Source organism: Primulina tabacum, chromosome 11 (genome assembly GCF_025594145.1).
Source record: "Primulina tabacum isolate GXHZ01 chromosome 11, ASM2559414v2, whole genome shotgun sequence".
NCBI lineage: Eukaryota > Viridiplantae > Streptophyta > Magnoliopsida > Lamiales > Gesneriaceae > Primulina > Primulina tabacum.
In genome coordinates, this window is record NC_134560.1 from 16,712,136 (window position 1) to 16,784,224 (window position 72,089).

The 72,089-nt window shown below is 37.6% G+C and overlaps 4 protein-coding genes and 3 long non-coding RNA genes across 13 annotated transcripts; 1 reads left to right on the plus strand and 6 right to left on the minus strand.

The window, feature by feature from the left end:
- The first annotated feature begins 10,649 nt into the window (after positions 1 to 10,649).
- LOC142519671 (uncharacterized) lies at positions 10,650 to 11,882 on the plus strand. The gene is made up of 2 exons (XM_075622703.1): positions 10,650 to 10,757; positions 10,860 to 11,882. The coding sequence occupies exons 1-2, from the start codon at positions 10,650 to 10,652 to the stop codon at positions 11,880 to 11,882; spliced, it is 1,131 nt and encodes a 376-aa protein (XP_075478818.1).
- A 19,869-nt stretch (positions 11,883 to 31,751) lies between these two features.
- On the minus strand, positions 31,752 to 34,008 carry LOC142518677 (transcription initiation factor TFIID subunit 9-like). Of its 4 annotated transcripts, XM_075621477.1 has the most exons (4): positions 33,942 to 33,967; positions 32,985 to 33,044; positions 32,581 to 32,862; positions 31,752 to 32,276 (listed from the first exon to the last, which is right to left on the minus strand). In XM_075621477.1, exons 3-4 carry the CDS (start codon positions 32,839 to 32,841, stop codon positions 31,983 to 31,985), a joined length of 555 nt encoding a protein of 184 aa, XP_075477592.1. In that variant the 5' UTR covers positions 32,842 to 32,862; positions 32,985 to 33,044; positions 33,942 to 33,967; the 3' UTR covers positions 31,752 to 31,982. The 4 variants fall into 4 exon arrangements, with proteins under 4 accessions (XP_075477592.1, XP_075477589.1, XP_075477590.1 ...); XM_075621474.1 differs by lacking the exon at positions 32,985 to 33,044 and having other exon boundaries at positions 33,942 to 34,008; XM_075621475.1 differs by lacking the exon at positions 33,942 to 33,967 and having other exon boundaries at positions 33,010 to 33,880.
- A 24,467-nt stretch (positions 34,009 to 58,475) lies between these two features.
- LOC142519909 (uncharacterized) lies at positions 58,476 to 59,497 on the minus strand. The gene is made up of 2 exons (XR_012813812.1): positions 59,293 to 59,497; positions 58,476 to 58,785 (listed from the first exon to the last, which is right to left on the minus strand). It is a non-coding gene; the product is annotated as an uncharacterized LOC142519909 (long non-coding RNA).
- A 7-nt stretch (positions 59,498 to 59,504) lies between these two features.
- On the minus strand, positions 59,505 to 61,083 carry LOC142519908 (uncharacterized). 4 transcript variants are annotated; one of them, XR_012813811.1, is made up of 5 exons: positions 60,808 to 61,083; positions 60,385 to 60,560; positions 60,069 to 60,127; positions 59,865 to 59,965; positions 59,505 to 59,747 (listed from the first exon to the last, which is right to left on the minus strand). It is a non-coding gene; the product is annotated as an uncharacterized LOC142519908 (long non-coding RNA). The 4 variants fall into 4 exon arrangements; XR_012813810.1 differs by having other exon boundaries at positions 60,069 to 60,132; XR_012813809.1 differs by having other exon boundaries at positions 59,865 to 60,127.
- Positions 61,084 to 64,092: 3,009 nt separating this feature from the next.
- Positions 64,093 to 65,112, minus strand: LOC142519672 (uncharacterized). The gene has a single exon (XM_075622704.1). The coding sequence runs from the start codon at positions 65,110 to 65,112 to the stop codon at positions 64,093 to 64,095; it is 1,020 nt and encodes a 339-aa protein (XP_075478819.1).
- Positions 65,113 to 65,690: 578 nt separating this feature from the next.
- On the minus strand, positions 65,691 to 66,815 carry LOC142519673 (uncharacterized). Its single transcript, XM_075622705.1, has 2 exons — positions 66,246 to 66,815; positions 65,691 to 66,158 (listed from the first exon to the last, which is right to left on the minus strand). Exons 1-2 carry the CDS (start codon positions 66,813 to 66,815, stop codon positions 65,691 to 65,693), a joined length of 1,038 nt encoding a protein of 345 aa, XP_075478820.1.
- Positions 66,816 to 69,260: 2,445 nt separating this feature from the next.
- LOC142519014 (uncharacterized) lies at positions 69,261 to 70,131 on the minus strand. The gene is made up of 3 exons (XR_012813692.1): positions 69,686 to 70,131; positions 69,539 to 69,584; positions 69,261 to 69,504 (listed from the first exon to the last, which is right to left on the minus strand). It is a non-coding gene; the product is annotated as an uncharacterized LOC142519014 (long non-coding RNA).
- Positions 70,132 to 72,089: the final 1,958 nt, after the last annotated feature.

The following is a 72,089-nucleotide window of genomic DNA, read 5'->3' on the forward strand; positions in this document are numbered from 1 at the left end:
TGGTGGCAGCTTTGACTATCTTGAGGACAGAAGCTTCCAGTTTGATGAATTTGTTCAGTTGAGATTTCTTTCTTAGTTGCTTGGCAAAAATCTGTGTACGATAGGCTGTCCAAGCATCATAGAGTTGAAGTTTTGATGCTGCAAAATCATTAACCTCGTCCCAAACAAGGTCAATGTGGGTTTGAATGGGATTGGATGGTCCTTGGTTCTTCAGTCAATTTTCCCTTGCCTTTGTCAGAACTAAGGATGTGTGAAATTTCCAGACCAGTTCGTGTAGTATCATCCCGTTCTATAATACTAATGCCCTTGGGTCGGGCAAGTGCCAGAGGGGTGGGACGAGTAATATTAATCAGAGGGGCTTTGATCCTAACTGTTTCTTTCTTTGCACCAATTGATTTTTCTGGTGGGATGATCTTCAGAGGGACTGCTTCAATTGGCTGCTGAGCATCTGAAGATATTGGCTTGTCAGTAGGAATAGATTCCTCTGTAGTTATTGGTTTAATCCTCTGGGTTCTCGGTTTCTTGGTGATCTTTGGGGAAGGAGTTTTCTCTGAATCGGATTCTTCCACAATTAATTTTCTTTTTGCTGACTTCAGTTGAGCCAATGTCTTGACCTTTTTTTACTGATTTACACTACAAGAAAAATACCATACGACAACGACTTTTAACTGTTGTCGTAGCCATTTTAAAACTGTTAAAGCTAGTGTTGTTAAATGGTCCGCTCAAAGACAACGGTTTTTCACCGTTGTCGTAGCTACAATTTGAGACGGTTTTTAAAACCGTCGCAAATGAAAAAGTGTTGTCGAAACTACAATTTGCGAAGGTTTTGACGACCGTCGCAAAAGATATTTGCGACGGTCAGCATATAACAACTGTCGCTAATTAGCGACTGATTAAAATTCCGTCGCTAATTTAGAGACAGTATTCTATTAGCGACGGTTTATACATTCCGTCACTAATATTTTAGGTAAAATAAAAAAAATTTAAGAATTTAATAAATCTTTTTTTTGAATTGGTACAATCGTCGGAAGAGATAAAAAAATTTAAAAATCGTGAAGTGATAAAATCGTGTAAGAGATAAAATTTTAATTGTTTTGAAGTGGTAAAAAAATCATGTAAGAGATAAGAATTTTAATTGTTGTGAAGTGGTAAAAAAATCGTGTAAGAGATAAAAATTTTAATTGTTGTGAAGTGGTAAAAAAATCGTGTAAGAGATAAAAATTTTAAGTGTTGTAAAGTGGTAAAATCGTGTAAGAGATAAAAATTTTAAGTGTTGCGAAGTTGTAAAATCGTGTAAGTGAGAAAAATTTTAATTGTTGTGAAGTGAAGTGAAGTGGAAGAAATTGAAGCAAATTTGCATGTATTTATAGAGAGTGGTGAAAGAAATAAGGGGGAAGTTGAGGCGGGAACGAATTTTTCGAACATGGCGACGGTTTTATTGAAACTGTCGCAAAATTATAAATCGACGACGGTTTAATCTAAACAGTCGCTAAATTTAGCGACGATTTATATGTATTTGTCGCCAAACATAGCGACGGTTTTGGAAAAACTGTCGCCAGTTTTAAACATGCGACAGTTTTTCTTTAACCGTCGCTAAATTTAGCGACGGTTAGATTAAACCGTCGCCGATTTATAATGTAGCGACTGTTGTCTTAAACCGTCGCTAATGTTAGCGACGGTATACCAACAAAATTCACTTCCCACAATGGTATTAGAGAAAACCGTTGTCGCATGTCCCAAAAAAAACGCTAATAGACAACGGTTTATAAAACCGTTGTCTTTGACCCTAAAAAACGCTCAAAGACAACGTTTTATAAAACCGTTGTCGTTGACTATAAAAACCGTTGTCTTTTGCACTCAAAAGACAACTGTTTTTATAAAAAACGTTGTCTTTTTCTTAAAAAACACATTTTTAACAACGGTTTTCGCTAAAACCGTTGTTAAAAGCTTTTTAACAATGGTTCTAACAAAAACCGTTGTTAAAAGTGTGTTGTCATTTACCATTTTTCTTGTAGTGTTAGGAGGCGCCTGTTCAATCCCAATCTCCTGTTTTATCTTTAAAAACTGATCAGGAGAGATGTCCAATTTTGTCTTGGGTGGCATAGTATTCTTCGCATTAAAGACTTTGAATTTTGATGATTTTTCTGTATTATCTGCCACTAACCCCTTCACTTTCACAGATAGCTCAGTTGCACTGCAAAACCTTTGGACTGTTTGGATGATAGAAACATATTCTTTAAAATATTGAATATAAGATGCTTCCAGTTGAATTTATGTTCAGCCATAATGATAGAAATAGCTTGAAATTTTTCCAAAGTAAGTGCAGCAAAAGATCCAGCTTTCGCCAAAATCCCTTTGGCGACTATGTCAGCAAGTAACTGAACTTCGTGCTTCAGTTCCTTCTTTGGGTCGGAAACATAGATTTTCCGTCCTTCAGCAGAAAGTGAGGTTTGCATCTTTTCAATGTCAGATGCCTTAACATCAGATAAGTGTGCTAGTCCATCAGATGGTAAAGAAAAGATTTCTCCAAAGGAATCTTCGGAAATGGCCAGCAGCTGACCATTGATAGTAAAAGCGATGTTTCCATCAGAATTGATCGTACCGTTAGAGTATATTTCCTGAAGTTCTTTGGGGTAGATCTCTTGTGATGATTGTCCCAAGAATGTCCTTAACCCAGCAGTTTCGAGTTTTTGAAAAACGTTCTTGACATTAGTGTCGCCAAAAGATAGAATTGATCCAAAGTTGATAGCCATTGCATTCAGCATGTAAGCGGGAATTTGATTTGCCATTTTGATAGATAAAATGATCTGCAATTTGTAAACGAGAGCTCTGGAATTAGTATTCTCTTAGAAACTGATTGTACGCGTAAGAAGAAAAACTGAATTGAAGCGGGCTTAGTACAGTTGTCCGTGACTGTTTAAATTCGGGACACGTGTCAGTCCATTAAAAATTTGAGTAAAAATGTGTGTACGTGTGCTATAAACGTGTGTACAATTTAAATGGTTCAAATGCTTCCACGTTTTCAAAATAGGATTCATCATTAGATAGTAGACAGTCACGTCACTTGATTTGGAATATAATTCGTTTTAATCAGTTAACTTATATGAGAAGATTAGTGAAATTCCCAAAGATCAGTTGAAAGACTGTGTCCTTTCAGTTTGAGAATTTACTAACATTTGTCTTCTCAGTTAACCTCTTAAAACAATTATTCCCCCTTAATTAGTGCATAAGATAATTAAAGCGAATAAATTCAAAGATTAGAAAGATTATCGGTCTGCTGAAATGTTGACGACTCTTCAGCTTCCTTGATATTCTGCTATAAATAGACATAACACGGTTAGTTCAGTTATATTGGTGAAAAATATTCAAAACTAAAGAATGGCAGATGCGAGTAGCTCGAGTGCTTCGCCATTTTCTCTGGAAGCTAGGAAGACTGCTACTGGGAAAGGTTACAGGAGCTAGAGTTCCTATATAATTCTGGAGAGGCTACTACTCCCAAGTTGATGGCAGAGTTGAGAGAAGTGCTAGCTGTGTGGGTGGACGTCTTCAAGGAAGGTCATATCTATCAGCTGATGCTTCAAAAGGAACTGGAGCTCCTTAATCGCATAGCTTCTTCTCATAGCTTTTGCAAAACATCTTCCTCAGCTCTATCTGTTTGGTTGAGAATGTGGATAGATGATATAGAGGAAAAATATGAAAATGTAATTCAGGCAAATATTTATTGTTGAATGATGTATTTATTTTGGCTTATCTTTGTTTTTCTTTTTCCTGCAAATAATAAATTATGATCATAAACAAATGAACTGATGAAAGACTAACTGATATAAGTTGATTAAGAATTGAAATCAGTTAATTGTTCGGTTGTAAATGGTAGACTGATATCAGTTGACAATGAACAACTGATAGTTAAGAGGCCTCGGTAAATGAGAAAAATGCTTCGGTTGACTAGAGTCTCTTCAGTTTCTTTATCATTCAAATTTTATCTGTCTATAAATAAGATGATAGAATGTGAGACAACAACAGTTCAAAATGTCGGATTCAAGTGACTCTGATGCATGCAGCAGTACACACGTTCATGTTACTGAACAATTGAATCCACGTTTAGAAGAGATGAAGAGAAGGATGGAGGAATATGTTTTCAAAAAGGTGATGTCAACATGGTTTAAGATTCATGAGTTGCAGAGAGTGAGTAGAAGTGGTGCGATTCCTACTTTTGCTCAGGAAGCAACAGCAAGAAAATATCTTGAACGTTTTGAAGTTAGGCATGTTACAGATTTGATTGAGGACAAATGTTTGTTGGAGGCAATGTTATGGAAGGAGTGGCATGTGGTTGATAAGATTTCTAAAACTAGGGCATTTTCTAGAATTCGAATTTATGAGATGAATGATTGGGTTAGGGATTGGCTAGATACAGTTGGTTCTATGATTTCTGCTGTAAACTGGGAACGGTGGTATTCTTAATGAATTATTATTTTCAATTTGTTGTGTTCTTATTTTCTGCAGATAATTCTATTAGTGAAAAGCAACATTAGTAATAATTTTAAGACAAATCAATTAAACCAAGAATATTGCGAAAGTAAGAAAACTTAGTCTCAGGTAATGGTTTGGTAAAGATGTCGGCTGCTTGTTGTTCAGTTGATATATACTCCACTCTAATGTCCTTCTTCAAAGCATGATCTCTGATGAAGTGGTGTCTGACATCTATATGCTTTGTCCTTGAGTGGAGAACTGGATTATAAGTGATGGCAATTGTACTCGTGTTGTCACAAAATATGGGCGAATTATTTGTAATTACTCCATAATCTTTCAGTTGTTGCTGGATCCAGATCAGTTGTGCACAGCAACTACCAGTAGCAAGGTATTCTGCTTCAGTTGTTGAGGTAGCTATAGATGTCTGCTTCTTGCTGAACCAAGAGATCAGTCTGTCTCCTAGAAACTGACAAGATCCACTTGTACTTTTTCGATCAAGCTTACATCCTGCATAATCTGCATCTGAATATCCAACTAAATTGAAAGTAGAGTCTTTAGAATACCATAACCCAACATTTTGTGTGCCCTTAAGATATCTCAAAATTCTTTTAGCAGCTGAGAAATGTGATTGCTTAGGATTTGCTTGAAATCTAGCACACATACACACAGCAAATACAATATCAGGGCAACTGGCAGTTAGGTATAATAATGACCCAATTAAACCTCGGTATAGTGTCGCCTCAACTGATATTCCCCCTTGATCAGTGTCCAATTTAACTGATGAACTCATGGGAGTATTTGCAGCTGAACATGATTCCATGCCAAATTTCTTCAGCAGCTCCTTTGTATTTTTAGTCTGACTGATGAATATGCCAGTCTCCAGTTGCTTCACTTGCAGTTCAAGGAAGAATGTCAGTTCACCCATCATGCTCATTTCGAACTTTTCCTGCATCAACTTAGCAAATTTCTCGCATAATTTGGGGTTAGTTGACCCAAATATGATATCATCAACATAAATTTGAACTAATAAAATGTGATTATTCTTAGTAAATTTGAACAAGGTCTTATCATTTGATCAACAGAAAAATCATGATCAGTTAGAAATTTTGAAAGAGTTTCGTACCAAGCTCTGGGAGCTTGTTTAAGACCATATAATGCTTTTTTCAAATGATATACATGATCAGGAAAGATGTGATTTACAAAACCTGGGGGTTGTTCAACATATACTTCCTCTTGCAATTGGCCATTTAGGAATGCACTTTTTACGTCCATCTGAAAGACCTTGAAATTCTTGTATGATGCATAGGCAAGAAACATTCTGATTGCTTCCAGTCTTGCAACTGGAGCATATGTCTCATCATAGTCAATTCCTTCTTCTTGTCTGTATCCTTGTGCTACTAATCTTGCTTTGTTGCGTCCAACCGAACCATCTTAGTTCAGTTTGTTCCTGAAAACCCATTTTGTACCTATGACAGTTTTTGAAATTGGTCTTGGAACTAATCCAGACATTGTTATGAGTAAACTGATTTTGCTCTTCTTGCATTGCATTTACCCAGTTAGGATTAGCAAGAGCTTCATCAGTTTTCTTTGGTTCTATTGTGAAACAAAAGCTGAATAAATAAATAGATTTAGCATTTGATTGTGAGTTCTTACTGGATCAGATGGATTTCCTATTACCAATTCAGGTGGGTGTGATTTTCTCCATCTGTACTCAGTATTTGTTGTATCAGCAATTTCTTCAGCTGGTAACTGAATATCATCAAATTGCTCTATCAACTGATCATTAGGAATGGCTTCTGGTTCAGTTGATTGATCTGACACTTCTGGTTCGGGTGTTTGAAGAGTGTTTTGATTAATATGATTGTCTTCTTCATTATCATCCTCCAAACTGATATCTGTCAGTCGATCAACTAGCTCAACTTGATCAGTTGGCTTATTAGTTAGTTCAGTTTCATCGAAGTCAACATGAGCAGATTCTTCAACATTTAGGGTTTTCTTGTTAAAGACTCTGTAAGCTATACTAACTGATGAGTATCCAAGAAATATTTCCCTCTGCAGATTTAGCATCAAATGCTTTTAAATAATTTTTACCATTATCAAGGATAAAACATCTGCACCCGAATATTTTGAAATAAGTGATTATACTTTTTCTTCCATGCCAGATCTCATATGGTGTTTTCATATGATTCTTATTAATCATTGATTTGTTCTGAGTATAACACGCAGTGTTTACTGCCTCTGCCCAAAAACCTTTGAGAAATACCAGAATCAGCAAGCATTGTTCTAGCAGCTTCTTTAAGGGTCCGATTTCTTCTCTCAGCTACACCATTTTGCTGAGGAGTTCTAGCTGCTGAGAGCTCGTGCTTGATTCCAGCATTTTCTAGAAAATTTGAAAGAGTTTGATTGATAAATTCAGTTCCTCGATCTGATCTGATTCGATCAATTCCAACTGATTTTTCATTTAAAAGTCTTTTGAAAAGCTTGATCAGTTGTGCAGCAGTTTGGTCTTTTGATTTGAGAAAGATAACTCAAGTAAATCTTGAAAAATCATCAACAATCACCAAGGTGTATTTCATTCCCCCTAAACTCATGACTGGTATAGGACCAAAGAGATCCATGTGCAATAGTTCTAAGCATCGGGATGAAGATTTACAGCCCTTGTTTTTAAAAGACGATTTTACTTGTTTTCCAAACTGACATGCTGAGCAAAGTTTTTCTTTTGAAAATTCTATTTTGGGCAAACGAGTTACAAGTTCATGTTTACTCAGATAGGCAATGGATTTAAAATTTAGATGACTTAGTCTCTTGTACCACAACCAGTTTTTAGATGATTTGGAAGCAATAAAACAAACTGGTGCATTAGTTTGATCATTCCAACTGACTTTATATGTGTTTCCACAACGTTTGCCAGTTAGTATGATTTCATCAGTTGAAGTTTTAACCGAGCATGAGTTTTTGTCAAAATGTACTGAAAATCCACTGTCGCATAATTGACTGATGCTGATCAAGTTATACTTCAGGTTTTCTACTAGTAGAACATCTTTAAAAGTAAAATTACCATGGATAAGCTTACCCTTACTCACAGTTCTACCTTTGGAATTGTCCCCGAAACTGATATTTGGACCACTGTATTTGATCAGTTGAGATAGCACACTTGCATCTCCTGTCATATGTCGCGAGCATCCACTGTCCAAATACCATATTGAGTTCTTGTTTGTACCTGTTACCTGCAGTCACACACATAATATAATTTGGTACTCATATCTATTTGGGTCCTGAACTGATTAGTCACTTAGGAACCCACACCTGAATTAGTCTAACAGACTTTCCAGTAGCTGTATTCCAAATGGTTTTTCTCGGCTTTTGTGTGCTTGTGTAGTGTATGGATGATACAATATGAGTTTTAGCTTTATTCAACTGATTGTTCAGTCTATATCTCTTCTGAACTGGCTTGCAGTTATAGTAATTGGAATAGCCATTCGAATAGTTTTTGTAAAAGCTTTTTGGTGACTGACTACATGAATCAGTTACCACTTTTGGGCTATAACCAATACCATATCTTTTGCCCTTGTTCATACTTTCAGTTGGCTTTTCAACCAGTTTACTTCGCTCTGATTGTTCTGGTACCATAACTGATTTGACAAAGTGAATGTATTTTCCTTTGCCCATATTCAGTTTTGGTTGAGTATCATTGGTTGACATTTCATCTTGGTTACAGAACCCCAAACCAGTTTTATCAGTTACTGATTTTTGGGAGTTCTATATATCAGTCAATGCGATAGATGATTTGTTCCACGACTGAACAAGCTCAGTCTGTTTTGTGTTCTCAAGCATCAACTTCTGTATTAATGACTGATTTTTATTTTTTTCTGCTTTTAGCTCAGCAATTTCCCTTTTTAGACTCAACCCTTCAACTGATTCATCAGTTTTGGTTTTATTGTCTGTGGGATCAGTTTGCTTTGCTTTGAGTTTTTCAAATGATGATGCAAGTTTCTGATACTCATCTACCATGTCGTGTAATGTGAAAATGAGTTCTTCTCGTGTAAAATCAGTTGAACTAAAATCAAATACCTGTTGGCTAGATGACTCTTCTGCTGCATCATTAGCCATCAAGCACTTTACTTCCTCATCATCACTAGAACTGCATGAGCTTTCTGGTTCCGACTCTTCACTGTCAGTTTCTGCCCATTTTGATTTGTTTTCTTCAGCTAAGAGTACTTAATGTTTCTTTCTGAAGAACTTTTTATCTTCTTTGGGTCTTCTTTTGTGTTCATATGAATTCTTTCTTCTATCAGTTGAGCCTTGAACATCCTTCTTAGGTTTAGGACAATCAGCAATAAAGTGGCCTGATTTGCCACAGTTGTAGCATACATTTGATTCATCATTGGCGTTGTTTCTTTGATATGGTTTCTGGAAGTTCCCTTGATTCTTTCTCATGAACCTTCCAAATTTTTTGATAAAAAATGATATAGCATCGTTACTCAACTGATCAGCATATTTTTCAACTGAACTGATTTGTTCAGTTCTGACAGCGGCTAGAGCAGTTGTGGCTGCAGAAGTAGATGGTTCTCCTTCTCTGGTCTGCAGCTCAAATTCATAGGCTTTTAAATCAGCAAATAGATCATGGAGTTCGATTTGGTTCAGATCTTTGGACTCCCTCATTGCCATGATCTTGACATCCCATTCTTTGGGAAGACCTCTCATTACCTTTAGTGCAATTTCTTTGTTGGTATACACTTTTCCAAGTGCATTTAGCTCATTGATGATACTACTTACTCTTTCATCATACTCGTGCATCGATTCTCCTGCTTTCATTTTGATGTTATCAAACTTTTGCACAGCAACAGAAAGTTTATTTTCTTTGGTTTGATCATTTCCTTCACACAGCTGGATCAGCTTTTCCCAAATTTCTTTGGCTGTTTTACACATCTTTATTTTGCTGAAAGTTACTTTGTCCAGCGTTTTGTACAGAATGTCTTTAGCCACATTGTCAAGATTTGCTTTTCTTTTGTCTTCAGTTGTCCATTCATCTCTGGGCTTTTCTATTCTTTGTGGTGCCCCTTCTATGATGGCAATTGCTGTATTTGCTTTTAGAATCTTCATGGGTCCATCAGTTATGACATACCACATGTCATCATCTTGTGCTGCTAAATGAGATTGCATTCTAATTTTCCAATCATCGAATTCTTCTCTGGAGAACATAGGAATTTTGTTGAATGAAGTCATGCTAGCAAGTTTATATATCAAAAGTATTCAAGAACAAGATTCACCCTCTCTGATACCACTTGTTAGGATCGGTTAACGTATCAAAAGTGTTTAGAAGGGGGGGTTGAATAAACACTCACAATTAAAATTGATCTTTTCAAATTTTGAGTTCAGTTTGGTGACAAACTGATTCTCGGAATCTTGTTGATCAATATCAATCAGTTAAATTGAATCAGTTGCGGAAGGTAACTGACTGAAAGATAGAGATGAGCTGAGATTTTGACAGAGTGACAGCAAGCTTTTTGAATAGTATTCACTTCGTTTTTGTTTTCAGCTGCTCTTCTGTCATATTTATATGCTTCTTTTCCAACGGTAACTTGAGATAAATTTGAATCTATGTATCCGTTGATTTCCACTTCATTATTCTTTGGACTTTGTTTGCGGCGTCTTAATTGCTTTAGCCGGAATGCGTTGTTCTAGGTAGTCTTGGTTGTGGTGCGGCGTTTCATATTCAGTTGTAATCTGTTATGTCTCTTTGTCGGTTGAAAGTTCTTTCCCGAGATATCTTCAGCTGAGAGATACTTAACTTTAAGGCATTCGGCTGGATGTATTAACTGATCAGTTTCCAACTGATCAGACAGTCGATTTCAGTTATTAAGTCCAGTTGCTGAGTTCAGTTGGTTTGTATTTTCAGTTGGTTGATCAGTTTGTCAAACTCCAGAATTTAGTTTCTAACAATTTCAAACTGAGATGCAATATAGGAAATGTCATCTAAGAGGAAACCTGTAGAGGGAGAAGATAGTTCCTCATCACGAGGAGTTGATGAGTTTAGTAAGTTGCTCAAGGAGCAAGCCAAAATTCATGGAGAACAGATACAACAGTTATTGAGATTGCAGAACCCAGTACAAGGGAGAGGTAGAGGTCTTCTGAGATAGGAGCCCAGTTCAGAGGGAGCGTATGACAGATTTAAAAGAATGAATCCACCTGAGTTCGTGGGAGGTGCGGATCCTCTTGTAGCTGTGGAATGGGTTAAAGCTATTGAAGCAATCTTTGATTACCTGCACTTTGAAGATAATGATCGAGTTAGTTGTGGAGTGTTTCTTCTGACCAATACTGCACGCATTTGGTAGGAGGCCACGAAGGTAATTGTCAACGTTTAAACCCTCCAACGGAATGAGTTCAAGGAGCTATTTTATGACAAATATTTCTCCACGGATGTCAAGACACAGAAAGTGAAGGAGTTCTTGGAACTAAAGCAGGGCAACTTGAATGTGAATGATTATATATTGAAGTTCGATGAAGGATGTCTATTCATTCCTTTTATTAATTCGAATTACAAAGATCGAGGGGAACACTTCATGAGAGGCTTGAGAGCCGAGATCAGGAGGGATCTCAGAATGTCTAAGGACGCAACGTACAAAGAGATTGTGGAGAAAGCTCTTTTAGTAGAACATGACGAGAAAGAGATTGAGAAGAAAAGGCAATTGAGAAGACAGAGCTGTAATCAAAAGAGCCAAGCTTCGAATCAAAGTTGGAAAGGGGGATGCAAAGGAAAAAGAAAAGAAGAACATCGGGGTAAAGCTCTTGTGGTTCAGTTTGAGACGAATAGGCCTTTATGTCCCAAATTCAGCAAGCCACACAAGGGTGAATGCTTTGTAGGAACCAACAAATGTTATAGATGTGGAGGTGCAGGTCATGTTACCATCAATTGCACCCAATCTTCAGGCCGAGGACGAGTCCAAGGACGCATTTTCTCTTTGACCAAGGAGGATGTTAATCCAGATACGTCTACTATATCAGGTAATATTCTAATTTCAAGCAAAGTAGCTCTTACTTTAATTGACACTGGAGCTACGCATTCCTTTATGTCTGAAATTTTCATGAGATCGCTGGGTATTGCACATATATTTGAACTTATCCAGTATAATATTGTGCTTCCTTCAGGTGATGTGATTTGTCCAACGAGTGTGATTAAGGCTTGTCCTGTCCAAGTGAACGAGGAAACATTCTTTGCTGATTTGATTGCGATTCCTATGATAGAGTTTGATGTGATTTTGGGTATGGATTGGCTATCATCGTATCGTGCAGTAATAGATTGTGTTGAAAAGACGGTGCGATTTTCGACAAAACAAGGTGACAGCAGGGGTCTTCAAGCGTTCAGGTACTTTGCTGGACACTTCTTTTATTTCTTGCTTGAAGGTGAATAAGATGTTGGTAAGGGCTATCAGGGATTTCTGGCATCAGTAATGGATGTGAGTAAGGAATATAATGTGGATGTGAAAGATATTGAAATTGTTCGAGAATATTCGGATGTCTATGCCAATGATGTGACGGGGTTGCCACCCGATAGAGAAGTCGAGTTTGTCATTGATGTTGTACATGGTACTGCTCCTATTTCCGAAGCCCCTTATCGAATGGCACCGACTGAAATGAAAGAATTAAAGAGCCAATTACAAGAGCTGTTAGATAAGGGCTTTATTAGACCGAGTTCTTCACCATGTGGGCACAAGTGTTGTTTGTTAAAAAAAAATGGGTCACTACGTTTGTGTATTGAATACCGAGAGATTAACAAAGTTACAATTAAGAACAGGTGCCCTTTGCCACGAATTGATGATCTTTTTGATAAATTACAAGGGGCAACGGTATTTTCAATGATTGATCTGCGATCGGGATATCACCAATTGAAGGTGAAAGAAGATGACATACCTAAGACTAATTTTCGAACGAGGTATGGTCATTATGAATTTCTAGTAATGTCTTTCGGGTTAATGAATGCGCCGTCAGTTTTTATGGATCTTATGAATCGAGTCTTCAAGCCTTATTTGGATAGTTTCTTCATTGTATTTATTGATGATATTCTGGTTTATCGAAGACTCGAGAACATTTGAGAGCTATGTTGCAGCAATTGAGGGATAACCAGTTATATGCCAAGTTAAAGAAGTGCGAGTTCTGGTTGAACCAAGTGACTTTCCTAGGCCATATTGTTTCTAAAGATGGAATTACCGTGGATCCAACAAAGATAGAAGCAGTGAAGAAATGGCTTATTCCTACGACTAGTTTCTGAGGTACGAAGTTTTCTTGGTTTGGCAGGTTACTATCGTCGTTTTATAGCTGATTTCTCAAAGATAGCCCTGCCATTAACCATATTGACAAGAAAGACAGTTAAATTTGAATGGACAAATGAGTGTCAACAAAGTTTTCTGGAGTTGAATGATAAATATACATCGGCTCCAGTGTTGTCACTTCTTGAAGGAGTTGAAGACTTTGTAGTGTATACTGATACTTCTAAGAAAGGGCTTGGTGCTGTATTGATGCAGCGTGGTAAGGAAATTGCTTATGCTTCACGACAGCTGAAGGATTATGAAAAGAATTATACGACTCACGATCTTGAGTTGGCAGCTGTGGTTTTCGCTTTTAAGATCTTGCGACATTATTTGTATGGAGTGAAGTGTGAGATTTTCTCAGATCATAAAAGCCTTAAATAATTGTTTACTCAGAAGAAATTGAACATAGCATCAGAGGAGATGGTTGGAACTTGATAAGGATTTTGATTGCACTATTAGTTACCATCCTGGGAAGGCAAATGTAGTGGCATATGCATTGAGTCGGAAGTCAGGAGTTGTGTTGAGATCTATGATTCAAAAACCTTTATTGTTGGACTTGCAAAGGAATGAGATCGCTTTGGTCGAGAAAGGTACGATAGATCGACTTTCAGCTCTGGTGATTCGACCTACTTTGAATGACAGGATTAAAGATGGATAACAAAATGATAAGCAATTGCTGGAAATGAAATCTAAGGCTGAGCTGAAAGGAAATTCTGAGTTTGGTTTAAACAGTGATGGGTTGATGACCTTCAGAGGTCGAATTTGTGTTCCTACCGGCGATAATATTTGACGAGATGTTTTGATGGAGGCGCATACAGCATCATATTTGATACATCCAGGTAATACCAAGATGTATCAAGATCTTCGTCGACTTTTCTGGTGGCAAGGCATGAAGAAGGATATTGCGTTGTATATTTCTGAAAGCCTAACATGTCAGCAGGTTAAGAGTGAGCACCAACGAGCTGCAGGATTATTGCAGTCATTGCCGATACCTCAGTGTAAATAGGAATCACAATGGACTTTGTTGTCGGACTTCCAAGGACACAGAAAGGTTATAATTCAATTTGGGTCATTGTTGATCGTTTAAACAAGTCACCACATTTTCTTCCTGTCAAGACAACTTATTCGATGAATCAATATGCTGAGGCTTATGTTCAAGAGATTGTTAGACTTCATGGGATACCAGTGTCAATTGTTTCTGATCGTGATCCAAGATTTACATCTGAATTCTAGAAGAGTTTGCATAGAGCTTTGGGTACAAAGTTTTCCTTCAACACAGCTTATCATCCTCAGACTGACGGACAATCAGAACGAGTTATTCAGATTCTTGAGGACATGTTAAGGGCTTGCATTATTGATTTTCCTAGAAGTTGGGATTTGAAGCTGCCTCTTGTGGAATTCACATATAATAACATCTATCACTCCTCGATTGGCATGGCACCCTATGAAGCTTTGTATGGGAGAAAGTGTCGATCACCTTTGTTTAGGGATGAAGTAGGTGAAACAAAGATGTTAGGACCAGATTTGGTTCAACAAATGGTTGATGTCGTAGCATTGATTCGAGAAAGAATGAAAACTGCTCATTGATTCGAGAAAGAAGGAAAACTGCTCAGTCTCGACAGAAAAGCTATGCAGATGTTCGAAGAAGGCCTTTGGCATTCGAGGTAGGTGATCACGTGTTTGTTAAGATAGCTCCTCTCAAGGGAGTTATGAGATTTGGAAAGAAGGAGAAGTTGAATCCCCGTTTTATTGGACCTTTCGAGATTCTCAATAGAATTGGCAAGAGAGCTTATTGAGTGGCTTTACCTCCGGATTTGGATAGGGTGCATAAAGTATTTCATGTCTCAATGCTTCGTAAATATGTGTCGAGTACAATTCATGTATTTCGTCACGAACCACTAGACTTAATGACAAATTTGAGTTATCATGAACGGCCGATACAAATACTGGATCGAAAGGTTAAAGTGCTTAGAAACAAAGAAATTGGGATCGTGAAGGTGTTATGGAGTAATCATGTCATCGAAGAAGCAACATGGGAACCCGAGGAAGAGATGAAGCAACGTTATCCTGACTTGTTTACGTCGTGAGGTAAATTTCGGGGACGAAATTTTTATAAGAGGAGGAGAATTGTAATAGCCGATCGTTCATTTCTTTTATTATTAATTACGGTATTTTATAGTGATAGTTTATGGCTTTACGTTATGGTATGAATGGTAATGAATGTTATAAAATGGAATAGATAATGGATGGGTAGAATATAAGTTTGAATTTGAGCTAAATAGGTAATGGAAGTGCATAAACGGTATGAAAAATATGGCACCAGTTGTGTTTTTTAGCATAATATTTTGTATATTGATCCAATTGTTGTGAGGCCACTTCCATTAGAAAGATAAGGTATAGGGTTATAACTTTCATGTTTTGAGTTTTGTTCAAATCATTAGGGAAGATGAGCCAATAGCGCCCCGAAGTGTGTCGTGTGTATCGTCTTTCCTGCACTGACATATGTTGGGAGATTGAGCATAACTCTTTACTCAAATATCCAAATGACACGAGGTTAATTGGAGATGCAAGCCAAGACATAGTGCTACAACTTTCATGTTGACCACTTTAACAAATTCTGAAGTTATAATGAGTTTTTGGCAGAATGTGGCGTGCACTTGTGCCAGATCTCGCGCCATGGCGCGCCGGATGCTGAAATTTTTGGTGTTGGGCAGAATGGGGAGCTGCGGGTGCATCGGATCTCGCGCAACCGTGCCCAGAACAAGTTCAAAAGCGTGTTTTGAGGTTTGGGAAGGCTTTTAATAGATTTTTTATCAGTTTTTCCTCATTTTCTCCCTTCTCTTTCTTTTCTCTACATCGGTAAGTTAGGGTTCCTCATTTCTCTTTCAATTCAACTTCTTCCAAGATATTAATATTTGATTGGAGATTAGAAGTTCTTCTCCTCAAGAATTTAGGAGCAAGGTAAGATTGTGTTGTAGGATTGGGTTGTTTGGTTATTCCATGGGATAGTGATTGAAGGGAAAATATTGGGTTTTTTGGTTTGAATGTTGAGGTAAGGTTGTTAATATAATGATTGATGATATTATTATTATTATTGTGTTGTAGGATTATTGTCAAGGTGTTAAGATTATCAAATCTTCAAGTGGTTGTAAGTAGATTCTTCCTTTGAATGTATCTCGTGAACTATGTATATGATAAATGAATATTCCATTGATTTTAGCTCCTTTAAATCATTGATTATGTATATTGTATGTATTGATATATTGAAAAGAAATTAAATTGAAGCAAAGAGCAAAGTAAAGGAGCTAACTCTTTAGCACGCACGTCACGTGTTAGATAAAATGATTCAATGAATGTTTTTATGGCTCGATGGTTATATGGTATTGTGGTGTTATCTATGGTAATTCTAAACCCACTTGACTGAAGTTGATCAACATAATGACACGTATTGTGACTGATTTTGACTGAGACGTACATGTATACCATCGACGGATGACTTATCAATGTCATGCAAAGGAAAATAAAATAATGTTTTATGGAATGCCATCTTATAATTGTTATATACGCATTTTATTGACTGATGGCATATTACGGTTAAGAAAAGATACGGATTCCTTCTTTACACTATGGTATATGTACTTGTTATTTAAAGGTCTACTTTCTGAGTTTTTATAACTCATTTCAGTTATGTTCATGAGATGCAGATGCAGGTAACAGAGATTGATACGGCACGGTGTCGAGACGGAAGAAGAAAATGTGTCAAGCTTGGAGAAAGGGTTAATGATTATTTTGTCTATGGATGATTAAGAAAGTATTTTGTTTTGAAATGGTTTTAGTTGTTAATGATACGAATCCTCGTACGAATGAGAAGAAAACACGATTAATAAGAATCGCGTCCTCAATTCAATAACGAACAAGGATCGATTGCGTTGTCCCGATCTTTTGAAACAAACAACGATTTGTGATATTGACCTCTAAGCGATTAACACTTAGCAACAAATATCAACGATAATAACAATCGAATTTCATACGAACCTTCAAAGAACTTGTTTTGACAATCCGTGCGAAAACAATCGACAAACGCCACAAAGATGCAATCTTTGATAAGTTTGATCTTGTGAAGAACAAAGCTAAAATAGCCTTGAATATTGAGAGAAATCTCCAATAATGTGTTTAAAAGTCTGAATATCTCGTTCTTAGGTTGATACAATGCATATATATTCAATAAAATAAGAAAAAGTAGTCTAAAAGTCACCAAAAGAGTTGGCAACAAAGTTTTACACGAAACTACGCGCGGTCGCGCGTGATCTCACGTGGTGGCGCGCGAGATTCTGCACTTAGACATCCTCGGGCGCGCGGTGGCGCAAGTTTACGCACGGGGGCGCGCCATGTTCTGCACTTTTCCAGCCAGGTGCGCGCGGCAGCGCCGAAACACGCGCCCCGTGCGCGGCTGCGCCGATTCATGCGCGCGCGTGGCTGAGCCGCTTCTGGCGCGGGGGCGCGCGTGCTGCTGTCCTCATGGTCTTTTAGCACTTGAATTACATTCCAAACACTTCCAACATTGTGTCCATGTTCCTCAAGCTCCTCTAATTTAGACACCCCATTTGTTGAACTTCCTTGGTAGTTCACCATGAATCCTTGAAGTGCTTCTTTAAACTTCTTGCTACGGCCCCTCGTTATAGGTCCTTCGGGTAACTCCAACGACTCCCATGCCTTCTTTGATGCTTGACCAACCATGTTTGCATCATCCTCCCCTTCTTGAGAAGGATTTGTCCTCAAATCTTGATCATCTCCTACATCAAACAACGAAAGATCACTAACATTAAAAGTGGAACTGACATTGTACTCACCTGGTAAATCTAGTTTGTAGGCATTGTCGTTAATCTTTTCAAGCACTTGAAATGGTCCATCACCCCTAGGTAGGAGCTTCGAACGTCGCTTCTCTGGAAATCTTTCCTTCCTTAAGTGCAACCACACCCAATCTCCTTTTTCAAAAACCATCTTCTTCCTCCCTTTGTTGGCTAGCTTCGTGTACTGTAAGTTTTTCTTCTCGATGTTAGCCTTGACCTTCTCATGCAAACTCCTAACAAATTCAGCCTTCTTCTTACCATCCATGTTCAACCTTTCACTCACAGGAAAAGACATCAAATCCAAAGGAGTTAAAGGGTTAAAACCATAAACAATCTCAAATGATGAATAATTCATAGTAGAATGCAAGCTACGATTATAAGCAAACTCAACAAATGAAAAGCAATCTTCCCAATTTTTCAAGTTCTTTTTAAGTATAACACGCAAAAGTGTTCCTAGAGTCCTATTAACAACTTCAGTTTGTCCATCCGTTTGAGGATGACATGTAGTAGAAAACAATAGTTTTGTGCCAAGTTTAGCCCACAAAGTTTTCCAAAAGTAACTGAAAAATTTAACATCACGGTCAGATACAATAGTTCTAGGCATACCATGCAACCTAACGACTTCCTTAAAGAACAAATCCGCAATGTTTGATGCATCATCGGTTTTATGACAAGCAATGAAATGTGCCATCTTAGAGAATCTATCAACAACAACAAATATTGAATCTCTCCCCTTCTTAGTACTAGGCAACCCCAAAACAAAATCTATAGAAATATCAACCCAAGGTTCACTAGGAACAGGAAGTGGTGTATACAATCCATGTGGTTGTGTTTTCGACTTAGCTTGTCTACAAGTTATGCACTTTTCACAAACACGTTCAACATCACGTTTCATATGTGGCCAATAAAAATGTTCATGCAAAGAACTCAAAGTTTTAGCCACACCAAAGTGCCCCATCAAACCACCTCCATGTGCCTCCCTCACAAATAATTCACGAATTGATGACTTAGGAATGCACAATCTATCTTCTCTAAATAGAAACCCATTATGCAAATAAAATTTATCATGTGGACTATGCATGCATTTTTCAAATTTCTCCTTAAGATCCTCATCCAACAAATACAACTCTTTCACATGCTCAAACCCCAAAATTTTCGACTCCAAGGTAGAGATTAGTACGTACCTCCGTGATAGTGCGTCGGCCACTACATTTTTCTTACCTTGTTTGTACTTGATTATGTAGGGGAATGTTCCTATGAACGCCACCCACTTGGCATGCCGCTTGTTCAGTTTCTGTTGTCCCCTAAGGTACTTTAGAGACTCATGATCCGTATGGATCACAAACTCCTTAGGCCTCAAGTAGTGTTGCCACATCTCCAAAGTCCTCACAAGCGCGTACAACTCTTTGTCATACGTTGGATAGTTCAGCGCTGCTCCATTGAGTTTCTCACTAAAATACGCCACTGGTCGTCCTCCTTGCATCAAAACCCCACCAATACCTATACCTGAAGCATCACATTCAATTTCAAAAGTATTAGAAAAATCCGACAAAACAAGTAAAGGAGCATTAATTAATTTTTTTTAATAATATTAAAAGACTTCTCTTGCTCCTCGCCCCAATGGAATGGAACATTTTTTTTAATCACCGCTGTCATCGGTGCTGCCAGTGTGCTGAAATCCTTTACAAACCTCCTATAAAAGCTTGCAAGACCATGAAAACTTCGGACTTGACCAATAATAGCAGGAGTTGGCCAATCTCGAATAGCACTTACCTTATCTTCATCCACTTGTATTCCCTGTGAACTTACCACAAAACCAAGAAAGACAAGCTTGCTTGTACAAAAATCACATTTCTTTAAGTTAGCATATAAATTTTCAGCCCTTAGTGTGATTAGCACAAGTCTCAAGTGGTTAACATGCTCATCCAAGTTTTTGCTATACACTAGGATATCATCAAAATAAACCACAACAAACTTTCCTATGTATGCATGCAAAACATGATTCATTAACCTCATAAAGGTGCTAGGAGCGTTAGTTAAACCAAAAGGCATGACCATCAACTCATATAACCCATATTTGGTTTTAAATGCAGTTTTCCACTCATCACCTTCCCTCATCCTATTTTGGTTATAATCACTCTTCAAATAAACTTTGCTAAATATACAAGCACCATGCAATTCATCTAACATATCATCTAGTCTAGGTATGGGATGCCTATACTTAATGGTTATGTTACTAATTGCTTACAATTTACACACATACGCCATGATCCATCTTTCTTAGGAACTAGTAAAACAGGTACAGCACAAGGTGACGTGGACTCAAGCACAAAACCCTATCTAACAACTCACTTACCTGCAGCTGAAGTTCCTTAGTCTCCTCCGGATTGCTTCTATAAGCTAGACGATTTGGCAATGCACTCCCGGGCACCAAATCAATTTGGTGCTCAATCCCCCTCAATGGTGGTAGTCCTTGAGGTAGCTCCTCCGGAAATATATCATCAAATTCATGCAAAAGTGAAACAACAATGCTCGGAAGGGACCCGGCTATGTCACTTCTGTTAAGGAGAATCTCCTTGTAAAGAATCAACACAAGTGGTTCATGTGTGTGCATTAAATGTTTCAACTCACCTTTTCGGGCCATATATGTTTTCTTTTTGGCCTCTTTCCTCTCAATTTCTTTTCTCTCTTTTTTGTTGTGTATGGCTATCTCACCTTTTTTATCTCTCTTTCTTTCAGCCATCTCATCTTTTCTTTCAAGGGCCATCTCACTTTTGTTCTCACTCTTTTTTTCGGCCTCTTCTCTCTTCTTTTTTTTCAATTGGTCCTCCAACACTTGCTTTGGGGACAAAGTAAGTAAAACAATGGGTTCTTTCTTGAGTACAAAAGAATATCTATTCCTAAACCCATCATGTGTCACTTGTCTATCATATTGCCATGGTCTCCCTAACAAAATATGACAAGCATGCATTGGCACCACATCACACAACACCTCATCAACATACTTCCCAATCGAAAAAAAAACCAACACTTGTTTTGTCACCTTCACTTCCGCACAATCATTCAACCATTGAAGCCTATATGGTTGAGAATGCTTTAACGTAGGTATACCCAACTTTTCTACCATTTCACTACTTGCCACATTGGTGCAACTTCCTCCATCTATAATAATGTTGCAAACCTTGCCACTGACAAAACATCTAGTATGGAACAAGTTTTCCCGCTGATTCATCTCCTCTTCTTTGACTTGGGCACTCATGATACGCCTAGTCACTAATGCCTCACCCACAACTGCTTCATATCCCTCATCAGGATCCTCTAATGCAGGAATCTCATCTTCATCCTCTCCATCATCTCCCTCAGTATGAGATTCATACTCCCCATAAGTATTCAATACCATCACCCTTTTATTGGGACATTGGCTGGCAATATGTCCAACTCCTTGACACCTAAAACATTTGATATCTCTAGAACGATTAATAGGAGTTTCAGGTTTACCTTGCACTACCTGCTTAGGCGCCTCCTGTTTAATGTCAACTTTGGACTTGGTCACAACCTTGCCTTTTTCTCGTTTAACAACGTTGGAACGCCAAGGTGTTGATGTATTCCCCACTTGATTAGTGCGACCAACTCCTCTCCTCTTGAGTTGTTGCTCCACTTTTATCGCCATCTGCACCATCTCATCTATATCCAAATAGTGTCTAAGCTCCACTTGGTCTTGAATCTCCCTATTCAAACCACACAAGAAACGAGCCATAGTAGCCTCACGATACTTCTCTATGTTTGCTCTAATCATGACAACTTCCAACTCTTTATAGTAGTCCAAAACACTCTTCACACCCTGTCTCAAAGTTTGTAACCTCTTAAACATTTCTCTATAATAGTGATTCGGTACAAACCTCTTCCTCATTACGCTCTTCATCTCAGCCCAAGTTTCTATAGGCCTCTCATTGCATCTTTTCTTAGTGGTCAATAATTGATCCCACCAAATAAGTGCGTAATCAACAAACTCAACCACTGCCAACCTAACCTTTTTGAGTTCAGAATAGTGGTGACAGTCAAAAACAAATTCAACTCGCATTTCCCATTCTAAATAAGCCTATGGGTCTGACTTACCATGGAACGACGGAATTTTCATCTTAATGCTACCTATGTTACCATCTTCCCTGTTCCCATCATCGTACCTACCCCGTACGGCTTCTCTTCTTCCTCTACCAAACCATCTACCTCTTCCGTTCCTACCCCAGTTCTCGTTTTGACTCTTCTCTTCTCCTCCAAATCATATTCATACTCTTCTTCTTCGCCTCTACCCAAACCTTTAGGCTTAGATTTATTTTCGCTAGTACTAACCTCAAGCCTATCCAACCTCTCATGTAAAGGATCCAACTCGGCCCTCATCATCCTACTGAAATGCCCAAATAACGCCTCCATTTGAACCTTAGACAACCCCTGGTTCGAACTATCTCCTACCTCCCTCTCCATTTTACTTTCAGATTTTGTACCTGCAAGAAAATGTTAGTAGAAATAAAAGATGTTCCTCACCCAAATTCTCACGATCACTCCAAAGAAATAACGCTCGCACTCAAATGTTTTCACTCGAATGTGATAGTTTTCTCGAAAGTGTGATCAATCTTTATATTTGTATATCAAACTAACAAGATTCAACTCGTGGACACTTGCAACTGTCTCACTTGGACTGCACAAAACAAAGAACACTAGAATAACGCAGATCTTACAACAATACAAAGGATAACACGGATCCGAAAATAGAATCGAAATTTTAGAAACATCTTGAATAAAAACGAAAAGATAACACAGATCTGAGAACATAATGAAATTTTAAACAGATCTGAAAATAAAAACGAAAGGATAATACAGATCTGAGAACAGAACGAAATTTTAAACAGATCTGAAAATAGCAATGATAACTTACTTGAATCAAAGAGAACCAAAAGCTCTGATACCAAATGATACGAATCCTCGTACGAATGAGAAGCAAACACGATTAATTGGAATCGCGCCCTCAATTCAATAACGAACAAGGATCGATTGTGTTGTCCCGATCTTTTGAAACAAGCAACGATTTGTGATATTCTCCTCTAAACGATTAACACTTAGCAACAAATATCAACGATAATAACAATCGAATTTCATACGAACCTTCAAAGAACTTGTTTTGACAATCCGTGCAAAATAATCGACAAACGCCACAAAGATGCAATCTTTGATAAGTTTGATTTTGTGAAGAACAAAGCTAAAATAGCATTGAATATTGGGATAAATCTCCAATAATGTGTTTAAAAGTCTGAATATCTCGTTCATAGCTTGATACAATGCATATATATTCAATAAAATAAGAAAAAGTAGTGTAAAAAGTCATCAAAAGAGTTGGCAACAAAGTTTTACACGGAACTGCGCGCGTTCGCGCATGATCTCGCGCGGTGGCGTGCGAGATTCTGCACTTAGACATCCTCAGGCGTGCGGTGGCGCAAGTTTACGCGCGGGGGCGCGCCATGTTTTGCACTTTTCCAGCTCGGTGCGCGCGGCAGCGCCGAAACACGCGCGATGGCGTGCGCGGGGCGCGCGGCTGCGCCGGTTCATGTGCGCATGCGTGCACGCGGCTGCGCCGCTTCTGGCGCTGGGGGCGCGCGTGCTGCTGTCCTCATGGTCTTTTAGCACTTGAATTACATTCCAAACACTTCCAACATTGTGTCCATGTTCCTCAAGCTCCTCTAATTTAGACACCACATTTGTTGAACTTCCTTGGTAGTTCACCATGAATCCTTGAAGTGCTTCTTTAAACTTCTTGCTACGGCCCCTCGTTATAGGTCCTTCGGGTAACTCCAACGACTCCCATGCCTTCTTTGGTGCTTGACCAACCATGTTTGCATCAGTTAATATCTTTTGTTGTAGCACATTTGATATTTTGGAAATTTTTATGTTGTATTGGTTTTATTGCTTGAGACTGTAACGTACCGTATTTTTGAACTACTTGAAATTTGCGAAAAAATAAAAATTTTCTTAAATATGAAATAAATTTTCAAATTGCGTTCATCCCTAATCCGTTCTCAAAAATAATTGCAACCAAACGTTCGAAATTTAAAATTTTGCTAAAGCATTTGACTAAACATCATGACAGTAACATAAAATCAGAGTATTTGAACATTTCATAAATTCTTAAAATATGGCGGTCCTCGGGTTTAGACTCCCTCTCAGTCCAAGCCAGCTCACTGCTCCCCACCCCTTGTCTCCTCAAATTCATCCTCACCTGCATCGATCAAGTCTAGTGAGTCTAAAGACTCAACATGTATAAACTGGAAGTAACGAGTAATACGTTATAAAACCACATGCATCTTTAAAATAGAGCATACATACTTGAAACTTGAACTTGCATACTTAAAAGCTTGAACATACATACATACATAACATAGACGTGTCATCAACGTAAAGCTTTCTTAAACATACTTGCATACTCGTACATACGTAAACTTCATCATTTTGCATAGAGTCATGTTTCAAAGCAAGTGACCCATACATAAATACGCCTGATCAGACTAAACCACAGTACTAGGCTGACCGGGAAGATCCACTGCCACATACATGAGATCCCCGTTCATAATTTAACGGGTGGATTGGTCCCTGGTCATACTTTACCGCTTTCCAATCCTAATCTAAACCCGTTCATAATTTAACGGGGTGGATTGGTCCCTGGTCATACTTTACCGCTTTCCAATCCCATACATAAATTGGTCACAAGACATTTAGCATACCTCAAAAAACTTAAAATGTTTTCTTTTGCACGTCATCATACTTACTTGGCGTTGAGGGATTCGTTGGATCTCGCTTGGGCCACTGGTGCAACATACTAACATGAGTTTAATTACTTAACTTGCATAACTTAGACGTAGGTACTCGAGCTCACCATTGAAGTAAATAGATAGCTTATGACATTCTAGTTCGCTCGAGACTTGACCTCGTTTAATCATCGTACTAAACCATGAAATAAAATCCCAAAGCAATCATTATAAATTTTACCCAAAACATGAGTACACGGACCTCGTGCCCAGGTCCGGCTCCTGGTCCGTGTAGGTACTGTAAAATGATTTCCAAATATTGAATGAGTTTTGTATGATTGGAAAGCGGTAAAGTATGACCAAAACTGGAAAGCAGTCTCACGAAAAACACCATAACTCATTCAATTTTATCCAAATATTTCGAGTTTTATATCAAATCAAAAGTATCAAAAAGTTATACGTTTCATATGTTGAAATTTTTTCCAGAAAAGCGACCGAAAAATCGCAGTATTTAAAAGAGCAGCAAAAACGTGATTTGAGATCCCAAAAATGGTTTCAAAAGTGATCCAAACATAATTGCTCAAACTTCTACACATCACACGTGTATTTTCTCGCATAAAAACATCTCAACACATAATATGACTAGATTGACGTAGGAGAAATAGAATATACATGCCTTTGAATCTTTAACGTTACCGAAACGACGATACCGAAGCGGGAAGGAAGCGAGGCTTGATCTGGGCTGATTGTGGCTCGATTTCCTTGCAACAAAATCAACGAAAACTTGCTGGAAAAGATAGAGGAAGGGGCGGCTACTGTTCTAGACCAAGAACCCTAGGTTTTGCTCTCAAATTCTGAAAATAAAATATATAGGTGTGTGTGGTGTGTTTTGGTGTGTGTAAAAATATGTAAGTATGTGTGAGTGTGTGTAACGTGTGTGTGTTTTAATTAGGAGAAATTATTGCTAAATTAACTAATTAAAATGTTAATAAAAGGTTAACTCAGACTAATTTTAAACAAACTCCTCAATTAAAATAAATACACACTAATTTTATAAAATTTTCATTTTTAACAAAAATAAAATGTACAAAGCCAACTTTAAAAGTTTCGAAATTCTAAACTCACTAAATACATAATTTAGGCTTTAAAATGATAAAACTTATTAAATTAATTAATACGCACCAACCTTAACTTAAAAATAAAATACCACTTTAAAAAATGTCAAAATCGTCACTGGTCTCTTTCCCTCGATCCCGCACTGAATAATCGCCTGAAACATGAAACTCGTGAAATATTTTAACGTGCATCACATAAGCATAAGTAATTTAAAATAAGGCAATTTCATAAATCATGTATCGCTAAAAATCATTTTAAAATTAAATAATGATTTAACAATTAAATAAGTGCATGGGTTTTACGTGTACTGATTTTGGGCTCTACAGTTCCTCCCCCACTTATATAAATTTCGTCCTCGAAATTAAATCTCCACTGATTGATTCAGCCACCGGACTTTGACCAACTTGGTCACCTTGTTCTGAAGTCTCCGCTCCTGTCTGTCTAGGATTTGTACATGTCTTTCCTCATATGATAGGTCTGGAGCAAGCTGCAACGGCTCATAACTCAAAACATGCGAAGGATTAGCTAGGTACTTCCTCAACATCGAGACGTGAAACACATTGTGTACCCCAGCCAGATTCGACGGGAGGACAACACGATAAGCTAGTGTCCCAACTCTGTCAAGAATTTCGAATGGTCCAATAAACCTCGGACTAAGCTTGTCTCTCTTCCCAAATCTCATAACACCCTTCATGGGTGCTATCTTCACGAAAACGTGATCATCTACGGCAAACTCTAGATCTCTACTCCTCTTGTCAGCATAACTCTTTTGACGACTCTGCGCGGTCTTCATCCTGTCTCAGATCTTGACCACCACATCTACAGTCTGCTGAACTATTTCTGGACCAAGTTCTGCTCTCTCACCGACTTCATCCCAATGAATCGGCGATCTGCACTTCCTCCCATACAATGCCTCGTAGGGAGCCATAACAATAGATGCTTGGAAACTGTTGTTGTAGGTAAACTCCACTAGAGGTAGCTTAGATTCCCAGGTCCCATGGAAATCGATCAAACAGGCTCACAATAAATCCTCCAAAATCTGAATCATTTGCTCAGACTGGCCATCTGTCTGTGGGTGAAAAACTGTACTGAATAGCAACTTCGTCCTCATGGTTGCATGCAAACTCTTCCAAAAGGACGATGTAAACCTCGGGTCCCTGTCGGACACAATAGAAACTAGGATTCCGTGCAATCGGACTATCTCCCTGGTATAAAGCTCCGCATACTGCGTCATGGAGAAAGTCGTCTTTATTGGAAAGAAATGTTCCGACTTAGTGAGTCGATCCACTATAACCCAAATTGAATTGGATCCCCTGACTGACCTCAGCAACCCAACGACAAATTCCATGGTGATATACTCCCATTTCCACTCGGGGATAGGGAGTGGCTTGAGCGTTCCTGCTGGCCTCTGATGCTCTGCCTTCACCTGCTGACAAGTGAGACATTCAGATACAAATCGGCGGATGTCTCTCTTCATACCTGGCCATCAATACAGAACATGCAAATCCTTGTACATCTTGGTACCTCCTGGATGGATAGAATATGGAGATGCATGTGCCTCTGTCAGAATATCCTCTCTGATTGAATCAACCCTAGGCACCCACATTCTACCTCTGTATCTTACAATACCATCAGACACTGAGTAGAGTACACTGCCCTTGGCCTCAGCCTTCAATCTCCATTTCTGCAACTGCTCATCTGAAGACTGACCTGCACGGATTCGGTCAAACAACGAAGACTGAACTGTCAGATTAGACAGCTTAGGAGCTCTGCCCTTAGGATAAACCTCTAACCCAAATCTTTGAATCTCTGACTGAAGAAGTCTCTGTACTGACAGTTGTGCTACGACTGCAACTTTACGGCTCAAGGCATCTGCCACAACGTTAGCTTTCCCCGGATGGTAGCTAATCTCACAATCGTAGTCTTTCACCTACTCTAACCACCGTCTCTGTCTCATATTTAATTCTTTCTACGTGAAGAAATACTTGAGACTCTTGTTATCAGTGAATATTTGGCATTTCTCGCCATACAAATAATGTCTCCATATCTTCAACGCAAAGACAACGGTAGCTAACTCAAGATCATGAGTCGGATAATTCTTCTCATGCACCTTCAACTGCCTGGAAGCATAAGCTATCACCCGACCATGCTGCAAGGTATCAAAGCTCTTCTGACATAATTTAGGCTTTAAAATGCTGAAACTTATTAAATTAATTAATATGCATCAACCTTAACTTAAAAATAAAATACCACTTTAAAAAAATGCCAAAATAATCACCAGTCTCTTTCACTCGATCCTGCACTGAATAATCGCCTGAAACATGAAACTCGTGAAATATTTTAACGTGCATCACATAAGCATAAGTAATTTAAAAAAAGGCAATTTCATAAATCATACATCGCTAAAAATCATTTTAAAATTAAATAATGATTTAACAATTAAATAAGTGCATGGGTTTTACGTGTACTGATTTTGGGCTCTACAGAGACGGTTGGTGAATTCTTGTTTACAGGGAAACTCTGCCAAAATTTTTAAAGCACTTACTTTCCTCCAAGTCTATTGCAAGTATTTTTTTAAAAAAGCTTGCGCATTATAGAGTTTATTTTTTTTAAAACGGGTCAGGGTGTCATAGCGACGATACAAACCGTCGCTAATCAAATTAGCGACGGACCTTTAAACCGTCCGTAAAGTCACCGTCGCCTTCATATTGTGAAGGTTTTTCAAAAAACGTCGCTAATTAGCGACGGTTTTGAATAGATAATCCGTCGCTAATTAGCGACGATTTTTATGTGTAACCGTCGCTAAATTTGCGACGATTTTTGGGCTAAACCATCGCTAATTAGCGACGGATTTTGTGTAAACGCATGTGAATCTGACATGCAATGAGGACATGCTTGTTTTCCGACAATGCTCCAACCAGACAACATTGCGTATGCGGGGAAATCGCTTATCCTCCACATCAAAGCTACCCGCATATTAAAATTTTGTTGTGTGTGAATGTCGTACGTGGGAACATCATTACACCACAAGAATTGAAGCTCAACAATTAACAGCTGAAGGAATACATCCAGTTTGTCTTTGGGGTTACCCGGTCCAGGTGCAATCACAGACAAGAACATGTATTCGTCTTTCATACACAGCCAAGGTGGTAAATTGTATAGAGTAACAATGATAGGCCATAACAAATACTGTTGTCCACTTTTTCCAAACGGTTGAAATCCATCTGTTGATAGTCTTAATCAGACATTTCTGATTTCTGATGAAAAAGATGGATGTAAAGCGTCAAAATGACGCCACACTGCACAATCAGAAGAGTGTGCCATAGTGTCACTGTCAAAATGGGATCATTATGCCAACGCATATGTGACGTTGTAGTTTTCGAAGCATACAACATTTGCAAACGTTGAGTGATCGGAAAATAATACATTGACTTGTATGGAATTCCCTTCTTCTCAGGATTTTGATATCGATGTCTACTACGTTTGTACCGAGGATGTTCACATATCTTACACTCTGTCAAAACATCGTCAACACCCCAGTATATCATACAATTATTCTTGCATGCATCAATCTTCTCAACCGGAAGCCCTAGATCTTTGATAAGTTTCTTGGTCCCGTAAAAACTCTCACGGACGTAGTTATCATACGGGCATAACTCTGACATGAGTTGACAGATGTCATTGTAATTGCGCTCGGACATGTTGTGTTCATGTTTCATCTTCGATAACCGAGCGAGCACAGATAACACAAAATGACCGTGTAGATTTCCATCCCAAATTTCTTTCTCGGCTGATTTAATGCTTTTATACAATGATTTAATATAACTGTTTGGACTTTCATGAACTTCGAGAACAATATTTATTGTAGGATTTTCTTCGACAATATTCTCATTCTCAGGATTCTCTTCAAAGTTAACATTTTCTTCAATAGTATCAAAAAATCCGGAAATGTAGTTTGACCGATTCAAGGTGCAACACGAGACGAAGATGACGAAGGAGCATCCATAATAATATTAGGGTAGAACGGATGAATGTATTCCTTTCCATGGAAAAACCAATTGTAGTAATTCGGTACAAATCCATAACAACTGAGATGTACCTTAACGGTATCGTCATCTAAATATATTTTGTTCTGACATTTTTTCGATTGCAAGGACAACGTATATTTCATTTTAATAAACACTCAGAATGATTAAGTACAAATGTTACAAACGACTCTACACCGACACAATATTCATTTGTTAGAAATCCATTCTCCAACCGACGATACATCCAATTTCTATCGTTATCCATTTTATCCTACAAAAGAATAATTAAGATGTATTTTACTGAATCGGTATCATTTGTTCATTAATTAATAAAATTAATATATGAACTCCTAAGTTTTCATTGAACAACATAAGTATGCAGATTTAAAAAATTTAATGTTGAAAATTAATTGAACATTTAAATTATAAAATATTTTAATAACAAACATGTAATACATATCATATGCAATAATTATCACTAATTTCAGCGACGGTTTGTTAAATCGTCGCTGATTTTTATACAGCGATGGTTTTAAAAAAAACCGTCACAAATTTGTGCGACGGTTTTGAAAAAACCGTCTGTAATTTTTTTTTTTGTAGTGATACATTCCAAAATGTTAAAAGTATTTGACTCCTCTCCCTTCACTTTAACCAGTCCCTTTATTTGAAATTTGAATTTTTGTTCAACAGATTTGTTTTGTGATATTAGAGGTTGTGTAAAATTTGTGGATGATTCTATGATGACGTTCACTTTAGCAGTTCAATTGTGTTGTCTAGATTTCATATGGTCCTCTGACTCATCAATATGAACGAAAACACAATATGCTATCAATTAACTGCCTAATATATTTTATCTTTTGTAGGAAGAATCTCAATATAAATGAGATCCATGATATTCATGGGTTGAGATTGATTGTTGAAACTGAAGAAGACTGCTATAGAACCTTGGGAGTTTTTCACCAGCTATGGCAAGAAGTTCCTGGTAGATTCAAGGACTATATTGTTTCTCCAAAGTTGAACGGGTATTCTAGATTCAAAATACAACGATTATAATATTTAGTTTCTGCAACAATTATAATTGAAGCTTGACTGAAGCTCTGTAATTTTGCAGGTATCAATATCTTCACACATTAGTGGTGAGTGACGATATGGTTCCCCTAGAAGTTCAGATTCGAACCAAAGAGATGCATTTGCAAGCTGAATGTGGATTCGCTGCTCACTGGAGGTACAAAGAAGGTGATTCAAAACACTCGTCTCACAGCGTTCAGATGGTTGAATGGGCGCGATGGGGTGTTACTTGGCAGTGTTAGGCCATGAGAAAAAAATTGACATCTGCTGGCTTTATTGACTCCATGAAGCCACCTCGCACGTTCGTCGCCCATTCCGAGAATTGCTCATTTTCTTGCAGACCTCAATACGGCTCTGAAGGACCGGTCTTTGTCATATTGATTGAAAATGACAAGGTTTGTTATGACTACTTTAGTTACCTGAATAATGTTTTGTTTGCATGCTACTCAAGATTTCCGAAATAAAAATCCCTACTAACGTGTTTGTAACTCGATATTTATGCCCCTCTTTGCTATTTACTGAGCTTGTAATTCTGATATAAATGTTCGCGTTGGTGTGTTGAATCTGCATATGTCTGTCCAAGAATTCCCAGCAAACTCATCAGTGGGAGATCTATTGGAACGAGCTGGTTGAGGCAATTCTAGATGGACATCATACGGATTCCCGATGATTAAAGAGCTGAGGCCGCGGCTAAACCGCGTGCCTGTTAGTGATACCATGTCCAAGCTGAAAATGGGGGATGTGGTAGAGTTAACCCCTACAATACCTGACAAGTCACTGACGGTGTATCGGGAAGAAATCCAGCGGATGTATGATGGAGGTTTAGTGAAATCAAGTGCAGTGCCAGCTGCAAGCACCTTGCTAACGTGAGAAGCTGAACCTTAGGGCTTAGGCTAATTCTTTTAGTTTGGGTTGGTAGCACAACATTCAATGACCAGAAAAATTAGCTAGTTTCATCTGTATATTGATTGATAAACGAAACACGCATTTGTGAAGAATAGCCCCCATGTTCTCATATTAAGGCAAATGTCTTTAAGCATCTGGTTTTATTTGTCTCTTGTTTGCCACTTGCTGTCTTGTTTATTATTCCGGAAAAATCAAATTAAGAAGCTCACGTACCAGGCAACATACATCACAATATTAAATTTTCAACTAGAAAGAGCGAAAATGGAAACTGTATCAAGGGGAAAGGATAAAGATCACGGCAATTACATCGACAATACATAATATATATACTGCAACACACCCTGAGGGTTGGCCCTTGAATCTACTTCAGGTACCTAGGAAATTTGGTTCATGTAACAAGACTCCTGCTTAGATCTCAATGCAGTGGCAGATACAAAAAAGTTATCTTGGATGTTTAGTTCCAAGAGGAAACGATACTCGTTGGGTCGTTCCTTGGGGCAAAGCACTGCAGTCTTGAGAAAGACTGGAAGCAGGAAAGGCATTGGGATTAGGATCCACACCTTCTTCATCGTCTTCTGTTTCTTCAACGGGTTGGCCACCATGCATCTTTGGTAATGCAAGTTGATAATTTGGGCTGATCAAAGTATCCTGTTCTGGAGGGAGAGGGATGCCATACTGCGTGATTGACTTTGGCAATGGAATCTTGTTTCTGCTCCTGGCCAACTCTAGTAGCATCTGCCAAATAGTTTGGAGTCAAAATGATCGTGTTTTAATATTGGTACATTTATATACTCAAAAAAATATTTAGCCAACGCAGCATTCCAGATCAAGTACGAGGAAGTTAACTAACTGAATTACATATGAACAAAGAAGTTACAAGGATTGAAAGTCCATAAAGTCCATAATTGAACCAAAAGCATAAACCAAATGGTACTGGAAGTCTGGAAGGCAAAACAAAAACATGTATGGCTATGCGACTTTACCCACACTTCCAATCAATAGGAAGATAAAAACACAAGCATGGTATAATTCAGATTACCTGTCTCGGTGGAGGTTGCAAGAAACTAAAATTGACTTTTGACTGAATTGCAAGCTTCACATCATCAGAATCAACTGTAGACTTTCCAGCATGCTCTGAGTATACCTGTGCATCAGCCAGCACATCGACAACATACCGATACCACAGTTCCAAAAACTGATGGACAACCCGGGGCTCATAATCATCAACATTCATAGACTTTAATAAAGTCTTTACTATCTTTGCATCCCTTGGTATGTCTTCTTCTCTGCCTTCTACCATTTCACACACTCAAGCTTCCCACTGACGCAGATCCAAACATTAACAAGCATAATCTTTCACAAAATACGCAAAAATATAGGGTCGACACAATAAAAAGCAAAAGTCCAATACCAAGCACTCATGGAAAAGATCAAGAAAAATACCTAATTTTCACTTCCACCGACAAACTTATAGCCCCAATTTTCTTCAGGTTCTTACAAGTCCTTGAAAGTCTTAATAACATATGCAAGTTATTTCCAAGTGAACAACTCAAAATCCTCAAGAAAATTGCACGAAAAGTTTTTTAAAAAAAACGTCAAATAAGAGGGAGACTGGGCCTGCTCGTCCATCCTCTAAGCTAATTCAATCGAACCCGGAACACTAGGGAAATGAAAGAAAAATAGGAACCCTAAATAATTTTCCAACAGAAACATTCACCCACAGTATAAATCAAGCAATTACAAAAGCACAACAAAATAGAGCTACTCTCACAAAACGAAGCCGCCCATAACCTAACATTAAAATAAAAAAGAAGAAACTCATCTTTCGATGGTGAATGAACAAAATCAAAATCAAAATAAAAATCGGTGAAGTTGGTCAACACACAAATTAAAGAAAACAATAATGTCATAAGTAATTTATTAAAAAGAATTCGATTTTCGCCGTCAAAATACAGTAAGTCGGACCGACAAAATCCATGGGTTCGCCCTGCTTACAACAAACACAAAACGCAAATGATGTAGCTTCAAAACTCATGGCCAATGTCTCAGATTATGGCATACGTAAACATCAAGTAGATTCAACCAAGTAAGGCGAGAAGGCCAATGACCTAATGCTTATATTGTTCAACATTCCACTGGCGCTAATAAAATTCAAATCGCTACAAAACACACACACACACAAAAACAGAATGTAAAAGCTTCCCGGATTCTAACGGTACTCGTCTTCTAGAAATATTAAACAAGCAAAAGACATTGATCAAAGAAAAGGACAAATTCGTTGTCAAAATCATAAGTTTGAAAATAAATTGATCAAATAATTCATATACAGACGAAGTAGCAACATGACAAAATCAATGAAATTGAGCTATGGTGAGTTGAGGCAGTAGGATTTCAGCTTACCAGAAGGCCAAGAAGCAGTAGGAAGCGGGTGCCGAAGTCTCTTCCAATTGTGGATTCTCGAAACCGTTGAACCTATTTTACTTGCCTTAATGGGCCAATTGATATATTGGGTATAATAATGGACCGTTAAATTTTTAAATGGGCCAATTCATACGTATTAATGGGCCAATTATTATATTGGGAATGAATACTAGCCCATTTATACTTATGGGTATAAATAATGGACCATTTATTTTAATGGGCCTATTGATATAGTGGGTATACATACCGGCCGATTAGGTTTTACTGGGCCAATTGATATATTGGGATACGTACTGGTCCATTTGTCTTTTGGGGATACATACTGTCCCATTAGTTTTTAATATACATAATGGTCCATTAGTTTTTTAATAGAAAACTGATATATTTGGTATACGTGGTGGCCCATTAAGTTTTTTAATGGACCAATTGAATTAAAATATTTGGTGTAGCATAACGGCCCATTAGTTTTTCGATGGCCCAATTGATATATTTGCAAACGTACTGGCCCATTTAAAATTGCCCATTAGTTTTTAATGGGCCAATGACTATATTGGGTATACGTACTTGTTTTATGTGTACAAGTATTGTCCCATTCGTTGTTTTAATGGGCCCATTTATATATCGGGTATACGTACTGGACCATTAGTTTTTTTAATAACCAACTGAATTAAAATGTTTGGTGTAGCTAACGACCCATTAGTTTTTTAATGGACCAATGACTATATTGGGTATACGTACTGGAGCCTTTGTTTTAATGGGTATAAGTACTGGCCCATTTCATGGGCTCATTTATATATCGGGTATACGTACTGGACCATTAGTTTTTTTAATGGGCCAATTGATATGTACTGGTTCATTAATTCTTTTAGTTCTGACCCATTAGTTTTTAATGGGTATATAGCCCATTAATTGTTTAGAAGAGGGTTGAATAAACACTTGACAATTTTCACAACTTCTTCGATGGTTGAATCAGCTTAGTGATAAATTGAGTTCACGAATCTTGTTGTCAATGTCAATCAGTTAACTTAATAAAAGTGTGGAAATAAACTGAATGACAGATAAAATAAAACTGATAAGAAGGAACACAAGATTTTTGAATGTTCGGGATTTCAAATACTCCTACGTCATCCCTTCTATCACGAAGATAGGATATTTACTAAAAGAATTTGATCTTTACAACGATTTGTACAAACCCACTTCAGTTTAGACTTAATACTGCCAAGACTGAAACTCTTAGTATCCATACAATTTTATCAGTACTCAACTGATGTGTAAAATCTTAGCACAACTGATCTTCTAAAAGATCGAATACAATAACAATGAGTGTTTGTGCTTAAGCTCAAAGTATAGTTTGAACGCTATTGATGTGTACAATAAACGTGAACTTTTTTAAAATAAGCTTGAAAGAGTTTTTGCTAAACTTGTAATGAGGTTTCAATAGATTAATATCTTCAGTAACAAAAAGGTAACTTCTCTTCAGCTAATCTTCTCGGTTATTTATAGGCTTTGCTTTCAACGGTAATAATGAATGCATTTGAATCTTTATATTCGTTTTAAAGCCACATCAACATTCTTCTGACAGTTGAACACTGTAGCTTTTCTGAAATGCGGCGTTCCTGGTGCTCTTGTACAAACTGTAGATTGTTGTCTACGTCCTTTTAACTGATGACATGTAAAGCTGATAGATTAGTTGGCTTCTTTTAGCCAATAGGATTAACTGATTGTTGTGTAATGCGACTTTGATTGTTGCACTCCCAAGAACAGGTTGTCCACAAGTAGTATAATTCGATGAGTCTGAATATCGTATCCACAAGGAAGCTAAGGTAATTATAAGTTCACTACAATTTCCTTTTTTTTGTTTTTTTTCTTTTTTTTTTAATTGTTTGAATCTTTAATTGATAATTTTTAATTGTTCAAATTTTAATTTAAGTAGTTGAGATTAAAGATCTACTCTTGATATTTTAATAAAGTTAAAATTAATGAATATTATTGAAATCCACTTAATAAAATGGTTCCAATATATTAAATAATCATATTTATATTATGTTATATATTATTATCTTATAAGTATATAATATATATCAAAACTTATAAATGTTGTCAAGTATTTATATATATATATTATATATATATATATATATATATATATATATTTGTAAACACTAAATCAAAGTTCCCACTTTAAATGGTTGGTAAAATCAAACTAACATTTAAATGGTACAAAGAAATTAATATTATGATAATAAATCAAGGCATCCAATTTAAATGGTTGGTAAAACCAAACTAACATTTAAATGGTACCTAGAAATTAATATTATGATATATTCTTATATAATAAATCAAGACATCCACTTTAAATAGTTGGTAAAACCAAACTAGCATTTAAATGGTTCCAAGAATTTGGTGTAACATATAGCAACAATAAATCAAAACTCCCACTTATAAGTAGGGTATAATAATGCATAAAGAAATAAATATAACATAAATAATAAATAATGATTATATAAAATAAAACATAGATTCTTACCTTTTAATAACCTTATTATCATGCCAAGAATTTCACATTTTCATCTCAACTTTGGGAAGTCGGCTACTCATTATTCAAAGTGTAAAGCTTTGAATATGAAATTAATATGCTAATTATATTTAATTGAAGAAATAAAGGAAAAACAAAGAGATAAATATTATGAACTCAAAAGTTTGTTCATAAAATGATGGATATCTCATACATTACAATGCACCCCTATTTACAGCCAAATTTGGGGAGACAACCACAAATAAAATATTTCTTTTTCACATAAGTCTTCATTGGTGTTCCAATAAATTATATTATAATACACATCACTTTTGAAAATCTTCCCATCCGAATTTTCTTTTCCACATAAAACAAAACATGTAGATAATTGAGTTGTTTGAATTGTGATATTTTTTTACCATTTGACCAAGTAATTTGAGATATATGGTCAAAATACTAGATCATGGTAAAACTGTCACTCATTTGATAACTTTATTTGTTGCTTAATTTGATCTCATCATGCTTGTCACCAATATTGTAGATATTATCATCAACTTTGTACAGGTCCAAGAATCATCTTAATCTCATTTTCAATGCCAATGTTATTCTTGTTTTATCGAACCTGTAAAAATAGTAAAAACTTATAATTACACAACAACTTATTTTTTATACAATTTATTATAAAACATATAATATTTAAACATTTAATAAAAGAAAAACTATAAATTTATATTATAAAATATTTAATTAATGTACAATTTTTATGTTCATCACAACCCTCAACCAGCTTATTGCTAGTCCCTAGCAATTTAAGCGTTAATAGCAATACAAAACATATTGATTAGTTTAAATAAAAATGTAATTGGAATTATCGAAGTGTTTAAATTAAATTTAAAAACTGTCAAAGTTATATCAAGATCATCATAATTATAATTTATGAAATAATCTGAGCTGATCAATTCAAAGCTTATTTTCAGGTAGTTAAATGTACATGGCCTTCAGAAATTCCTAGTAAGAGTCTCAACTCCATATCCTCACAGGTTAATAAATGTTTCAATTTATGGGAACGATTTCTCTCATGGAGTTGGAATACAGATAAATGCTCAGGAAAATTGTTTACAGAATGCAGACAGACAAACGAGCCAAACTAATCAAAAGAAAGGAAATCCATTGATTCCAGATCTAGTTGTTCTTATTATATATTTTTTTCTGATCTTTTTTTTTATTTTCATAACATCATGGAATCAGACTAAGTTTATGCTTCTTGACCACATAATTATTTAATTTGAAGTTATATGGTACGACCCATTTATGCTTCTTGACCACATAATTATTTAATTTGTACAATATATTTCTCTCTTTTTTTTTCTTTTTTTTCCTTTTTTTTATTATGAGAGATAAATGGGTCGTACCATATAACTTTAAAATTACATAGATCTTCAACATCTTTTTTTTTCTTCAGGAAATATCATTTTTTTTCAAAATAAGAACTCAAGATCTAAATAATAGATAGCCTCTCTTATAATCAATAAAGGCTCGCAAGTTGTTTTCTCAATCCTCTCCACTTTCTCACAAAATATGAGTGAGTTTAAAAATTTTAGGCACTCTTATCAGGTATATCTTGGACCATATACTTTAATAACTGATTTTATCAAAATAAATCATATTTTTATAGTGAACAGAATATTAAAAATGAATTTTTTTCAAATAAAAATTTAAACATCCTTAGATAGATTAATACATTTTTTTTAATTTAAACATTTCAAACATGTAACGTATGATATTTTTGCAAAATTTAATAAGATACAAACAATAAAAATAGTTTTATTTTAAAATAATATATTTTTTAAATATATAATTTTTTTTAAAGTTTTTTTATTAAGATTGTTCTCCCCCTGATCAGAATATGACATTGTCCCTAATGTCAAAATAACTATTAATAAAGAGTATAATGAAAGAGATATCACCTGAAATTTTATTGAAGATAACACAAATGAAAAAACGCAAACCAATCCACGAATTTTGAATCAATGATCCAACTTTTTTTTCTTACTGCTTGATTGCTATCAATTGATCTTTGTTATCATCGGATCAGGATTATGAACAAAAGCTTCCAAATTATCTATTAATTGGTCAGCAGTCGAAGCAGAGATGAGCATCCATCGTGAATTTTAATTTTCTTCTGGTTTAAGGTCCAGAAACGGCTTCAACGCCTTCTATGAGTCGAGGATATGCTTCCCATCCAATTTTCTTAAAAATTGGCAAACAAGGTCTTTTTTAGTCGGATTCCCAAGACTATTAATATCACGCTCATCTTTGAATTGTTTTCATAAATGGAGAAGTTCAATATGCACGTGTCCACTAGAATGCGTCTCAAAAGTCAATAAGATGTTATCTAAAGACTCTTTACTCAGCTCATTCTTAATAAAACCAATTTTATCTTCTCTGTTATTGGAAACACATCCCAAAGATCTGCATCGTTTGTCACAAGTCCATCTTGCACACTTTTGACAAACTCCTAACCTTTTGGCCCTTCGTTTTTTCGCATAAGTACTTTTTCCTAATCCAGGCAAATACCAAATGAGCAATAATTGTGGAACTTCTCCTCCTAATCGAACCTTAGCTTCTATTACAAGACGAATATCTTCTGGAATTCATTTTTGCATTATCAATCTCAATCTTTCACACCTATCTGCATAAATTTTTCTTAGAACATTTTCAGAAACAGAGGGAAAATGTTTACAAATTTTTGAGAGAATTTCATCCATTTTGAAAAGAAAAAGAAATGATTTTTTTTTTTAATTTTTGTATCAGCAATTGTGAAAAACTGATTTAACCGACTATGAGAGTCACGGAGTACCTTTATCAGCCATTTAACCGGGAAAATAAAAAGATTAAGGAAACCTTAAATAAAAACAAACAAAATTAAATGCAACACAAAAAAATCAAGGATCGGAAAGGGAAATAAACTCTTCTTGAAAGATTTCATTTTCTAAAAATGGTTTAAGCCTTTGTCCATTTACTTTAAAAACATCACTATTTTTAGGATTTTCAATGTTCACAGCTCCATAAGGATACACATGCTTTACAACATATGGGCATGTCCATCTTGATCGTAATTTTCCTAGGAATATGTGAAGTCGAGAATTATAAAGCAAAATTTTTTTACCAATCTCAAAAAATTTTCTAAGAATTGTTTTATCATGAAATGATTTTATTTTTGCTTTATAAATCCTTGAATTCTCATACGCGTCATTTTTGAGTTCATCAAGTTTCAATTTACGCAATTTGTTGGCATCATCCATGCTTGAATTAAAAGTTTTGATCGCCCAATAAGCTTTATGTTCCAATTTCACATGCAAATGACAATGTTTTCCTGTAAACTAACCTATAGGGAGACATATTCAATGATGTTTTAAAAGCTATTCGATATGCCCAAAGTGCAATCATTAAGTCACAAAGACCAATTTTTTCTATTTGGGTTAACAGTTTTTTTCAAAATTTGCTTTATCTCCTTATTAGCTAATTCAACTTGTCCATTTTTTTGAGGATGATAAAGAGTAGTTACTTTATGAGTAATACCATATTTTTCATTAATGAAGCAAATGGTTTATTAACAAAATGAGTTCCCCCATGACTTATCATGGCTCGAGGAATTCCAAATCTACTAAAAATATTTTCTTTCAAAAATTTGATGATGATTTTATGATCATTTGTTCGACATGGAATTGCATCTATCCTTTTGGAAACATAATCACCTGCAACTAAAATATACAAGTATCCGAACGACGGTGGAAAAAGTCCCATAAAATCAATTCTCCAACGGTCAAAGATTTCAATTTCAATGATAGGATTCAAAGGCATCATGTTTCTTTTTGAAATCGCACCCAATTTTTGACAATTTTCACAGATCTTGCAGATTTTGTGGGTGTCTTTAAACAAAGTGGGCAAATAAAATCCACACTGCAAGATTTTTGCAGCCATTTTCTTTGAAAAAAAATGTCCTCCGCATGCTTCTGAATGACAAAATTTAATGACACTACTTATCTCATTTTCGAGTATGCAACGTCGAAAAATTTGATCTGGACAATACTTGAACAGATACGGATCATCCCAATAAAAGTTTTTTACATCATTCAAAAATTTTCTTTTATCTTGGGAACTCCATTGCGGTGGCATTTTTCCTGTCACAAGAAAATTTAATATGTTAGCAAACCAAGGTGTAGTAGTAACTGAAAATAGATGTTCATCAGGAAAATTATCGTTAATTAGTGTCATTTCACAAGATGATCATGTTACTAGTCTCGATAAATGATCGGCTACGACATTCTCGGTTCCTTTTTTATCTTTGCTCACAATGTCAAATTCTTGGAGAAACAAAATCCATCATATCAGTCGCGGCTTTGCATCCTGTTTGGTCAATAAATATCTAATTGCAGAATAATCAGTAAACACAATAGTCATTGATAAATCAAATAAGAACGAAATTTATTTAATGCAAATATTACAGCAAATAGTTCTTTTTCAGTTGTTGAGTAATTCATTTGAGAATTTTTTAAAGTTCTACATGCATAATATATCACATAAGGCTTACCGTTTCTTCTTTGACCTAATACTGCACCGACTGCATAATCACTCGCGCCGCACATGATTTCAAATGGTAAAGACCAATCAGGAGGTTGTATGATAGGAGTTGATGTTAAATGTAGAATGATTTTATCAAAAGCATTTTGACATTCTTGAGTCCACTCAAATGTAGTGTCTTATGTTAAGAGGTTACAAATGGATTTATAAATTAAACTAAAGTCCTTTATAAACCTCCTATAAAATGCAGCATGTCCCAAAAATGAGCGAAATTCTTTAATGATTTTTGGAAGGGGTAAATTGGCAATGACATCAATTTTTGCTTTATCAACTTCAATTCCATGAGTGACACAACATGTACCAAAACAATCCCAGAAGTAATCATGTAATGACATTTTTCCCAATTTAAAATAAGACCTTTTTCCTTGCATCTTTTTAAAACATTTTTCAAATTTTCAAGACAATTATCAAATATATTCCCAAAAACATTTAAATCATCCATGAAAATCTCCAAACAATTTTCAACCATGTCACTAAAAATGCTTAGCATACATCTTTGAAATGTTGCTGGGGCATTGCATAAACCAAATGACATCCTTCTGAATGCAAATGTTCCAAAAGGACATGCGAATGTAGTTTTATCTTGATCTTCGAGTGCAATGAAAATTTGATAAAAGCCTGAAAATCCGTCAAGAAAACAGTAATAGGGATGACCTGCTACTCTTTCTAAAATTTGATCCAAAAATGGTAATGGAAAATGATCTTTTCTAGCGGCGTCATTTAATTTTCTACAATCAATACACATCTGCCAACTAGATGGGGCTTGACTTTTAAATAATTCACCTTTTTCATTTTTTATTACTGTGATGTCAGATTTTTTTGGAACTATTTGTGTTGGGCTTACCCACTTACTATCAGAAATAGGGTAGGTAATTCCAACATCAAGTAGTTTCAGAACTTCAGTTTTCACAACATCTTTCATGTGTGGATTTGTGGTTGTTGAGATGTTTTAGCATTTTCTTCTAAGTGAATTTTGTGAGTGCAAATTAGTGGATTAATGCCCTTAAGATCTTTTAGTGTCCAACCAATTGCATTTTTATGTCTTTTAAGCATATCAACTAATTTTATTTCTTGATCACTTGCTAGTTTGGAAGAAATTACCACCAGATATGTTTCATCTTCTCCAAGAAATGCATACTTCAATTCTTCTGGCAAGGGTTTTAACTCGAATATGGGTGGTTTGTCTTTGTTCTCATATTTTGCCTCAAATTCTTTCTCTGATCCTAGTAACGAGTGATATCTGATAAAATCATCAAGATCAATTTCAATATTTTCTTTAAGAGTTTCAATTGAACAAATATCTAATTGGTCACGAGTACTCCCTTCTTGAATTTTTTCTTCCACGAGAGTTTCAATAAGATTTTCATCTTCACTTTCATCTCCTTTGTCATTTGGTTGCTTACAAAGATTAAAAACATTAAGCTCCAAGGTCATGTTACCAAATGACAACTTTATTATTCAATTCCTGCAATTTATAAGAGCATTAGAAGTTGCTAAAAATGGACGACCCAAAATTACAGGAATTGCATGACAAGCTTCGATAGGTTGTGATTTAAACTATGAAATCGACAGGATATACAAAGTTATCAACTTGGACCAACACCTCTTCTACTATACCTCTTGGAACTTTAACAAATCTATCGGCAAGTAAAAGTGTTACCGAAGTAGGTTTTAACTCGCCTAGATTGAGTTCTTACTAAACTGAATATGGAAGTAAATTCACACTAGCTCCAAGATCAAACAAGGATTTTTTAATATTCCGTTCTCCAATAATACATGAAATAGTAGGACAACCAGGGTCTTTGTATTTCAAAGTATTATTATTTTGAATGATTGCACTTACTTGTTTGGCTAAAAATGCTTTCTTTTTCACATTCAATTTTCTTTTCACAGTGCACAAGTCTTTCAAAAATTTGGCATATGATGGTACCTGCTTTTATTGCATCTAATAAAGGAATATTAATTTTACTTGTTTAAAAATATCATATATATATCAGAATTCAAATTTGATTTTTTGTATTTTTTAATGCATGAGGGAATGGTGGTGACACTGTCTATTGAACCTTCTCTTCGCAAGTTATGTGTCTCACTTCCTTACCCTTTGGAGTTGATTTATCATCATCTTCACAAGGTTCAAGAATGGATTTTTCCACAATATTACCACTGCGAAGGGTAATAACAAATTTTACCTGATCCATCGGTTGATTTCCAGAAGTTCCAGTTTGTGAATGATGATCCTTGGGATTAGGTTGTGGTTGTGAAGGAAATTTACCTTTTTCATGAGCATTAAGTGCAGATGCAAATTTAGCAAGAGTATCTTTCAAATATGTCATGGTTTGAGCAGTTTGAGTATTGATAGACTCTTGCTTTGATCAGTCGGTTGACTAGCCTCTTCTTTGATAGCTTCTGCTTTTCGTCTTCCTCTTCCCCATTTTTGTCAAACCTACAACCTTGCTGGATAATGCACGAACTTCCGAGGTGACATTATATATGGAATTCATTATTTGTTCTTGCATCAAATCCATTCTCTTGGTGACTATGCTCTGCAAAAATTCAATGCGATTTTTGAACATGTCTTGAGTCTGGAAATGTGCTTGAACTGTCACTAGATCTTTCTTCATTTGATTTAGTTGGAGAAATAAGGAAGTGATATCCTTTGTAACCTGGTGTAGGTTCTTCATTGTATTCTTCTTCATAGAATCAATATTTAATTTGTGCAGCAATTGGGTTGAGTTCACATCAAAAATAGTTGTTATCAAATGGTGGAGGTTGGACTGAATGTCTTCTATCATAGTATCAGTAGCCATTGGTATTTGAGGAGACAGGGCTTCAGATGATGCTGGTTCTTGCTCTTTGTCTGCTTCATTAAAAATGACCAAGGCCCTATTTGATTCAGTCTCAGCCGTAACCATTTCTGGAATAATTTCTTCAACTAACTCTTGTTGAGGTTCTTGAGGTGGAGTGGAAGTCTGAGCAGCAGTCGAGCTGGTAGGTTCTTCAGTTGGTTTATCTGCTGACACTTCAGTTGGCTTTTCAGTTGGCACTTCTTCAGTTGGGTCAGAGTGCAACTGAGCTGTGTCATCTTGAATTTGAACACTTGTTCAGTCGTGGCAGGCGACTGAGCTGGTTTCTCAACTTCTGGTATTACAGCCTCGGAGGCTTGTTGTTCAGTTTTTCTCGGGTCTTCAACTGATTCTTCAGTTAAAATATTCAGCTGGATGTTAGCGGCAACTTATTGTATGACTTCATAGACATTGGCCAGTGACAATTCAACGTCAGTGTAAAGTTGAAGACCTGCTAGAGAAGATGGAGGAGCAGAAGAGGATGGTTGAGAATCCTTGGAAGAAGGATCAGTTGCTTTCTCATATTTTTCAGCAACTGCTTCCTTGGATGACCCTGGCAGATGAGTTGATGTTTCAGCCTGCTCTTCTTAGGATGAGCTCTGGGAAATTGATGGAATAATCAATTGTTGACCCATTTCCCAGTCATTGATCTTCATTTGTAATGTGAGGAGATCCATGTACAACTGGTCATAAACTGCTTTATCATTGAAGGCAGTTGGATTGATAGGATCAAAGTTTGTGCGTAGCTGAGCTATAACTTGAGCTAGCTTCTTGGCACGCATCTGATCAAAGAAATATGTCTTCCTCTCCAGCGCCTGAGAAATTGTGGCAGCTTTAATTACCTTGAGGACTATTGTTTTCAAAGCGATGAATTTATCCAAAACTTTGGTCTTTTGCAATCGCTTGGCAAACACCTCAGTTAGAAATCTGACCAATTCATTGTAAGCTTTCAACTTCGATTCAGAAAACTCATTTACCTCTTCCCCACATTAAGTCAATATGAATCTGAATCGCGTTGGTTGGTCGGGGCTCTTGAATCATCTTTCCCTTTCCTTTCGAGTCAGTGAGGGCACGAGTGAAGCTCAGCCTTGAATGTGTTGAATCCACTTTTTCACGTATCACCACTCCTTTTGGTCTGGCAGTAGGCAGTGCAGTATGACCGGTGATAGTGATAAGCAGTACTCTCACTCCAAGAGGTTGGATGATCTTTTAAAAACGCATGTTGAACTTATTTAAATATTTTTGAGCGTGTGTATTTTCCGCCTTAGCTTTTAAAAAAAATGTTTCAGTAAAATTTCAAAATGAGTAGACTTTTCAAATCTATTGTGGTGTCTTGGAACTTTTCCAAGAGAAAACATCACCATTGAGCATGAATGCAAATCTAGAGGTTGATTTCGAATCATCCACATCTGATTGGAAGATAAAATCAGTGTAGCCTTCTCATTTTAATTCTCTACCCCCATAGACAATGAACAAATTCTTAGTCCTTCTCATGTACTTAAGAATATCATTCACGGCTTTCCAATGAAGTGGAATGGGGTTTGACTGATATCATCTTGTAATAATCAATGCAAATGCTATATCAGGTTGATTATATATAATACCCTACATAATACTACAAATGACACACACAGGGAATGTGTGTCATGGTTTTTATTTCATCATCAGTCTTAGGGCACATAGACTTGGATATAGTTAAACCATGAAACATTGATATATATCTTTTCTTGGATTCCTCCATGGAAAATCTTTTAGTATGATATATATACATATATATATATATAGTTAAACCATGAAACATTGATATATATCTTTTCTTGGATTCCTCCATGGAAATCTCTTTAGTATGATATATATACATATGTGTGTGTGTGTGTGTGTGGCTTGGGTGAGAACTAACACCCTCTTTGATCTATTTCTATAGATATGTATTCCTAAAACATATGATACTTCACCAGCATACTTCATAAATAATTTACTGGCTAACCATATTTTTGTTGATTGTAACAATCCTACATAATTACCAATGAATAATATGTCATCAATATAAAGTACTAAGAATGTAACAGCACTTTCACTAACCTTCTTTTACACACAAGATTCCTAAAGATTCTTAAAAAAATCAAACTCTTTGATAGTGTTCCAACTCCTCAATGTCTATTTTAGACCATATATCAATATTTGGCATACCTTATGCTCACTTTCTACTGATATGAATCCGTTAAGTTGAGATATGTAAATATCTTCCTTACTATCGTCAATAAAGAATGTTGCCTTCAAGGTGGATACTCGATCAAATAAAAAAGATCCTCAATCTCATAAATCCACAACTTTGCTTTCTCAGCTCATTCAGTACCACTATAACAAGGTGGATGCACGATATGGAAACGGTAAACTAACTCATCCTTCCTAAGTTTATCTAACTTACCAGCAGCTTGAGTAACATCATCATCATTAACATGTGTACAATGTCTACCACGACGACGACTCCTACCAGCTGAATTTTCACTTACTTATTTCATTCTATAAAATATAAAAATTTCTAATTAGAATGGAAAAAAACAAAACACTTAAAAACATACTCATTGAGGCATTTTTCCATGATAAGATGCTCAGTTATTATAATTACAATTAATTATCAAATAATATTGATTAATTTTAAATTGCAACGAAAAAAATGGCTTAAAATACTTAAAATGTATCTCAGGGCGTATAAATATTTTTGCATGACCTCTTCATAAATAAGACATACCAAAAATATAAGATACCTGTAAAAAATTATCAAGGACAACGCTGCTATATTCATATACAGTCACACAGAAGTGTCGGTCAGACACAAATCAATAATTCACAAACAACAATTAAAATAAAGCCGACAAGGCTCACAACGCATAAACTAAATCCAAGCACACAACAGCACCAAATAAATATATGGAAACACGAGGCATCTCCTCGACTAAATTGACTCTGACGTAAAATTGACAATACTCCAATGTATATGTATGTATGTATGTATGTATGTATGTATATACACTAACTGGGAAAATCAAACTCTGACAACCAAGCAATTTGTTCTCATTCACGAGCTCCACTGGTGGACCCTCCATCTGTATTGCAAAACTACTGGGGTGACCTACCATGGTTCCCAACAGTAGCCACAGTAACCACCACCCCCCATTATATATTATTGAGATTAGGATTCTGGTATGAAACAGTTAAACAATAACAATAAGCATAAATCTTGCATAATCATATAATAAAATGAAATATGCAATTCAAGAATATGACTCAATAACAACGAGCTAACAAGAGAAAATAAATTGTACGATAACAATAGGAAAACCGCTTGAGCAACAACGTACAGGGAAAGGACATCGACATGCAACTAAACTGCCCTATCGTAATGTCGTGATGCTAGCACAAACATCCACAACATTATCCTACGCGTCGTGATGCCAACACAAACATTCACGACTCGGCCTCAAACAACTGATAATGATACAACGGGAAGTCACAATAATAAAAAAAACGTATGATGTAAATATTTCAAGTGCTTATCACACCGAAAATGCACCTAGAAATAGACAATCATAATGTCGGTCTCAAAGATAACTCAACTTGAAAACCGCAAATTGATTCAAAAATATTAATCTTGTGTGTCAGGAATATAATACAACATGATAAACAAGTAACAAGAACGATAGAGCTCAAAATATATGTTATAATATCATGCCATATAAATAATTCATAACAGTCAAGAACCACATAACATTTACGATTAACACATAAATAAGCTAAAAAAATAATTTGTGTGTTATCGTTGTATGAAATTGCAACATGCCTAAACCGATTTTGAACAACAAAAAAGCTCAGCTTTGATCTCCTCGGCTTAACAAATAAGATAACTAGCCGAATAACTCCCCAATTCACAAATAAACCTAAAATAATAAACTTATTTCTAAAATTACTAAAGTTGAATTTATTTACTAAAATTTACTTTAACAATATAATTATCAAAACTTTGTCACAATATTCCTGATGTAATCCGGGTGAAATGAGTGAGCCAGGTCGGGTGCTCCACCGAATCTACTATCAAGATGTTGGGAAAAATAAGAACAAGACGTCTGGATTAAAAGCTTGCTTCCCGGATTAGATGTGAAGATCTGCAACCAAGAGAGTAACCACGTGAATGGGCGCCGGACAAAGAGATGTCCGGCGTGACCACTCCGATACTTAAGTCAGTGAATAACTCAAGCAAGAAACCAATGTAACCAAGTGATGGTTGTGAGATTGGTGTGGAAGGTGAGTAGTAAATGCACAATAAATGAATGTATTCAATATCTGAATAAAGAGTAAATGCAAAGAGAACCTGGTATTTATAGTAGAAGATGCAATGATGACCTCGTTCTTTGTGTTGAGCATTAATTGCAGTAGGATGGTTGATTATATCCTATTGTTCTGACATGTCAAATCCCATATTAGTCACATCCAGCCTACTTGATTTTTTCAATCGCTTGCACTGGTGTCCAAGATAGGTCGGCCGCACACACCCTACTTTGTCGGCGTAAATAAATATGGCACGTTTATCGAAGTGACCCGGGTAAAGTGCCTCTCGGGCATTTTCATGAGAGCCCGAGCATGTAGAACCCGAAAATCAGATTACGTATAAGCCATGCATAATTTCTATAATTTAAATTAAATATGAAGTTTTAAATCATGATTATTTATTTTAAAGGTAGATGTTTAGTATTATCTTTTCAGGATAAATACGCGAGGCCGGACCGGAGTTTGGAGATTTGAGATAAGATTAATAATAAGACAAATATTCCTAAATTTTATTTAAGTCAAGAAATAATTTAATTTGAAGAAAAAAAATGTTTTAGGATTTATTAAATTAATGGGAGTCAAATTAGTAAATAAATTGTATTAGGTTCAATATTTAATTAAAGTTTAAGTAAAATGGGTAAACAATTGGGGATGAACTAATATAGGGTAAATATATTCAAGAAATTAAACATAGCATTTAAACATTTAAATTGAGGTCATGTATGCCATGCAAAAGTTCTAAGCAAGATGCTAAACTAAATTAATTTGTTAATGCATTAAAATAAATATAATGAAGGTTTAAAATCTTAAACAATTAAAATGCAAGGTTTAAATAAAAATATACAATGCAAATTAATAATAATGACCAACATTTAAAATATTTCAAAGGTTGATAACTCTCCATTCAAACTATCTCTAATTACACTTCATGGTGTATTCATGTCCTATTCTAATTCTCTAATTAGTAGGAAATTTAAATGCAATAAAGCACCTCATTTCTCCCCAACTAATTTACTAGAAAATGAATGAGACCATGCAGCAAAGAAATGAGAAAAAACCAACGGCAATAAGGAGTGAAGGAGAAGCAATTCAAACCCATTCAAATTTACCACTAAATGTTTTTTTTATAGTGCATTCATTTCCCACTTTTAAACTCCATAATTAGGGGTAATACATGTATCATAATTCTCTTTGAAGCTCCTCAACCCCTTCATGCTAACAACTAAAACGTAAACAACAGCAAGAAGAAGAGAAAAGAATCGGCAGAAAAAGGGAATCAAAATGCATTTCAAATTCCATTCAAAACTTCACTTGTAACTCTCATTTTAAGGCATATAATGTCACCTTTAACACCTATTAAATCATTCACCTTCCTTGCCTACATCCCCCACAACCCCACCTTCGAAATTACAGAAGAAAGCATCAGCAAATAATCGAAAATAACAGCAGCTGAACAAGAAGGAAGCCAACTCCGATCCCGTCGCGTCGTATTGTCGTTTTGATTTGTTTTTCTTCAAAACAAATTCCTGGCATGTATATATTATTCCTTTGCTCTACAATCAAGTTATACTAGCTATTTTAAATCTGTATATGTTCATAAATCAAGGGACAAACCGAATTTTGACAGCAACACTCTCCAAAAGAAAAAAAAAATTTCTGTACAGCGTTTCGGTTGATGATGTGTGCTTCACGCTTCAGTATTTTATGTTGTTCACAGGGGGTTGCTCGAGTCCAGGCTTACAAAGATGCATCTAGACATCATTTAGAGTATGTTAGGGTGTCATTGGTTCATTGGTTTGAGTTTAAACACCTCGAATAAAGGCATGACAACAACATTTCAAGGAGTGACAGATTTTGTGTCAAGTTTCTGTCATTGTGTTGTTTAATGGATGGGTTCGAGTCATGGCTGTCCTAGGGGCTGTAGCCATGGTTAGAACCCTACCTTAACATGTCTAGGACATGACCAAGGTGTCCTTTCTAAGCTTGGTTCACGGATCTTTAAAATTTCTACATAAACAAGACATGAGTCCTTCGGTTTTAATATTTTGAAATTCTGTAGGAGTATGCTTTCGGTTTTTGGATGTTGTGTGGATTATGGTTGGCTCCTAGCCCATAGCCATGGTTCATACAACACTACATCATGTTTAGATCGAGCCACGGTCGATTAAATGGCCACTGGAACGACACAAGACAACCAAATATTTCATTACATCACACTACACCCCAAAGGGTGCTCTCGGGTGGGAGCTGTGCGTGTCATAGGTAATGGCTCGGTTGGTGATTGGCTTTAAGCCCTTAACCACGGTCCAATACATGTCTAAGGATGTTGGTAAGAGTCTTTGGGTGGTGGTTCAAGCCCTTGGTTATTAAATTTCAGAATTTCCCCTCAAATACACAAGCTGCTCCTGCTGTAATTTGACAGCAACTTACTGTTCGGTTCCTGAGGTTGGTTTGAGTTCTTGGATGGCTTTTAGCCCATGGACTTGGACTGAACAGTACCTCAATGAGTTAGGAAAGCCATGTTTTTGGCCGTTTGTGATTCGGTCGAGTTTAGAGGTCGGACGAGAATTTACGGTGAAAGGTGCCAAAATGACTCTCGAAAGAGTGTTTTATGTTTTTGGATTCCTTTCACCCATTTTCGTGTTTTATAGTTATTATGCATATTTTTCAGTATGTTTGGGGTATTTTTAATCATGGTTAAACGTCGGTTTAATGTTGGTTCGGGTTGGTACGAAACCATGGTTGAAAATCAAGTTGTTGGTCCGAATCGTCTCGTTTTTGGTTCTATTGTTAAGACAAGTTAAGATTTATTTCATGTGTCACATATTAGTAGTAAGTCGCAGCAAGCCTGGGAACGATCCAACTCATCCGGTAAAAATAAGGTTATAATTATATTACGTGCATAAAAATATAAAATGTTTATTTTTGAGATATATGCGATATGTCTTGTGGCCACCTTATGCTTATGGGTTTGGAAGTCGGTAGGAACAACCGAGGACCTCTCCGCCCGGTGACTTACGACCGGTTATGATTATGTATGGGTACGGACATCCAGTCCAAGGGCTGTGATTGATCTCTACCGCCCAGTATACTGTGGTTTAGTCTGATCAGGCGCTCACGCTATGTTATGGGCCACATGCTTAGAAACATTATCTCTACCAGAAAAATTATGATATGTTATGACAGAGCTCTATTGAGCAAAGCTTTTACGTATGAATTTTCAGATATGCACGTAGTTATAATTATTCATGATACGATTTTCACCGTACGCTTTACGATACTTTATTTTTACGTTGCATGCGATTTTATGATATATTTACTTGTTATTCACGATATATACATGTTGAGTCTTTAGACTCACTAGACTTGATTGTTGTAGGTATTGATGAGGTCGAGACCGCGGGCGGAGACCAGTGAGTGATCTTGGGACAACAGTAGTAAACCCGAGGACCTCATGATTTAGTTTATGACGTTGGATTATTTTTAAATTGATGTTTACGTTGGATTATTTTTAAATTGTTGGTTGAAAACAATATTTGCTTCCGCTGTTATTTTAAAGTTAAAATTATTTACATGTTCATTTTAATTAAATGAGACGAGATAATTATTTATTTAGAAAATTTTTAATAATTCCGCAAAATTATGAATACGAAATACGGGCTTTTATAGTTGGTATCAGAGCCTATGATCTTGTAAAGGGTTGTACTACTACTGCTCTCGAGAAGCTCATGAAGTCACGTCTTCGGTCTGTAAGTCTTACGATTACGCATTTATTTTAAAGCATGAAATATTTTTTTTCGTCATGATAGCATGAAATATTTTACGTCAAGATTACGATTATGCATTATTTATTTAAATGTAAAGAAATATTGGAATTATGCATGTTGGTTACGTATGGGTTATAATTATGGAACAACATGCCTCCTAGACGCCGTGTTGGACGCCCGAGAGGTGATGATGAGCGCCGTCATGAGGGCGGTGAGGATCAAAGACAAAGGGGGAACGAGGAAAGAGATCTACCACCACCCCCTCCACCAGACATGAATGCCCAGATGCTAGCTGGGATGACTCAGTTCTTCGCACAGTTTGCGGGGAACAATGCAGTGGGAGCCAGACAGCCGGGACCGGAGGCTATCTATGAGCGGTTCATGAAGATGTGACCAAAGGAATTCTTAGGTACATCCGATCCTATGGCAGCCGAGGGTTGGATTAAGTCCCTTGAGGTTATTTTCGAGTTTATGGGGCTTGAAGATGGAGATAGGGTTCGATGTGCGACCTACCTATTCGGAGGAGACGCTCGCCTATGGTGGGAAGGAGCATCAGTGGCTTTGGATTTGACTACTTTGAGCTGGGAGCACTTCACAGAGGTATTCTATTCTAAATATTTTACTGAGGAGGTGCGTTCGAGGTTGACCACGGAGTTCATGACCCTGAGGCAGGGAGACTTGACTGTTACGGAGTTCATCCGTAAGTTCGAGAGGGGATGTCACTTTGTGCCCCTAATTGTTAATGATGCTGGAGCTAAATTGAGGCATTTTATGAATGGTCTACGACCGATCATACGCCGTGATGTTAGGGTGGCTGGCCCTACTACCTATGATGTTGCTGTTTCCAGAGCTCTAGTGGCAGAGCAAGACCAGAATGATATTGAGCGCGATCGCCTTGGAAAACGACCATTTCAGGCACCACACCGTCCTCCTCAGTCACAGCATCAGAATAAGAGACCTTTCCACGGTCCACCCAAGAACAGAGGGCCGCAGCAGCAACCGCAGGGACGAGCAGTCCCGAGGACAGTGGAGTATCCAGTCTGTGCCAGGTGCTCACGTCGTCATGCTGGGCCATGTATGTATGGTTCGGGAAAGTGTTACAAATGTGGTAGTACTGACCACATATTGAATAATTGCCCACAGAAGAATCTGCCTACCCAAGGCAGAGTTTTTGCTCTCCATGCTGCGGAGACTAACCCGGAGACGATGCTCATGACAGGTATCATAAATCCTTAAGTTGTATTTGAAGTTTAATGTTTTGGGTTAATATTTTAAACTTAGAATTTATGATAGGATTGCATGCTCTAATCAGTAGTAAACCCGAGGACCTCATGATTTAGTTTATGACGTTGGATTATTTTTAAATTGATGTTTACGTTGGATTATTTTTAAATTGTTGGTTGAAAACAATATTTGCTTCCGCAGTTATTTTAAAGTTAAAATTATTTACATGTTGATTTTAATTAAATGAGACGAGATAATTATTTATTTAGAAAATTTTTAATAATTCCGCAAAATTATGAATACGAAATACGGGCTTTTACAGGGCATCCCATATCCCGGGTAGTCTAAGTCCGAGTGTTTCAATGGCCCGATCTTTCGACTGGCCTCTCTACTTTGACTTCAGTCATACTCCCAACGTCCCGGGCAGATTGAGATACGAATATCTACTCAGATTGTCGTCTTGCTGATCCGGGAATAATCCATCCTCCTGACCCGGACACTACCCATGGCCCGGGACATCCCGGGTACTATCCATGACCCGGGACATCCGGGGTATCACCACTCCTTCCTTAAATAGTCGGGCTAGAGTCGTACTCGCTGTCCCGACTAGTCTTGTGTGCCCGGTCAGGAAAAGTATTTGTCGTTCCATCTCCTCGAGAGGATAGGGATGATGTCACCCTATCAATGATGACGTAAGCCCTAACATTAAAGTTGTCAGATCTTTGAATTCCGAGAAGATAAATCATCATGGTGCCTCGCATCCCGTGCCTATCTTTTCAAATATCCCGCGCATTTCCCCATGTTGATCTCGTGCGTCCATCTGTCGCATGATCAACAGCTCAGATCAGTCTCTTCCCCCTATATAGTAACTTAGTGATTTTTGAAAAATCACTTGCAAATTCAACCGTGTAGCGAAGCTCTGCCAAATTTCTCTCTCAAGCTTTTCGGTCCGGCGACTTCTACGTTTATCAGTCACCAGTCACCACCTAAATTTATCTTCCTAGTAAGTTTCCTCTTTCTTATTTTCTACTTCTTCTTAGCCATGTCAAACTCCACCTCATCCACATCCGGTAAGAATGTCAGGGGTCGATCGGAGGATAACTCCCCGACCCCTTCTGAAACCTCTGTTCACATCCAAATAGGTATCCCCATCCCTTCCTCCCGACTCCTTTCTCAAACACAAGACAAAGCACCTTCCTCTAGACCTACTGGTCCCCAGGGTAAGGGGAAGGAGAAAACTGCGGACCCACTGTGGTTTTCCACTGTGACTTCCAACCTCCGCCCCGGGACTTCTGAGGAAATCAGGTCCCTAGGAGCGATCCCCTCTTGTTACAAAATTTTGATTCCTAAGTCCAACGATCACCCGGACACCCCTCCCTTGGGCTTCCAAACCTTCTTTGTGGAACAGCTCAAGAGCGGGCTTCGATTTCCGATCCATCATTTCTCCGAAGTTATTGCCCGGTTCTATGGGCTCCCGATCAATCATCTCCACCCAAATGCCTTTCGAATTATGGCAGCCACCTTCATTTTATTTCGCATGAAAAACTTATTAATTAATTCTCCTATCTTCCATTTTTTTGATTCATGTCGCTTTAATGAAGGGGTCTTTTCTTTCATGGCCCGTATGAAATATCGCTTTTTGACAGACATCCCTTCCTCTCTGAAGGGATTGAAAAACAAATTTTTCTTTTTACAACTCCCAAGTCTCCCAGCGTGTGACACGGGTTTTCTATCCTCCCTTCCCGATCAACCCGAGCTTCCTCGAGACTACAAACTCCTTCCCCTTTTTACCCATGCTTGGGACGCGATTGAGGGCCAATATTTCCTATCCTCAGTGCTAATTGGGGGGGATAATATGGTGAATTATGGGATCGGGCCCCGGCCTAAAGACCCTCTGGACCAAATGATTGACGAATTTAGCCAAGCTGGGTCACAGGCCGGTAAATTATTTTCCTTAGCTTTTGAACTTTTCCCTTCTGTTTTATGTTTCTAACTTTCCTTTGATGCAGCCGAAAAAGAGATGATTAGGGCAAGTCTCCTGGAGGCGGCGGCAAAGAAGAAAGCCGAGCAAAAACAAGCCCGGGCGGAAAAGAGGGCCCGAGAAACCCAAGAGCAGGAAGAACGCCGAGTCCGGGCGGATGCTGAGGCCCGGGCACTAGAGGAGAGCCGGATCCGGGCGGAGGTAGATGTTCAAGAGGAGGCTACTTCTACCCAGTAAAAGGCCACCTCCGGTCGTTGAGGAGGACCTGGCACCTCTGAATCACCGCAAGAAGAAGGCCGTGACAGAGCCGACCACTGAAACGGTGGTTGTGGAGGATGAGAGTGAAGAGATTGTTCAGGCTCCTCCTCTCGCCGGATCGTCTACTGGTCCCCAGGGTGGGAAGTCTTGGGTCCTCCCTAATATATTCGGGGATGACATCAGTTCGGATCTGGTCAAGATGATCCGAGGTCTTTTGCGCCCTGAGGAAGTGGTGCATCTTCAAGGACTCCACCCCAATGAGATGTTGTGCGAAGGAGTGGCCCGGTCCTTTTCTGTAAGTTCCCTTTACTTATTCCATTATTTAATTATGTATCAATTTTCCTAACTCTCTGTATTTACAGGGCTTGCAAATGCTTATGTCAGCCTTTGAGCGAGTGGCTCAGGCTGTCAAAAGAGCCAACATATAAGCCACCTCTGCTCGGGAGACGCTTGCCAAACTCCAAGAGGAGGTAGGTCGGCTGAATGAGCTCCATGATCACGTTCTTGACCAGGAGAGAGCTGGCTGGAAACAACAAATGGACCTTGCCCGAGCAGAACTGGCCGAGGCTCAGAGAAACTTTGATGCCCAATCAGAAGTTGCCCGGTTAGAGATGCAGACAGCCAGGGTAGAAGCGGAGTCCTCTCGAGTTTAAGCTGAGGAGGCACAGGCAGCTCTGGAACAGGCAAAGATTTCCCGGGAGGAGGACATGCCGAAATTCCTGAAGTCTCGGGAATTCAAAAAGATGGTGGTTGATAAGGCCTTCGTCTATTTTTACCTGGGCTTCAATAAGTGCCTCGAGCAGTTCCAAGAGGCAGGCCTAGTTCCCTCCGATCGAGAAGACTTCCCTAATTTGGAAAAAGCTGCAGCTTCCCTCCCAGAAGAAGAGGAGGAGGAAGATCCCAAAGTAGATTAGGATTTTTTTTTTTTTTTCGGGCTTCTGGGCACTTTGTAAGTATTTTCGGTAATGAAAATATCCGCCTTTATATTTCTTGCGTTTAATATTTCAATTGTTGCAAAGCTATACTTCAAATATCCTTGTAGACTTTAATTATCCTTTCACCAAACATATTAATAATCGGGGCATAAGCCTTTTGGGTTTAATAGACAATCGGTCTTCATATAAGCAGGGTGCGGGTCCATGGGCTTAGGAGGTGACCGGTGTTGGATCTCGATTTTCTCGTGCCCCAAACGCAGCGAAAGTTTAAAAATTTTTATTTTATTTTGACAATCAAAATATGTTTGTTTGGGCACTCATATGGTTTATTGAATCAACATTCAGAGGGTGTTAGAATTATACCTTTAGTGAATTAAATCACTTCGCTCCAACTAATCCGCTATAGGCAGATCTAGCTCTTGATGAATCCCTACGAATGATCTTCAAAAACTCTTTCCTTCAATCCTTCTAATTAGGTCCACGACTAGAAGATTTGTTCCTCTTCTAATTTGCACTAGAAAAGTTAGAAGAGATTTTTACGTTGGAGATCGAGGTTTGAGAGACGGCTCAATCTTTTCTCCAAAGAGAAGTGGCCGAAATATTCATGCTTTGGGAGAGGGGATTTTTCGAAAATTCCAAGGTGGAGGCTAGGGTTATGGCTTGATCACTCCTATTTATAATTAAATCAAAACCTAATACAAATAATTAACATTAATGGGCTTGATTAATTAATTGGACTAGTCCAACTAGTTTAATTAATTAATCAAAGTCCATTAAGAAGTTTAATTATTTAGTATGTTGGACTTGTACTCCTACAAGCTCATTAAACATACTTCTCACTATATTTAATTTAATATTTAATAAACTCAACTTTTGAGTTCACTAGTAGAAAAATCGCTTTTTACTTCGCGTATTCAATGAAGCAATAAGGTCGTTAAGTGCCGAAGTATATGGACGTGAAGTAATAGATGTACCTTTTACTTCGCATAATAACCGAAGTTGTATGATTGAAAATACTGAAGACTTTGGCCGGTTTTCGAAGGAAAACCGGTCCAGAATTGGACCGGTGCCGAAGTAAGAAATGTGTTTTACTTCATCGATTATTGTAAGTAATGAAGTAATATATTATATATAACTTCGTCTTAATTATTATTTAGCGAAGCAGTTTATAATATTTTACTGCACAATTTACATTGAGTGACGAAGTAATTCATCTGAAAGACTTCATAGTTATGTATTTTGGTGAGGTAATAGTCACAAACAACTTCACAATTTATCCTACTTGTTGAAGTAAATATAATTTATAACTTCAGCATTTATCCTATTTGTTGAAGTATTTTATATTATGTTACTTCACAATTTAGATTTAGTGACGAAGTAAGTGGTTCGAAAGACTTCAATAATTTGTATTTTGGTGAAGTAATTGCGCAAAACAACTTTGCTTTTGATGAAGTAATTTTTAAAGAAAGACTTCGCAATATATGACTTAATACATTAATATAATTAAATTCATAAATTATCCATCTAAAAATGATGAATATCCACGAATCCACAATTACATATTCATCAATCCACAAATAACCCAAAAATGTATCAACAAAACCAAAAGTATATCCAAAAATCCACAATGACAAACAAAATATTTATCCCAACATACACCATCCATTTAAGCACCTACATAGGATTAAACAAATTCACTCCATTCACTTCTGACCTCGTCATATTGAAATTGAGTGTAATATTGCTTCTTGATGCATCCTGCAAACTGAAATTTGAAAAGAAAATACATTAGATTCTTCTATTTCAAATAAAAATTGACAGATATAAAAGACAAAACCAGATCACCTTAAACTCCAACAAAATCTGAAGCAACCCAACTTCTTGTTTCAAGAAGCAAAATCAACTTAAAAGTAAGAACATATAGAATTTGTGCCACTTGGAAATGATACAAGAATCTTGAAAAAAAGACAACACTTACGGTCTAGAATCATACTCCCGTATATGATTTTCGGGCTTCAAATTTCTTGATAAAACCAACAACCCACCAAATAAAACAAATGAAAGAAAGTATTTTAACCAAAACATATATCAGCAATAAACAGAATAAACACAAAAAGTTTAAGATTACAACACAGAAGATATGAAAATCAGGAACAGAATTTCTTTTTTTAATCACTAATATAAAATATATCACAATGACAACAATTCATCTCAAGCAATTATCTCAACAATAAAACAGCAAAATCTGATCTCCACCCAAGGATCATTTTTGCAGAAGATTGACTCCATATCAACCATGCCGTAGAGGTAGACAGATGTGACAAAGATATCTGCAATCCTCTACATGTACAAGTGGCAAATAGGGAAGGCACACAAATAAACATACACAGTTGCATCATACATTGTTAACACTTCAACCACAGCTATTCACCCCATTTCGCAAATCCAAAACGTTATTTATGGATTTAAAAACAAATTTAATGACGTACACACATAGAAATTGTTTTTTTTAAATAAAAAAAAACTGAAATATTTTAGTAAAAGTTTCCACTCCAAAAAACAAATTTTTAAAAGAGTAGGAGGCCGTTCCTATGGTCTAGAGCTTGACATGCTTCGCATTCCTCCCTCATTCTTTATTCTTTTAATTGATTACCATGCCTTTTTAAACAAGCAAGCAACCTCATTTCTACTTCAGTCAAAATAATAAAGAAAGCTTTGGCTTCTACTAACCTTTTTGGCACAACCACAATTTCTTCCCTAATAAACTCCATACGAAAAAGAGCATTATATTTTGGATCTCCTTTAATTTATTTATAGTGAACACCATGAAAATTCACCTGCACGGCTTGTTTCAGAAATCTATGGTCTTCCTGCTTTTGATGGCCTTGTTAGCTTCAGCCGCTGAGAATAACGAAAAAATGCTGTGCCCTGGATACAAGAAAAATTCAACAGTAGCAGAAGCGCAACATGTGAAAATGCAGCGTCTGGAAGCTGCTTTTGATGCCTTCTTATCAAGATGACATGCAGCTCAATCTAATGGTCAGTAATGAAGCGCAACATGTGAAGCTGCTTTTGATGCCTTCTTAGTTACTTACTTAGATGACATGAAGCTCAATCTAATGGTCAGTAAGACCTTGAGTGTCCACAGCTTGATAAACTCCTGGCGCTGGGCTTTCGGGTCAGTGATATCAGCTAAAAAAAATCGAACTTCATGTTCCAAGAAATATCGTTTAGCAAAAGACAAAATACTATGTTTGATACTCTGGTGCTTTTCTTCCACGTCAATACCAATCTATAGTTGAAAATAAAACAACAAAAGCGTTTCAGCTGACTTAGCAGCAGTGATGAATACTAAAATTAAGTGTGTGGATCTCGACAACAAGAATGATATAAACATATAGTGACCTACTTGAGAATTGATGGTCACTACACAAGCTACCAAAGAAGACGTGTGCGAGATATTGAAATGCAGCCGAGGTGGTTGACAGCCATCGCTAGAACCCAATCTACCTGCCAATATACAGATAGCCCAAGTGGTTGCAGGGAAAGCTATACAGCATGATGATACTAGAAAAGTGAGGATAATAATATCATATAAAATAAACAGTCCAACCTCAGGTTTTCCACAAGTGTTTGTTCGGAATTTCATTGATTGGGGACTAACTAGTGAATCTGATCTACAAAAAAAAAAAAAAAAACAATCCAATCAGTAACTCCTGTGTTTATATCAAATAAAAGAAGAAAAAGTTTCTTCCGTGAAAAATAAGGTCTTATCGACACCGGGACCGATGGCCGGACCCAGGATTAGGGGAGAGGGAGAGAAACTCTTCCATCAAAAAACCACATCTCGCATTAAAAAACAAAAGAAATACTGGAACATTGAGATCAAAACAAGAGTTCCAACAATGGAATGAAAAATTGAAACATACATCTGGCTATAGTTGTCCGAACCAAGGCGCGAGATAGCAGAGCACTCTTCATCAGCTCATCTCCTCTCATTCGCAATACAGTCTACTTCTCACAAGGAGATAGAGTACCCCAATACTGACTCAACAATGAATCGCTCCTCACTTGACAAGGTTTCTCATACCACAAATGAGTCTCCCTAATCATCCAAGCAACCGGCAAACAAAGTGATTAGCTCATTTCAATGTTTCCAAGCGTCCCAAATCACAACCAAAAATAAATAACACACCCCCTCCAAAAAAATAACAAAAAAAAATACTGAAAAAAAAGACTTGAGTTGCTGTATATACAATCCTGCACAAAGTACTTACAACAAAAATTTAAAATACTCAGTGTCATCAACGACCCATCGATTACAGATGACCACGAACATGTATAGAAATTACCTCAAAGAAGAGACTCCTCTTTACGCAGTGTAATCAACAAAATCGGAGATTTAAGCCCAGATCAAATCTCGAAATAATCGAATAACTGATTCATATATCAGAGTATAGGAGAAGTGGGCACGCGAAAAGATTTAATTTTTATGAGAGAATTTGGGTTCACAAAAGTGAGAATGGGAAGAAGTCTTGCGGACAATAGTGCACATCATCCGCCATTTGAGGAGACATGGAGGAGAAAAAACCCTAGACGGCGAATGGAGAGGAATAGATAGTGATTAGTGTGTGTGGACATACTTTTAATTAAACTTATCGGTTCATCTTTTTACTTTAGTATGAACTTATTTTCCTTATTTTTTACTTCATCAACATTGATATGCCGAAGTAAAATATAATAAAAAAATACAGTGAAGCCCGTGTTTTTAAACATCCGAAGTAAAATATATTATTTTACTTCGCTTGTGTTATTACTAAAGTTATTGGTAATGTATTACTTCGTAATTTATTATTGCCGAAGTAACGTATGCCGAAGTAAAATTCGATTTTTCTACTAGTGGTTTAATAAATTAAATCGATTATAAATTCAACATTTGAATTTATTATTTAAATTATAAATTCAACTCCTTGAATTTTATCACCTCCAAAATTTAATATTTAATAAACTCAACTTTTGAGTTTAATAAATTAAATTCTCAGATTTTATAAATTCAACTCCTTCAATTTATTCTCCCAAATTTTATAAATTCATAAATTCAACTTCTTGAATTTACTATCTTATAAATTCAACTTCTTGAATTTATTTTTCTCAAAATTTAATTATCATAAATTCAACTACTTGAATTTACTATATATCATAATATAAATTCAACTCATTGAATTTATTCTCTCAACGGAAACAAATGATCCATTACTTGTGTGACCTTCAATGGTCTAGGGATACAGCTAGTCTTGGGTTCGCAACTCTTTGTGATTCAGAATAATATTTATTCTTATTCGAGCTTATTCTAGTTAGCCCTATTCTTTTCATCAACACCTTGATTAAGAATGTCAGAACTCATTTCTGATTGCACCCATCGGATCATGGTAAGAGCGTCCAGTAGCATCGCCCCATGATCCCCTAGGTATCACTGATAGTGCCTGCAAGAACCAGTCGATTATGATTAACGTACAGTACGGTCCCTTCATCTCATATATCCCGATCGAATCTGCAACCATTGGTTCATCGAGGGTTGCATAATAATTCGATAACTATGTGATAACTATAAATAGTGGCATCGCATGTACCATTTGGAGAACATGTACATGTCTCATACTCTGGCCAAAGATTACACGCACTATTATTTCATCAGATCACATAGGATATCCACAATGCAATGGCTCCTATATGTGTCGCAACTGTACCCAACCTCGCCACCTGATGACTATCCTGGAGCCTCAGTGTTGTCCTGGGTCGTAAGGACTAATGGTGCACAATCATAACCACGGACTTATCATCTTGATGAATGATAACCACTTGGAAAGTCCGAGGGAGGGTTGTTCGGTATAATCATCATATGTCTACCCATCTGTATATTTGGACATCTCTATGCCCTTACCAAGAAACGCAGTACACAACATCATAGATGCTAGTCTCGAGCTCAAGCAACCTTTATCCATATTTTAGGCGGCTGAATCGACTAAGAACGAATTTAGAATATACAGTGTTTACAAATTAGTTTCAACATCGAATTACGATTCATTTGTATTAAAGCATAATCAAGGACTTTATCTATGCTGATTGCATGGGTATACAGATAAAGTAAAAATGAAACCATTAAAAAGTAAATTATATTAAAATAAAGATTGCTTATTACACTTGAGTCAATATATTTCCTAGCCAACCTTTGGCTTGCAGGGCATCTACTCTAACAACCGGGGTGCGGGTCCCCCGGCCAGGGTACGTGTTCCTGGACTTAGGAGATGACCGGGGTGCGGGTCCCCGGGCAGGGTAAGAATGCCTGGACTTAGTAGATAACCTGGGGTGCGGGTACCCGGGCCAGGGTACGGGTCCCTGGAATTAGTTGGTGACCGGGGTGCGGGTCCTTGGGCCAGGGTACAGATCCCTGGACTTAGTAGATAACCGAGGTGCGGGTCCCCGGGCCAGGGTATGGGTCCCTGGACTTAGGAGGTGATCGGGGTGCGGGTCCCCGGGCCAGGGTACGGATCCCTGGACTTAGTAGATAACCGGGGTGCAGGTCCCCGGGCCAGGGTACGGGTCCCTGGACTTAGTAGACACTTCCTTGAACAATTTCTTTATTTGATGTATAAGCAACAAATACAAAAGCTTTAAACATAATATTTCTTCAAATGACATGCATTCCAGGGTCTTTTAAGAGCATGTCCCTGAGAGTCTTCTAGATAATAAGCTGCCCCCGAGCTTACTCTCTGAATTACTTTGAATGGTCCTTCCCACCGTGCTTCTAATTTCCTCACATCACCCACTAGCTTTAATTTTTCATTACTAAGTCTCTCACCTGGAAATCTCGCGATTGAACATGCTTGTCATAGGATTTCATCATCCGGCTGCAATAAGCTTCCATTCGAATGACTGCCTGGTCTCCTTTTTTCTTCAACCAAATCAAGCTCAATGGCCTGGGTCTAATCATTGTTGCTTGGGTAAGATTCTATCCGAGTGGAAGATTTTCTGATCTCCACAGTTAAGGCTGCTTCTGAACCATAGACTAGGCTTTATGGAGTTTCCCGGGTAGTTGTTCAGGGTGTAGTTCGATATGCCCATAATAAACTTGATAATTCTTCCACTCAGTCCTTTTCTTTTCCATGGAGTCGGGCCTTTAATGCTTGTACAATGATTCTATTGGTTACTTCCGTTTGACCATTGGCTTGGGGGTAGGCTACTGAGGTGAAGGATTGAATGATCTTCATTTCTTGACACCAAGATATGATTTTCTTTCCCTGGAATTGCCTTCCATTGTCTGAAATAAATTTTCTTGGGATGCCATATCTGCAAACAATATTTTTCCAGAGAAATTTCATGACCTCTTCCTCAGTAATTTTGGTTAATGGCTCGACATCCACACACTTAGAGAAATAATCTACAACCACCAAAAGTAACTTTTTCTGTGCCCGGGCTATTGGGAATGGGCCCACGATATCCAATCCCCATTGATCAAAGGGACAAGATGCTAATATAGGCTGCATGCCAGCAGCTGGACGATGATGAAAATTAGAATGGTGTTGGCAACCGTTACATTTCTGAGCAAGTTGGGCAGCATCTTAATTCATCCGGGGCCATCAAAATCCAGCTAATATAGTTTTTCGAGACAGGGCAGTTCCACCGAGATGTTCACCACAGAACTCTTCGTGTATTTCTCGGAGGATATATTCTACTTCATCTTCTGATAAGCATTTGAGCAAATGACCCTGATATGATCGCCTGTACAAAACATCATTCAAAAGGACAAACCTAGGTGCTTGTTTTTTGATTTTCCAAACTTGAGTTTTATCGTCCGGGAGCTTGGCATGGACCATATACTCAATTATAGGAGTCATCCATGAGCTTTTCCGAGCTGGTGGTGCTTCCTCATCAACAGAGAGTACTAATCGGGTAAAACACATGACTTCCCGGGTGCTTGTGTCCAACATAGAGGCAGCCAATTTGGCTAAGGTATCAGCCTCCTCATTCTCTTCTCTAGGAATCTGTTCAATGCTCCAGTCGGTTAGAGATGTTGCCCGGGCCGTGATGAGCCCTAAATACTTGAGCATTTTTTCATTCTTGGCTTCATACGTCCCTTTTATTTGTTGGGTGACTAGTTGAGAATCAGAATAAATAATGACCCGGGAAGCACCGACTTCCCGGACAACTTGCAACCCTGCCAGAACGGTTTCATACTCAGCTTCGTTGTTGGTGACCCTAGAATCGATTCTTAGAGCCAACTTGATTCTCTCTCCTGATGGAGCAATTAAAACCACCCCAACTCCACACCCTAACAAATTTGATGCCCCATCGACGAAGACTCTCCACACTTCCTCCTCTTCCGGTTGAATCATTTCTATCAGGAAATCCGTTAAGGCCTGAGCTTTGATAGCAACTCGAGGTTTATATTCAATGTCATATTCCCCGAGCTCTACTGTCCGTTTGACCATTCTTCCCGAGACTTCAGCATGTGTCATGATTATCCCGAGTGAAGAATTGGTGAGAACCACAATTGGATGTGAGAAGAAATAAGGCCTCAGCTTCCGGGCAGTCATCACCAGGGCCAGGGCTATTTTTTCTACTTCACTATATTTCAATTCTGCTCCTCGAAGGGACATGACTAACATAATATACGGGCTTTTGGTCGGTTTCTTCTTCCCTGATAAGTACGGAGCTAACGGCGTGCTCAATAGCAGATAAATAAATCCACAGTTTTTCCCCGGGCTCTGGTTTCACCAAAACAGGCAACTCAGCCAAATGCTTCTTCAAGTCTTGGAAAGCTTGCTCACATTTTTCATTCCAGCCAAATTTTTGTGCTTTTCTCAAAACTTGAAAAAATGGATAACTTCGATGAGCAGATCGGGAGATAAAACGTGACAGGGCCGCAATTCTCCCGGACAATTTTTGTACTTCCCGGACGGAGCGGGGGGAAACATGTCAACTATTGCTTTGATCTTATTTGGATTCACTTCAATTCCCCAATCAGTTACCAGGAAACCCAAGAATTTTCCACTCTTGACCCCAAACACACATTTTGCCGGTTGAGCTTTATTCCATACTGTTTCAAAGTGGTGCAGGTCTCGGCCAGATCATCAATGAAGCAGGAGACTTTCCTGGTTTTTATTAGGATATCATCCACGTACACTTCAACGTTCCTGCCTATCTGCTTCTAAAAAACGTGATACATCAGGCGTTGCTACGTGGCCCCAGCATTCTTCAATCCAAAGGGCATCACTACATAGCAGAAAGTGCCCCCGGAAGTTATAAAGCTGGCTTTATCTTGATCTTCATGAGCTAAAGGGATTTGGTGGTACCCTTGGTAAGCATCCAGAAAGCTTAATAACTCGCACCTGGACGTTGAGTCCACCAGTTGATCAATCTGGGGGAGTGGATAACAGTCCTTGGGGTAGGCTTTATTCAAGTCCCGAAAATCTACACACATCCTCCATTTTCCAGTAGCTTTTGGAACAAGAACCACATTCGAGAGCCAAGTGGGGAATTGAACCTCCCAAATGTGGCCGGCTCGTAACAGCTCTCCCACCTGCTCATCAATGACTTTATCTTTTTCCGGGCCAAAATACCTCTTTTTCTGCTTCATGGGCCGGGATCCCGGGAGGATATTTAACTTATGCTCAGCCACCTGTGGCAAGATCCCGGCTAGTTCCTGTTGAGACTAGGCGAAAACATTAATGTTAGCTTTTAAACAATTCAAGAGTCTTATCCGGGTGGAGACTTCAAGATCCCGGGCCACCCGGATATGCTTTCCTGGCTCAATCTCCAACGCTTCCTGCTCTTCTTCTGCAACAAAATGTACTTCCCTTTCCTTGGCCGCCTCCTCCACTCGTTTCACTACCTTCCCCTTGTCTTCTCTCCTTGCCTTCTTCTGATCCACTCGGACAGTCTCCCCATAATACTTCCGAGAAGAGGGCTGATCTCCCTTGACTTCCTCGACTTGCCCTCGTACTGGAAATTTAATTTTTTGATGATAAGTGGAGGCCACGGCTCTCATCTCATTCATAGTCGGCCTCCCCAGGATGATGTTGTACGAGGACGGGGCATCCACCACTGTAAAGATTGTCACGACTGTCTTCCTCAAATCCTCAGTTCCCAAGGTCAGTGGCAAGGTTATTTCCCCTTCAAGGTACACTACATGACCCGCAAAGCCAAATAGAGCAGTCTCCACCGCCTCTAATCGATACTCGTGTAAATCCATCTGAACCAATGCTTCCTTGAAGATGACATTGACAGAGCTGCCATTGTCAACGAATACTCTCAACACATCAGTAATTAGCCACTCGGGCTTGAATAACGAGAGCATCATTATGGGGTAGACTAACTCCCCTGAGGTCTTCAGGGCCAAATCTTATAACTGGCCCATTCCTCCCTCTCCCATCAACTTCTAAGCACTCCCTCCTGTTTCTTGCCCTTCGATCCCGGTTGGAATCACCATCTGTAGATCCTTCTGAAATCATCTTTATTACTCCTCGACTTGGGGAGGCGTTTCTTTTCTCTTGTTGTCTTCCTTTTTCTTCCTGGGAACGTCCCTCCTCCCTCCTACTTCCACTCGGGATATATGCTGATTATCGGGGAGTATTAGGTCCGGGACGTCGAGACAACCAAGGTGGTTGTCTAGACCTATCTCGGGCGGGGGAGGGGGGGGGGGGCGGTGAGATTCTGGCACAAGACGCCTACCAGTTTCCTTTCTTAGTGTTCGGCATTCATTGGTATTGTGATAACATTCTTTGTGAAGGGTGAAGAACCCTTTCTTTTCTGATCTTGATGGTGGTGCTGCTGGATTTGGACGAGGAATCATATCCGAGATACATTCTTGGATTTCCCTATCTCGAGCAATTCTCAAAGGGACATAGGAGAAATGCCCTGGACCACTTTTCTTGTGAGCTCTCTCCTCGGGTCTGACAACCCTGGTCTTCCTCTGGCTCTCTTCAAGGCTTTCCTCTTTTGGTTTTGCGCTTCTTCCATATCGATGTATTTCTCTGCCCGGGACAAGAAATCTTCGAAGTTCCCAGGCAATTTTTGGTAAGGGATCGAAAGAAATCTCCCTCCCACAATCCTTGCATAAAAGCTGTAACTTTTGTCTCTGGAGCACATGCAGGGACTTCCAAAGCTACTCGATTAAATCGCTTAATGTAAGCTCTTAGAGTTTCATCTTGGCCCTGCCTTATTTTAAACAGACTGAAGGCAGTCTTCTTGTATTTCTTGCTGATACTAAACTGATGCGAGAAAATTTTTTGAAAGTCTTCAAAAGAATGAATGCTCTGAGGTGCCAGCCCTTCGAACCATCTCTGGGCCGAGTCGATCAAGGTGGTCAGGAATACATTACATTTGATTTGATCTCCATAACAATGTAACATAGCCATGTTTTCAAATCAAGCCAGATGTTCTTCGGGGTCAGAACTCCCATCATAATCTTTGATTTTGGCTGACTTGAAATGCCCAGGAAGTGGCTCCAGGACAATGGTATCGGATAATGGGCAACCCTTGGCAATTTGAGCATTGCTTTTAGAACCAACTTGTCCCTCCAATACTCTCACCTTCTTCCTCAACTCTTCTAACTCCTCTGCTATAGTAGGGGATTTAGAACCTGCACTTGGCTCCCTCTCTTCCTCCCCTCTCTCTTCTTCCCGCGGCTGCTCACGCTCCTGCTCGGGGTGGCTGGAATGATGAGTAGGGGTCTTCTTCGCCACGACTGTCTTAACAGCATCAGCTACAATCTTAGTCAACTCCTCGGGTGTTAAATGGATGGTCGGCTGGGGACCATTAGTTGGCTGACCACCTATATCAGAGAGACGAGTGTTGTTCTCTTCCTGAATCCGGGATGTGTCTTTGTTTGCTCTCCTAGTAGGAGACATATCAACGTCTTATAACTCAGAACTTCCCACAGACGGCGCCAATGATGTAATCCGGGTGAAATGAGTGAGCCGGATCGGGTGCTCCACCGAATCTACTATCAAGATGTTGGGAAAAATAAGAACAAGACGTCTGGATTAAAAGCTTTCTTCCCGGAATAGATGTGAAGATCTGCAACCAAGAGAGTAACCACGTGAATGGGCGTCGGACAAAGGGATGTCCGACGTGACCACTCCGATGCTTAAGTCAGTGAATAACTCAAGCAAGAAACCAATATAACCAAGTGATGGTTGTGAGATTGGTGTGGAAGGTGAGTAGTAAATACACAATAAATGAGTGTATTCAATATCTGAATAGAGAGTAAATGCAAAGAGAACCCGGTATTTATAGTAGAAGATGCAATGATGACCTCGTTCTTTGTGTTGTGCATTAATTACAGTAGGGTGGCTGATTATACTCTATTGTTCTGACATGTCAAATCTCATATTAGTCACATCCAGCCTACTTGATTTTGTCAACCACTTGCACTGGTGTCAGAGATAGGTCGGCCGCACACACCTTACTTTGTCAGCGTAATTAAATGTGGCACGTTTATCGGAGTGGCCCGGGTAAAGTGCCTCTCGGGCATTTTCATGAGAGCTCGGGCATCCCATATCCCTGGTAGTTTATGTCGGGTGTTCCAATGGCCTGGTCTTTCGACTGGCCTCTCTACTTTGACTTCAATCATACATCCAACGTCCCGGGCAGATTGAGATACGGATTTCTACTCAGATTATCGTCTTGCTGATACGGGAATAATCCATCCTCCTGACCCGGGCACTACCCATGGCCCGGCTTCATGGCCCAGGACATCCCGGGTACTATCCATGACCCGGGACATCCCGGGGTATCAATTCCCATTAATTCACCAATACACATTGTATTTCAAACATTATCCAAATTCATTTCTTGAATCCAATATTCAATAAAAGCAGCAAATAATCTAACAATTCGGTAAAATTTTTAAATTTTAAAACAAATCGATTTATTAACTAATTATCGCTCCAATAAATTCCAACTTTTAATACCATACGAATATTTGACAAATTCTAAATCAAACTTAATCCCAATAGCTCCAATATTCAACGTAATTAACGATAAATCTCAATTATATTCACAAACTAATTCGATATCAACTTCTCGGTTGAAGAATTATACCTCAAACATGTCTCAATGCTTGAACCTACTAACAAATAAGCGATATATACTTCAATATAGCACAATTAAATCGACGAAAACAATTTAAATCGAAGGGAACAAAATCTCAGGTTTTGGAAATCCTACCTTAATCGAATTGCAACTGGAAACCTAGCTCAATGCACCTAAATTCGAAGCTTGAACAAGGAGTGGTAGTCTCGCCGTGGTGCAGTTGCAGGGACTTGCCGGAAAACTTTCCAGAAATTCTATGTATCCGCCTGGCTTGAAAAATAGGGAATGACCAAGTGATCTTTTAGATTATAATCCTTATCAAAATACTACTAAACAACCGAGAAATCAAGACAAAATCTCAATAGAACGAAGGAAAAAGTAGTGCGGATCAAGGGCTTGATCTCCCTAGAGAGGGCTCACTTTGCATGATTTAGGACTCCATAGGCACCATCCATACCGCAGCTGCAACCCTCGGTGGTCTGAGAACTGATTCTTGGCGGCCCTGGCTGGAGCAAGGATAGGGCGACGAGTTGGGAAGGGTTTGGGACTAGGGCTTTACTTTCCTTTTATTTTTTTCCCAATGATGTGAGTGTGGGTATGTATGTATTGTGTATTAAGTGTTGGGTAATACTATTAATAGTAACTTGTGCTCAAATAACCTGGTTTTGTATTTATTTTGTACTTTGTGTTATTTTAATTCTATATGTATTTTATATCGTTTAGTTTCTCCGATATTCTAAATTACATATTTTTAAAACATTTTTTGAATTTATTTGACATAAATAATTATTTTAAATAATCAACTCTTAAGTCAAATTACCGAATAATTAATTGACCAGACCTTATAACATATTTCGAGGTGGAAGTGATGGAAGCAGGCGGAAGTGAAGATCGGGAATGGAGATTGAGAGAAAGCCCTAATTACTTAGTCAAGAGAATAGAGATATGGAGAAATGGGGATCGACTAGTTTGAGCTATTACATCACCATTTAGGAATTATAAATTTAATTTTTTGTTCTTTTACTTTGTCAAATACATATTGCGAAGTAAATTGGGACTTAAAAATTGAAGTTAAGCCCATGTTTTTTAATTTTCGAATTCAAATGTGTACTTTCTTTGTTAGTTTTATAACCGAAGTAAATAAGTATGTATTACTTCGACAATAATGATTTCCGAAGCAAAAACTGGCAAAGTCGTTTTACAAATTTCTATTAGTGAAATGGAAATATTGACTTTCTTTATTTTCATTGGTCCATTTGTAATGATGTATCACATATCATCATCTTGTTCAGCTAAATGAGCATGAATCCTGATCTTCAAATCATCAAAGTCCTCTTTGAAAAACATGTGAATTTTAATGAATGAGACCATTTAAATGAATAGTGTTTATAGACAAGGATAAACCCTGCTCTTGTAAATGCCCGAAATTCGTACTTGAAAATTTGCGTAATAATTTAAAATTTTCTTTTTAAATAAATAAAATGCATCATTCATAAAATATACTGATAAAAAGATTCAATGTTTAAAATAGCAGTGGAAGTAAATATTTGTTTCAAAGCAACAACTTAAAATAATTCATCGTGATATAATGAGTTTGCATAAAATAATAAATAAACTGATAAATGAGGTCCTCGGGTTCCTACTACTGCCGACCCAAGATGGCTCACTGGTCCCCGCCCTCGGCCCCGACCTCATCAGTACCTACAACAATCAAGTCTAGTGAGTCTAAAGACTCAGCATGCATATATCGTCGATAACAAGTAAATATATCATAAAATTTCATGCCGTGTAACGATATCATATCGTAAAGCGTAACGTGAAAATATCTTGTCATGAATAATTATAAATACGTGCATATCTGAAAAATCGTAAGTGAAATGTTTGCTCAATAGAGCCCTGTCATGAAATAGCATATCATAATTTTTTGTTGAGAATATGTTCTACGCAAGTGGCCCATAACATGAGCTGAATCGTCTGATCAGACTAAACTACAGTATACTGAGCGGTAGAGATCAACACAGCCCTTGGACTGGATATCCGTACAAATACATGAACATGAACCGGTCAGTGACCAACGGATGAAGTAATAATAACATGATAAGCTGCAATCCCATGAGTGTGAAGTGGCCACAAGCAATACCGCATATATCTCAAAAATAAACTTTTATATTTTTATGCACGTAATATAATTAAATGTCCTGTATTATTTTACCGAATGGGTTGGATCATTCCCAGGCTCGCTGCGACCTAAATCTAACATGAAAAACATGCAAATAACTTAACTTGACCAACGCTTCAAAATCGAACTAAAAACGAAACTATTACGCCCAACAAACTTAATATTTAACCATGACTCCGTACCAACCCGAACCAACATCGAACCATCATTTAGTACATGATTAAAATACACCTAAAAGTACTGGAAAATAATTACCAAGGGCTGTAATACACAAAAATTATGCATGGAGGCCAAAATCATGAAACGCTCTTTCGAGAGTCACTTTGGCACCTTGCACCGTAAATTCTCGTACGACCTCTA

What these genes read in the sequence shown, in the direction of transcription:
- LOC142519671 (XM_075622703.1), top strand. Translation starts at nt 10,650, where the DNA reads ATGAATCCACCTGAGTTCGTGGGAGGTGCGGATCCTCTTGTAGCTGTG. An exon ending in ACTTTGAAGATAATGATCGA is followed by an intron (nt 10,758 to 10,859) that starts GTTAGTTGTGGA and finishes AATGAGTTCAAG; the next exon opens with GAGCTATTTTATGACAAATA.
- LOC142518677 (XM_075621474.1), bottom strand. Translation starts at nt 32,841, where the DNA reads ATGGTAGAAGGCAGAGAAGAAGACATACCAAGGGATGCAAAGATAGTA. An exon ending in TGCAACCTCCACCGAGACAG is followed by an intron (nt 32,277 to 32,580) that starts GTAATCTGAATT and finishes ACTATTTGGCAG; the next exon opens with ATGCTACTAGAGTTGGCCAG.
- LOC142519672 (XM_075622704.1), bottom strand. Translation starts at nt 65,112, where the DNA reads ATGTCCCTTCGAGGAGCAGAATTGAAATATAGTGAAGTAGAAAAAATA.
- LOC142519673 (XM_075622705.1), bottom strand. Translation starts at nt 66,815, where the DNA reads ATGATGCTCTCGTTATTCAAGCCCGAGTGGCTAATTACTGATGTGTTG. An exon ending in AGCCAGGAAAGCATATCCGG is followed by an intron (nt 66,159 to 66,245) that starts GTGGCCCGGGAT and finishes TAGTCTCAACAG; the next exon opens with GAACTAGCCGGGATCTTGCC.